Source organism: Haemaphysalis longicornis, unplaced genomic scaffold (assembly GCF_048455015.1).
Source record: "Haemaphysalis longicornis isolate Haplotype H1 unplaced genomic scaffold, Haemaphysalis longicornis Haplotype H1 scaffold_3, whole genome shotgun sequence".
NCBI classification, from domain to species: domain Eukaryota; kingdom Metazoa; phylum Arthropoda; class Arachnida; order Ixodida; family Ixodidae; genus Haemaphysalis; species Haemaphysalis longicornis.
Window position 1 is genome coordinate 123,564,210 of NW_027526335.1, and position 72,089 is coordinate 123,636,298.

The 72,089-nt window shown below is 45.4% G+C and overlaps 1 long non-coding RNA gene across 1 annotated transcript; it reads right to left on the reverse strand.

The window, feature by feature from the left end:
- Positions 1-34,940: 34,940 nt before the first annotated feature.
- On the reverse strand, positions 34,941-45,572 carry LOC144175067 (uncharacterized). Its single transcript, XR_013323602.1, has 5 exons — positions 45,359-45,572; positions 43,301-43,680; positions 42,734-42,801; positions 41,039-41,117; positions 34,941-35,336 (listed from the first exon to the last, which is right to left on the reverse strand). It is a non-coding gene; the product is annotated as an uncharacterized LOC144175067 (long non-coding RNA).
- Positions 45,573-72,089: the final 26,517 nt, after the last annotated feature.

Here is a 72,089-nt window from a genome sequence, read left to right on the forward strand (position 1 = left end):
TGCGGGCTGTAACAGCGTTTTCTGGCATGCACGTTTGATGCATACATTTTCCGAGTGGTGGCATCTTGTCCGCGAGTATTACGGCGCCTGGAACCAAAACAAACCCTGTGTCGGGGCTGTAAGCAACTTGAAGGAGACGAAGACGAAGGGGTTACCGCATGTTCTCCGAAAGTATTTCAACGGATGTCGCCGGGGAGCACCAAGTGGCCCCCGATCATTTGTTAACGGAAACCGGAATGAATCGGGCCCCGGACGGATGCACGTATTTAGCGCTTCTTTATATGCTGCGATGTTCGCGACCAAAACGAGTAAAAAATGCGTTCGTGGAACGTGTAGAAATGAAGTTTCGCCTGCTAAAGAATAGGATCAAAAGTGTAAAAGTAATGTAACTTGCTAGGTGGTAGTAAATTGCCGAGAGTCCTAAGCGTTAGCAGCATCTTTTTACAGCAAGGCTACCTTAGGGTTCTGAACAAACGCATGCCCTCCAGAGCTCGTGCGAATTGCTCTATACCTCTCAATTTGATGTAGGTATACTAAAAAAACATGATACAAAAATTTCAGGGGAATCTTGTTTTGGTGACCGGTAAAAGATTTTTGAGTATTTCTTTATAATCGACGGAAAGTAACTTTTTGTTGTGCTACGAACCGAAACACAAACACGAAAAGGATATCTTTGGAATCGAAGCAGCTATTACGGTGCTGGTTCGGTAAACTCGCGCAACATTTGCCGGCCTTGCTAATTATCCCCGGAGCTTCAGACAACGTACGAAAAGCATGGACTGATATATAACAAAACAATCCTCGCTTCGAACGGGCATACACCATTTATTACATCTCGACTGCTGCATGCTGAGGCGCAATCGATATTCGCCAACGGTTATTGAATGAGTCCAAGGGAAAAAAGCCGAAGGCGGTGCCGAGTATGGGGAAACCAGCCTGAGTGAAAATGCAAATGACTTTGTCCCGAAGTGACAACTTGCGCTCCGATTAGTTCTTAGTCAGCATCCCACATTTACAAACTCTGGCAAGGCACCATCTGGAGGTTCAGAAAAGAGCGTTATGAACAATTTTACTCTTGATAGCTTACATATGTAAATGACATAAGGACACAAGAACACTTATTATCTTGGTAACCTCGCAAGACCACCACCCCCTAAAAAATTCAGTGAAGATTGCACCCACGCTTAAGACTTGAACAGCGACGCTGCTGTAGATTAGGATTGCCGGCACATAGTTATGTTTCAGTAGAATTGTTCACTTGCATAGTTGCAGGGCTAGTAATCGTCGCCATATGCGTCGGTGAAGCTTGCAATAGGCCGAACGAGGCTTGAAGCATAGCGAATCTGCCGGATTTTCTATACGTGAGAACTGAAGGACACGTCAGCCTATATCTGTACAATTTCAAAATTGCTTATTTATGTGTTCAGTCACTGATGTGCAGTGTGTTAGTAGTAGTCATCGTCATATACATCGATATCTTATTGTTCCATATGCCAAGCATTACATACGTGGTAGCGCAGCTTCACTGTTAAAATAAAACAAAATGAGCATTGTCTCTCACGCGGTGGAGGCTGCAGCGACACACAAAGTTGAGCTGCAATTATACTAAAAATGTGAAAGTCCTTCCCAGTCACAGTTACACCCTACGCCGAAATGCGGCGCCCCTTATCCAGCAATTTTGCCTCGTTGTGCAGGTTTACAGATGCTAAGCTGTGGAACGTCGTGAGGCGGCATCTCCCCGACAGCGGAATATTCAGCGGCGGACCGGAGTAGGAGGCAAGACTGGCGCTGTCCTTGTGTGTGCTAACGGCACCGGTCTGATAGACCAAAGCTCCCCGTGAGGTCCTGCGGATTGACAATAGGTTTGAACAATCACTCCTACGCGAATATATAATAAAGCATTTAGAGCCATAATTTCTGTCGAGATGCAAAGAACTATTGGACCATTGTTACTAAAGGATTACGTAAGGTCTTTGTCGAACTTGTGCCTCAATTCTTGCTTGAAGCACTAGCAGGCTAATCTCGCCTAGACGCGGACTTGCATGTCAACACTCACAGCTGCTTTTCAAAGCGAAACTATTTCCGACGCTTCGCAGCTGCGGCGAACCACCTATATTACCATTTGATTAGAAATTTGAAAGTGCGGTACCATTACACGCAGGAGAAATCTCCTAATGCTGATCCGCACAAGTGTATTTGCAAGCTAGTCCGGGTGCACTGACAGAAATTAGAAGTGCGCGTCAAAAGGTGACAGGACGAAAACTGAATCCACATGTTTTACGCTGTTACGCAGCAGTTTTACACGACGTAGACACTTGATTGATGCGAAGAATAACTCGATCATGTGGTGTCCAGAGACACGATAAGAATTTGTGCGCCAATAAATTTGGGTAACAGTCGCATTCATGACCACCGGAGAAACCTTCCACACACTCGAGCGAAAGAGACGACAGCCATTGTATTTTAAATGCAGAAGCTACCCAGCTGAAAATACGCGGTACTGTTACAAATATATGCCTACAACCAATAAAAATGGGTCAAAGTTTCTATCAGCCCTGTTGCGTGGTCATCTTGGTTCTTCCAAAATTTTGTATTTGGCGGATTGTTGCAGATAACCATCGTTATTATTACTCAGTTTATCAAGAAATGACGGGAAGGGAAAATATGAGTTTCTTTAGGGTACCGCGTGGTGGTGAAGTCTGACGTTAGCCGATAGTATCATCCAACCTCCCGGCCCCCCCATTTTCGCCTCCTTCAGTGTATTCCCACTTTTTTGTCTGAGTTCTAGAAACCCGCACGCAGTTGTTCATAAAGTCAGCTATTACAATAGTTACTGCCTAACACGCAGTTATGCCTTCAAATATGACAAGGGCATTACGAAGCTACATTACATTTTTTTTGCTACGCTAAGCTGTCTATTACACCAGTAATTTTTATTTCCCGGCTGACCACCTTTCTTTACTGACAGTTTTTCTACGGCGGGTTATACTGCGCCACCAATCACCGAATAATTACCCCCGTTTATATGGATAATAAAAAAAAGCGCTCTGACATGGAGTAGCCGATATTAAGTTTGACCGTGTTAGCCGATGCTTCTGCTGAAATCAATGCTCTCGTTTTTCCCCACAGCTCATCACATGCCTGCGTCTAGACGCGAATGCACAGCAAAGCAACACAAGGGAGGCATTATAAGGTCGATGTTCCTTAAAAATGCTAATAACGCCGCTACTTTTAACCCCTGCTGCCACGTTTATAATTAAAGGTGTCCCCGAGAGCACCAATTCGTATCTCCTTATGGCTCAATGATTGAGAAAGAAAGCCTTCGCTGCTTAGGCACGCACGTGAAAAAGCGCTCTTTCTCCTTTCACCGATGAACCGGGTACGCTGCGATTCTTCTCAAAAGTTCTTTCTTCTTGACCCAGCTTCTTGTGGCTCTGTTCTCTCGGGGCTTTCATCTCGTTGAATTTCCCAGCTCAAGAGTTTTGCCAAGACGTGCAACGCTATATTACACCCATCGCTGCTGACAGGAGGGCACATCTGACAACAATTTGACACTTTAATCAAAACAGCCCGTCTCTTGAAAGCGGTCGCGGATTTTCTTAGCCCCTTCAAAATTCGCCATTTAGCATCTTCATCTTTTTGGTAGGCGCTCTCATACGTTTTCCTAAGTATTACATTTTTCAATCGTTCTCTTTTCTCTCCAAAGCAGGCAATATCGCATGTACAGGCCTTGATGACCTATTCATAATTTAAAAAGGAAACCATTGTTTTAGCTTTCTTTCATTGCGAACTGTTTTTTACAACATAATTGTAATAGATATAGCTCTGAAGGGCTTTTTCCTGCTTTTGTAGCGGTGCCTTACGTGGAAACCTGAATAAAAGCCTGTGTTTTGAATGCAGCAGTGAATTTGCAAGCATCAAAAGCCACCAGACTGACGAAGCTACAAACAAACAAAGGAAAATATGACAAGTTATTTTTTCAGCTTATCAAATATTAGCACCTGTCGACAACTGCAACACCTAATGTGATGTACTGGTGCCTGCTGTTTATTGAGTTTGGGAAGAAGGTGAGTGTGTATAGCTTTCCCATTTATAAAAAGTTAGTGTGCACTCACAGAGCTGAACACTGCGGCTATGTGGCCAGACAACTGCGGATTTGCAAAAAAGAAAACAGAAGCGAATGTAGTAGTGAGTTTTTATGAAAGTGTTAACATTGCACTCGAAATGGTTAAAGGGGGCATCTTTATAAAGGTATAAGGATCGCCCCAACGTGCACGCGTTTCTTTTGCTTCAGAAGCTCGTAACTCGGCGTTTCTCTCACGTTGTTTACGAGCAGCTTATGCGCACACTCTCAGCCATGGTTTGTGTCGTTTCTCTGTCTCAGAGGATCTTTGCTCGCTAAGTCGAGAAATGGGCTATGTGCTGCTTCCTCTCTTGTTCATCACTATCTCCCATCCGTCGCCGTCGTTTCTATTCCGCCCTCTTGGCCGCCTACTCTACCTGCAGTCGCTTCACACTGTGTTTCCCACTGAGCACCAACGTGTATACAAGCGGCGACAGGATGCGTCCCAACGTGATCGGGCAACTGCAGAACCAGGTAGTTTCTTGGATGACGTGAATCTCAGAAATCTGTAGCTGCGACTCCGATTGAGACGGAGAAAAGTCAGACTTGGTTTTCTTATGATGTCGATCCTCTCTAAGCACTGCTAATTGGGTGCAGACGTACTACGTAACTCGCCTCTTGCATCAATCATGCTTCCCCTGCCTGCTCCTTCCCCTCACTCCTCTCGCAGAATGTTGCCGGTCACTGTTTCCCTACGTGATGCTTCTTTTGCTAATGCAGTAAAAACAGCGGCATCAGTGCTATTTCCCCTTCATGTTGGGATCCCCATAAAGTTAACAAGATGTTGCCCGCAACCACCACATGAACATGCTGCGTCCGAAATGAAGCAACTGTTTATTTGCAGGATAATTTTTACTTGTTTTATATTGTACGATTTAGAGACTAGAAGTGTTCCTCTTACGATCGACTGCATTTTTACAGCGAGTGTATAGGTGCGACTAAAAGGGCTCGAAACATTAGAAGCAGGTCGTGATTGCCCGTAGGACAATAAAAGATACACGAGGTTAATTGTGGCGCTATGTGGTCCGTGTAAACGGAGGTGTGTGGGGATATATTCAGCCTTGCGTAATCAGCTGTTTGTGGAAAATACTTAATTCCAGGCTTCTTCTCTTAGTCGAATCCGTCATACAAAGCGCGAACAAAGTTTTCTTCATTCCCTGAAAGGTGTTAATGTGGCAAAGGCTTCACACTTTACATTTCAAGGCAATGCGGGTCAGGTTCTTAGGAATATGTGGGCAAAGTTTCAGGTTTAATCGGCAATTACAGCTTTCGAAAAGAAAGAGACCAAGCGCCCCAAACCGTCCTATGCATGTTGAACATAGCGCAAATATTGTCGGCTCGCCTTCGCAAGAAAATAAATTTGGAATGGAGGTTCAATTTGCAGGCCATGACAGCCATATTGCAGTTGTTCTATGTGCAAAGTTAGGCCTGTAGGTTTATCATAGTTTTTACAAATAGTGATGCACGCAAACGAAGGCAATAATATCCTTTGATCCACAGATGCCTTTGTGGTCTCTTACGATATTTAAATGATGTAGTGAGTTTATATCTACATCAACTTGGTAGAGCTGTTTCGAAGACATCCCCCGTCTAACAAACTATGAAAACACGAAGAGAAACTGAAAAGGCTTGCACTAAGTCGTGGGAGGCTTGAACCGTAGGGAAGCTTCATGATCTCCTTCTACAAGAACACTGAACTACATATAACAAACGCACTTGTAAAAGATTGAAATTGTTTATTTACATGTTTGTTCCGTAGTCACCGCTTTGCACTGTCTAGTAGTAGTCGTCGTCATATGCATCGATATCATAGTGTTCCTCATGTCAAGTGTTAAATGCGTGCCAGCGCTTGACGAAAGTTTCGGCGCAGCGGCACAGCGTACTTGCACGACGCTTGCGCGGCGTTCCTGGAGTCGCGTCGAGGTGTCGCGCCTGCTGTGGCGTTCTTTGCAACTAGGCAACGCGAGGTGCTCATCTGGGCTTTCCTGTTTTTTGTTTTTGTTTTTTGTAAAGCCACAGTATACGCCTGCGGGAGGAGGTGGACGGTCATCTAGAGTAGCGCGCTCACGAGTGCTGGGCATTTTATTGGTATGGTCAACGCGCTATGCTTTACGCGCACACATTACGGCTCCGCTGTTAAAAATTGTGAGAACGCACCTCTGATGTAAAGCCCTACAATAGCACAAAAAATAATATTTTACGATGTAACACCTATGTAATCGCTGTGTCATAACCATCCAGTAACTGGCTGCTAATGTATCAGCATTATTACACCACTCGTCCTCATTGTGAGTTTCTTATAACCAGATTTGGCGATGAGTACGCAAGTAGGTAAGGTTATTTTATTGCTTAACGCTTCCTCTTTTTTTCGCCAATTATGTACAGCCGGGGACACTATATTCCTGAGCACGCGAGAACGTGGCGTAGTGTGCGTTTGGAGTCGGCGTTTTGCTCACGCGTAGCGTTCAATCTGTAGTACGTCTAGTATTGCAGCATGGTGTGGGTTATTTTAATTTAGCGAGTGGTATGAGTTACTTTCTTGGTTGTTCTATATTGGGGTTTTTCAACCCACAGCCAGAGTTACGGAGACATTCATGGTGGGGATGTGTTAAGTTCAGGCACTTCACCTAATTATTACCACCCAGCAATTAGGTATCGTTCGTTGGGTAGAGCGTGTTTGCCGGTATTGTGTTTGTTTTCACGCCAGCCGAGCTGACTTGAGCGCGAGGTGCGTGAGGAGAATTCGCAGAAGCTTCTTTTCGTGCGTCCCGCTTTTGTGTTCACCCCATGAGCAGGCCCGGATAGGACTTTACGAAGGCGGCGTCGGTCACCCCAGGATAGTTAAAAGCGGTGTTAGCTGTTGAAAAAGGATTTCCTTTAGTTGTTTGGAAAACCGGCGGACGGTGGCCAATGACGTTGTAACGATAGCGATTACCGCAAAGAGAATTCCTGCAGCGGACGGAGATGGGGATCATTCAAATGGTCAAAAGTATGAACGGGGCACTAGACATTCTGTCTACCGCAGTTACACTGCTGAATGCTACTGGGAGAGGTTTCAATTCATTCCACGTCTGACCCCGGTGACTCAGTGTCTGGTATACGTCAATGGGTTTGAGGCCAGGCTTTCTTATGTGCTCGACGTGCTTACGAAGCAAGGAACTTTTCGCGGCGCAGAGCACAAACATAGGCGTGCACTGTATGGGCAATACTTTAAAGCAGTACTGACACGAAATTTTTATGTTACGTTTTTTTCGCTGCTATGCGTGCCTACCAGCCCACTAATCATAGAATGACAGATTAGACGGTCGAGCGCAACGTAAACATTCATTTACGGCGTCGTTTATTCGTGCCAGTTTCGGTTTCGACAAAAAAACGCCGAGCGGCCGCCATGACAGCATGTATCACATGGCGTCACCATTCTTGCCGTGTCGCTGCCTCTCTGGAGGAGGAGGAGAAACACTTTATTTGCAAACTGGGTCTAGGAAGCGCGCGCCCAGACCGGCCGAGGTCTTCGCCGTCCCCACAGGCCCGGGCAGCATGACGTGAGTCCCAAAACCATGACGTGTACACACGCCCGAGCAGCGCGCGCCAACCACAGCCAGCGCGTCGGCTTCGTCACGGGAGCCCCGACGTCGGCAGTTTGGGGCACGTAGCAGATGATGTCACGTCGGCCCGCTCTGGGCTTTCTCGTGCGGGCGACGATTAAAATGGATTTTAAATATGTTTCGCTGAACGGTTGCTGTTGAAACTTGCTGGGAGATATCTCCTGATAAAAAGGAAGCGTTTTACATAGTTATCTCAGCTTTGAAATTTCGTGTCAGTACTCCTTTAAGACAGGCAGCCCGATAGCCTATGTCTGGTGGTAGGTTAGCTTTTAGCTTGGCTGATTTTTGTTGTGTTATATTTGTGTTGCTGAACACCTTCACGTTACCGTTTGAGAGGGAGAGAGATGGGTTACGTGACTATTTTGCACCCGCGTATTTTGTCTTTCGCTGTGCTTAACGAGTGTCCTAGTGTTGGTTAATCGGTAGGCCATCCTTACTCTGAAATTGTGACGTGCCTTTGTGGGCAGGGTCTTGGCGATGAAGCCAGGGAGTTTGACGTTTGTGAGAAGGAGGACGGAAGAGGTGAGTCCCTCTCGACGCGGGCCTTGCCCGACCTTTTTTTATGTGTTAGGAAAAAGGTAAATTGAACTCCAAAGCCGACGGCTTGAGTCGGTGCTTTCAGGGGTGAGTCAGCTGCAGTAATTGAGGTTGATGGGTCTACTCGCTTGCACTAGCCCATAGTACATTGCATTGGCGAAACATTCACCGCCTCAAAAAGTACCGCCGAGTTTTTATCTATAAGGCCTTGACACAGCGAACTCTTGCTGTCCTTGCAAACTCTACATTTTTATTTTGTATAGACTAGAGCCACGACGATTTCCTTGGCGGTGTTGTCAGTGCCTGCTGCTTATTTGTCGACGAGATTTTGACAAGTTTCTTCAGTGCGAAACCCCAGACCATCACTCAGTGTTGTACACGTTACTCTAAAATAGTAACGAAAGCTCGTTCCTGGTTCCTTCCCAATTTGGAAACGAGTTCCCGTTACAAGTTCTCATATTGAGGAAGGAATGCCTTTCACTTACAGCTTAAACATTGTAAGGAGTCGTCACATTAACGTTACATTTGATTTTCGTTAATAAAATGTGGTGTCGTATAATCCTGAGGCGAAATGAAGTCAGCAATTTAACGCTCACATCAAACTACGTATATTTTACGAATATGAACACCGCCGACAGCAGATTATCTGGAGATGAAAAGAATTCAACATAGCGCTCCTAGATTAACTTTTTACGTGCCACCGGGCATATTCCAGACGTTTTTAACTGTAACTGTGGTGCTCGTCTATTCCAAGCACAACACGTATGGCTCCTTGAACTTGGGTCTTCAAAGGCGCTGTCAGGACACTGGCTTCAGATGGTCAAATAGAAAGTTACTCACATGCAGGAACATAAATGTACAAGAAATGGACAAGAAACCGCATCGAAAGGAACAATACGTATGCGTTTATTGAATGTTGATTCAATAATACAGTATGAGGGAAAAAAGGATGTTCAGAATACATATTCACAACTTAGAACAGTGCTTTGTTTGAACTGAGCAAGAGATGCATCTCGATGTAGTGTTCGGACAGACGAACCCGTTTTTTTTGTCAACACCTCGTTTGCAATGTTGAAGAGCTGTGCCACCAAAGCTCTTGACAGTACTACCTTGTTGCACTTGAGGATAAGTTGGTTCAGTTCCTCAGGCTCAGCGGACTGCCTCCGCATGTGCTCATAGGCTTGTGCTAGCATACAAGCCGCGCTCTCCACGGGGAGTGGTTGTTTCGTGTATATTTTTTTCACGGCCGTTGAAACACTCTGTGGTGCCGTGCGCATAACTTTGATCGTTGGGGGTTGCTCCTCAAATTCTCGCACGGGCGCGAGAATCGGAGCCAGTGCGTCAACAACAGAGCTCCAGAGTGTTACTTTGGCGGATTGAGAGTTCATGGTTGCCTTTTTGCCGCACCCTTGTCGTCTGTAACTTTATGCTACAGCTTTTAACTTTGGTCTCCGGCTTCTCGTTGTCGGAACGGAGGGACTCGGCGCACACCAGCAGCCACCCACGTAGGGTTACAAACTCTTCAATGACGGAAGTCGGGACGGGGTAGGGGGGGGGGTTAGCGTAACCTAACAGAGGGAGGCAACGAAATCAATTTTCTTTATGGCGGCATCTTCCAGAAAAATCTATTCTGTATTTATTGTTGCAGCCTCTTGAAGTGATCCTTCATCTGGCTACATGCTGCTCGCAACCATTGCTCGCGTTGGGGAATATTTGTAAATGTTATCATACTTCACGTGCAAGTTCAGCTTTACCTGAAGCTCTGCCTGGACACGATCGCGCTAACTTTGTGTTCTGGAGCGTGATGCACCTTTTTGAGCGTGCGTTGGATCGCAAAAAATTCCTAACTGGGCGGTCCGGAACAAATCTGGGATGCTGTCCTGACAGGGATGGCGCGTGACTCGGGACGTTGTACGAAAAGTTGGGACAGTCCTGCATAATCCCGGACGGTTGGTAACCCTACGTGAGTATACGCTACTCGGATCGCCATCGGTGAATGGCTGACGCACTGGTAGTAACTGGTCTGTAAAATACACCCCAGTCGTCGCACTGCTATGATGCCAAGAAAAAGTGGCGAAATAACCTAGCAAAATTCGAAAAGCAATCGTCAAAGCAAACCTGGCAGTGGGCACATCACGAAACCGATGGTCCGCTCGGTGCGTGAAGAAGTTTACGTCGGGGAGGTCGAGCCCCATGTCCTTGTCGAAGGGCGATAGAACGTCCGAGGTCACATTTGGCTTGCAGCTCTCAGGGATTGTTGATGTTGCGCATGAGATCAGATAGCTCTCGCCTCAGTTTGGGCGTCTGCGGAAATATTCCAAGAATCTTAAGCGGGGATCTTGACATCTAGTTTTTCAACACGGTGAGCACAACTCCGGCGACTCAGGTGTCCATTGACAGGCAGCAGAGAAGTCTCGTTTGGCCCCTTCTGCTGGCACGGCTTCCTGCACTGTACATAACACGGCTGCGATAAACACGGTAGAGTCACCTCTTCTCATTCTCGGCTTCCGCGTTTCACTCATGCACGAAATAGCAGGTCACGGCAGAAGACAAATCAAAGTGGCGCAGCAGCACCTGCCTCACGCGCATCTGCAGCCGTTTTAGCGAAAAGGTCGTGTGCAACCGTTGCAGCCGGCTTGACAGTCTGCGGCCCGCTGCGTGGTTATTCTTCTGTCTTCGACCTTTAAAGAATCACGTTCTGCGGAAGAGCGGGCAAATTGGGCAGCTTATAGGAAGATCAACACAATAGTCGCGTGTGGCTTTTTGTACTAGCTTCAGCGCCCTAAAGACAGCCAAAAACAGCCAAATCCTTGCGACGCAACGTTTACAGAGTGAACGCTGTTCCCTCTGCCGTTTTTTTTGTAAACGTAACGAGTTACCGTTACAGTTCCACCAACTTCTAATGAAGCGGTGGCGTTACTCCGTTCCGCCCAAAAAGAACTAGTTCCAGGAACACCGTTCCTTGGAGCGCCGTTCCGTACAGCACTGCCGTTGCCGACTCAGCAAGGGCCGAACCTCGATCCACGGCGTAGCCCGGAGTACCAGATTAAGCAATGTTCCGGCTCCAGGCTTCGGCTCTGCGTAAAGCGATGTCGAAAGCCTCCACTACGTGCGCGAGGTTTGGGTGGCGCAGGAGCTGTTATGACCACGCTGCGGACCCGGGACACCCTGGCTCGGACGTCGGCGCTAATTAAGTGCGTTTCCGTCGCCAGTCCAAACATCGCCACTGGCTTCGTCTGTATCGGTTCGTGCTACGAGCGAATCCGCATTGAATACTATGGTTCATTCACAATGCGTCATCCGCACACCTTCAACCCTCTGAGTGACTACAGTGGCGTAACAAAGGAGAGAGAGAGAGAAAAAAACATTTATTGAGCTCAAATGTGAGAGTGGAACCCTAGTCCGGGAATCCATGCGTTGCCCTCGCCGTCTTGGCCCGTGTCACCAAGAGAGTCTGGTCCTCCGGTTGACAGCTGGTCAACAGTGTCTCCCACAGCTCGGGAAAGGAACAGGTGGAGAGGGGTGGTAGGGCTGGGTTGTGAGCGCATTCCACAATTATATGCTGGAGGGTACCTAGCTGTGGACAAAACTTGCATAGCGCGGTGTACTGTGTGGGAAACAATAAATTCATTCGAACCGGGTGAACGTACGTTCCTGCTTGTAATTGTCGGAGTGTTATTTCCTGAGTTTTGCTGAGGGATGGGTGAGGGCACGGGAATTTTTGTCTGGTGGTCCGGTAAAATTGAGTAATTTCCTGATAGGTGAGAAGTGGCGTCGGAGCTGCGGTGACCTCTGGGGCTCGGTGGGCCAGTTCGCGAGCCTGTTGGTGGGCGAAGTTGTTGCCCGTTACAGAGGCATGGGCAGGTGTCCAAACGATCGCCACTCGGTGAGATGGACGCTTTCGGCAGCGCGAACCGCGCGCGACTCCTGTTTGTAAGGACGGGTCCTCAACCCCGCGCCATCGCCGCTCGTGCAACTCTGATTGAATGAAGGCAGCAGCGGGACAAAGGACGCGACCTCGGCACCGCGAACTGTGATAGTGGTAATTCGGCGAGCGCCGTGACACAGGCATTTAGGTGCGCACCGCGCTTGGACAAAATATATCCCCATCCCCTTACTCGTGGTCACGTGAACAAGCAACCAGAAAGGCTTCGAGCGTGGGCGAAGTCTTTGTGTGGCGACTTGTGGGCCCGTGAATGGATCAAACTTTTGGGAGTAGAATATCCCAGGGTAACTCTAGAGACTTTTGCTTCTACAAAAAGGCGGTGTTGCGAGCCGCCGAGTGTTGCTTGCTGTGCATTTCGTTCGAAGAAAAACATCCAAACTTGTATCCATCATGTAAACACTTAAATAAAGATTTTTTTCCCTTGTCAACAAGCCTCAGTCTCCTGATCAATGCCTCTGCAGACCAGTCACGCTACCAAGATGGTTTTCCGAACCCGGATCCACAACAACTGGTACCAGCGGTGGAATGAAATCACAACACTGTGTACGAGACTGCAGTTTGCGTGCTCGTGGCCGAAGGTTCGACATGAACGTCACGTGTTCGTCTTGAAGCTACAATGGTATCCGGTATGATGGAATCGAAAGCACAGTGCTGGCCTAAGATGCTACCTCTATTAGTATAGAACACTCCTGCCCGATGGCCTGGTGTGATATGTTCTCCAGCGACGTGGAGCTGGTCGGGATGATGTGACACACCTTGCTCGTTTCGGTGATGTGCGCGAGCCGCGTTTTCTCCGGTGTTCACGCACCACTCGTTACACACGGCCGAAGCGCTCCAGCTGCCGCAGGATCAGTTCGTCAAAAACCCTTGGTTGAAGCTAATGCACCTTTAGAGCAAGTTAATGTTGGTTCAGGTTAATGACCAGGCATCGCTTTTGCTTTACTAGAATCTCGGTACTACAATTTCGTTACTACAATCTTGTTCTCTGATATGAAGGTGAGCAACCAGACGAGATTGTACTCTAAGGGTTGAAGACACTCGGTTGCCCTGAAGTCCATGTTGTTCTCGAGAGCAGATGCGAAGTCGTCAACCCCGTAGGGTCGCGCAGAATGACCTCCATGCAGGAACAACGCGTTCTCGCTGAGCTTGCCGGTGGGGAGCGTGGGCAGAAGGGTTCAGTAGAATGAAGGGCCGGATGGTGCGGGCGGGTCGCGGAAACACCGGTCCGACGTGGCGGCGCTGGTCGCCTGTGGGGAGCTCTCGCTCGGAAAGACGTACCCCTACAAGAGCTGGGGATGTACAAGCCCACGCGAAGACAGACCGTGTACCCACCGAGCACATCCGCGGGTTTACCTCCTGCATTCTCACTGAATGCCACGTGATAACGTCACGCGAGCAGTCGCACTGCTGTGCGCTCCGCCAACGCCACGTGTAGCGGCAGTGTGCGCGCCTTGCGCATACGCTACGACTTTTAAAATTAAAAAATCTCAAAACAACGCAAGGCATTTCACTTCTCCTCCGTCTTTGCCGCTGATCTCGCCGGTTTCGTCGGCAGCAGCACAGACGGAGTAGACGTGAGATCGTGCAACACCGGGCTGCACCTTCCTGTGTTTGTATAAAAAACAGTTTACATTCATGTGCTTCACTAATACAACTCAACCAGAGCCATTCATGAACCATGCATTGATTTAACCTTAGCAAAGAATATCTCGTTGAAGTAAGAAAGGGTGTGGTTAAGTGTATTCCACTTGTATCTTATTTCACGCAGTCTAGAGCGCGTGTGTGAATTCAAGCGACCTCGCATGGGTAATCGTCGGTGTCGTTTACAGATTCGCTTTTCAACCCCCTTCACAGGTTGGATTGCCGCGCATTTATTTTTGTTGTTTCGATAGAGTTCGGTAAAGAAACAGAAATCATCAATGGACCTATTCCGAGTAGTGATAGATCAACATGCAATGAACCTATTCCGAGTACCGACAGATCAGCATGCAGTGAACAAATGCGAAAAACCCGGCGAAATGGGCGCGTTAGCACAGCCGCACATATGCAGTCAGAGGGCACGATATTAAACAAAGCATGCATATGCAAAGGCATTGCCCCGTAGCGCGTTACTGACAATCGCAGCACGGCAGATGAAAGCGAGAAAACTGGCAATCCTGGGAGTAGGCAAGGACGCGCGTGAGCGCCGCAACCGTCTCCGCAGCATGATCCGTACCTCCACATTGCACAGCGGCAGTGTTCGCATGGCGCTCGTGTGGCCCGGAATATTGTGTCCCCGATTGTACATTAACATTATCATAGCGATTAATTACAGCAACTTTTCCGATTATATATTTTTGGTGCATATGCAAGCTACTACAATTTAAAAATGGACTCGAGAAATAAAAGTGAGCATAGAATAAATCTACTCCTCAAAATAAAAATGCGATAAAAACGTAGACAACATGAATAAGAAATTGTGAAACCGGGCCCACCGTGTAACACTCTACATTTTCACCAAAACATATAAATGGGGAAATTATCAGGATGACTCATTAAAATTGCATAAACGGAAATATGTCCGCGGATGTAATTTCAAAACAAAATCCTACATCATGCAACTTTGCCATAATTTACCACAATTTTAGCTATGATTGTAGAAATGTACATCAAGGGCGAAAAGTAACAAGAAAGAACTAGAAACAGTAAAAACCCACGTACTTGGGGCTCACCGTCAAATCTACCAAAGGCAACTCACAATGGCGATGAATGACGCAAGAATTGAAGCGCATTAGTATACAGTTATTGGAGTTTCTTCGCAATTTTCAGTCATTTGTTGGTGCATCAAAGCGTTTTCAAGGTTCATGATAGTCTCGTTAATCTGTTATTAGGCTACGCTACAGCGTCTGACCTTATAGTTAGGACTAAAAGACCATTCAAAAAGGTATGCAGAAATTTTAGTCTTACACTATGGTAAAAGCTAAACAAACTTCGTACAAAAATTATTCGTGCGTGCAGAAGCGGGTCTTGCGCCAGCAACAACTGACAATAACAATGTGGTAACAGCAACGGCTCGAGGATAAATATTGTGATGTGGCAACGAATGGGAAGGGGTTCTGCCAGGAACATAGTGGTGTTGAGTACTAGGGGGGCATTTATTAGGCGGATCGTCATGGTAGGTGGTGGCCAAAAACCTAGAGTATGGCGGGGACGTCCAGCGTTGCCAGCAATAACGGGTGGCATGACCAACGCGAGAGCACTCGAACCATATAGCCCGTCGTCAGGGGTGCTCCATTCCGCAGGGTTCCGGCGGCGGTAAGGAGGTGGTGCGTCATACGGCGTGAGAAGGCATTCCTGGCAAATGAAGGCGGAAGGTTCTGGCGGACGTCTGGACAAGCCATAGCTCAAGCATAGTGGATGCCAAGGTCGGTGACTTCCTCACGGACCACGGCCTGTATAAGTGAAAGAGTCGTCAGGGTGTGGTCGTCCCCATGGTGGTGTACAGGAGCCGGGGTCGTGGCCTCGATTTCTCGGCGCACGATCTTGGTGAAAGTGTCAGAATGTGGCATGGGGCCTGGTGCCGTCAGCGGACTGAGAGGCGCTGTCAGATCCACACACGATGAGGTTGCTGGGGTGTGAGGCAGCCGGGTGGACTGCTGCGGGGGGACTGCTCCGGTGGGACTGCTCAAGGAGGGACTGCACGCATTTATGGGATTTACTAACTGTGCGACGTCCAGAACCGGCGGGCTGCGCTTGTTCGTATATGGGATCCCCACGACCTTTTTTACCCGATAGTTCCTCGGCATGCCATAAAATGCAGTGGTTATCTCGTGTACGCACATTGTCGTACCTGACGAAAAATGTGAGCCCTCAGATGCAATGCGGTATTTTCTGCCCTTAAATATTCCTCGGAGCACACCACTCCGCTCACGTGCTTCGAAGTCATAACCTCGGGATGCGTGTTCATAACTTCTTCACTGCTACATCGTTTATGTGTCTCCTTTGTTCTTCGCTTGTGTTTCTTCGATTTGACCGCGGATTGCATCGACCGGTTTCATTTCTGGAACGGTGCATCAGCGTCTCTTTCTTCGGTTTCGTTTCATCGTCTTTCGGCACGGGAGATCTTAACAGTTTAATTGGTGACGCACGTCACAGTTACCATTACATAAGTGTTCTGCGCGGCTCGAACGCACCTGTTCTACTCATATGCCATCACGTTTAGTGTCGCGTGGAACGCACTATTCTAGAACCTTTGAGTTCCCATTTTATAGTTTTGTGAACGTAGTTAAGCAGGCAAACAATTTCCTCAAATCTCCCGATTCCTGGCCAATTCTCCAAGTGGGTATATACCACGAAGAAACGAACAAGAATAACAACTTGTGCTCCGCGGTTGGATACATGAGGACATAGCGCCGTGGTAGCGTAATTGGGCTACTGCTTCCGAAAACCATGTCCAAATCTCATCGTATCACCATAAGTGTTATTTACGGTTAATAAACGAGACCATTTTTACCGCCGGACAACGCGGGTTTTTCGCCCAATGAAGCGCTTCAGGCTTTAGCTAGTAAGCTTCTGAAGCTTTGAAGAGTGTGGATTTTTTCGGTCCGTACAAGCAAATACGTTTAATTGTGATGTAAGCGAAAAACTCGATGCTAGGAACTGTAATAAACTGCGGAAATGATAAAACTTTGAAGCTTTGTGCTCATTGACAGTCTCCTTTAAGAAGCATGCGTCTCTGGAGTCAACGTATTACAATGGGAATTCGACCCAATTGGATACATAGGGAATACATGGGGGATAGATAGATGGAGCAAGTAATTTAGTCATTTCTTTATGCTACAAAAAGACAGTTGAGCAGACGGAGCCAACGCTAATCATATATTCGCATTTTGCTTCAGTAAACATTTATTACCTCTCGAATCGTGGCCTGAACTGTTCCTGCAAGAGCTACCCGCCTGAAAAGAGCTGACTTTGCTTTCAATGCGTAGAATAGACAGGGGAAAAAGGCTCGAAAGTTTGCAACCATGCATGCTCTGCGGTTGCTGAAACGTGGAACAGAGAGAAGGGAAGGATTTGAAAGAAGACTACGAGAAACGGCATTTTTCAATGTCCATCAAAATTCGCCGATTCTGCTCCCAGGGACATGGATGACCTGCTGCTGCCAGAGGTCTGTCTCCACGGGGGCGGCCGATCGATACCCATCCTTGGCTGCTGCGTCACTTTCTACGAGGCGGCCGTCGGCCATCCTGTTGTCGCCAGTCGGCTCTACCAAGCCCCTTTATGCCCCGATACACACCAAGCGAACTCAGAAGTTCCGCTTAAAAGCAAACCGAAAACCAGGACGCGCTCTTTGAAAGAGAGGAGCTGCACACATGTTGGTGTTGTTGCTGACGAAGAGCAAATGGAATGGAAATGTAACGTCTAAAAAAAGCGAGACATCCCCGCAGTTGGGAAGGGGGGCGGAGTCGCCAGTTGGGGTTATGTACCCCATCCGCACACACACACACAGACTTAGACACATCTGTTCTTTGTTGAACGCTTGCAATGGAAGGTGTGTGTGCCCAATTTTTTCTATCCGCTTTGTCCACTAGACGATGAACCCGGAAGCCGAGAAAAATAGCCAATGGAACGTCGCGGTGGATCGATGGCTAAAGTGTTCCGCTGCTGAGCCCAAGGGTGGCGGTCAGATCCCGCACGCAGTTGCTGCTTTTCTGATGGAGGCGAAAAGTGAAAACACCTTCGTGTTGAGAATTTCACTCCGGATTATTCAAACCGCCCATCGCCCCCCCTATGGCACCCTGTTGTCGCTTCGGCGCGTCAAATCCCCAGAATTCAATTCAGTTTCCGCGTAACAGAGCATCCAAAACATTCAATTCAATGGCAATCACTTGAGGCGTCACTACAAAACATTTTTTCCAATAAAATGTGTCATTGCCTGATTGGTTTGCAAATGAATTCGCCGCTTTCCTCAATAAGGCAAGAGCAATGAGCTGAATTGTTTATGTCCTGCTGCCTATGTCAGCTTGGCCGGCGTCCTAGGTATTGATGAGACCTCACTTAATTTAAACATACAGCTCCCGGTTCACTCACCTGCAAAACTGTGGACATTTTGTTGACTTTTCGAATCGTGACGGGCAGTGTCGAAGTACCGCAGTGATTTGTGCCGTTGATAGATTGCTCTTTATTGCCGGCTAAGTACGTTATAGAGCTGCGGAAGTGGCTTCTTTGAACTGCCGCCGTGAATATGCCAATGTGAAACACATTGTGTTCAGCTTTTTTTGACAACTAATTTGCCAGAAAGGTGTCCGCCGAAAAGTGTAATCCGCCGTAAATTACCCACACCTTTACGAAGCTTCAAATGGCTAATTCATATCTTAAACACGTGTCCTGAAAAGGTTTACGTTGAGAAACAAGAATCGTTTGTATAAGGGACGGGTTACGTTTTATTGCAGAATTACTATTGGCCATTGTGATAATATTGAACAGCGAAAAAATAAAGCAGTTCCAGTGAACCTGAAGGCTGTCCAATGTGTCGGAATCATCCGCTAGAGGGGCCGTGCCACCCTCTCTTAAATAATTTCAGTACCAGCCTGGCGTTATTACGGCAGATGGCCAGGAGAGGGCGCCGCAGCTCCTGAAAACTTATGAACTTGCAAGGAACGACATCAGAATAAAGGAAAGTGGAACCAGCTATTGACCCCGACGGCATACCGTGGCGCCACCTACGAATGACGTCACTTGTTGGACGCCGGGTGGGGTTGCCGTCTGCTTCCTGTGCGTATGCTGCCGCGTGTTTTTTGTGTGTGTCTGTGTCTGTGGCCACAGTACCCCCCCCCCCCCCCCCCCCGCCTTGCTCCTTGTGGATTTGATGAAATTACCCAAAAAAGTGGTCTGCAACCCGAATAATCCAGGCGTGCCATCAGCGACTCGCATTTTCCCTGCGACACCGCCGCGCTGCACAGCTCCTACGCAGCCAGCTAACGCCAAGAACGATGCAACTGATGCCGAGAAAAGTGCACTGTAAATTCATTTTTAAATACTTTCGAAGTGACATGTACGGAGACTGTGTGTGCAAGGAAACACCTTGTAAAAGCGACGGAAGCGCATCGCTCACTTGTGATCTCACCGCGCCTACTGCTCGCCTTGCCTGCTAAATGAATGACTACGTGAGAAAGGTGATCGGATTGCTTCGCCGCGCATGCTTAAAAGTTGCTATGATGCGCAGTTTGGCTTAAGCAGTGCCTATTACCCCTACAATCTTTTTCATAGTTATTCCCGGATTTGATTAACTATCACTGCCGTAGCCTGTACTGTGCACGGCTGATATGTTTACTTTTCGCGACAACTTGTCCGCAATGTATAAATGGTATACGAACGCGAATTTTCAACGGCTGCGAGCCGGTTTGGACATGGCTATATTTAGTTTTCATTGGGACTTCGGCGTGGGAATGTGTAATTGTAACGTGGGCTCTTTTATGTTTACAGTGAGCCTGCCTTCCTCTAGAATGAATGAAACTAACGATTGCTCACAGATGGCGAGGCTGTGTACGAGGCGAAACGCGTCGTTAATGAATTCCGGTAATTGGGTGTTTTAAAATAGGAGAACCGAGTGTTGGGGGGCCCCAAAAGTGATGGGGGAACCCAAACGCAACACGCGCGCGCGCGACGAAAAGGCCTTCTCGAACCGCTCGCCGCCGCCTTCGGGTGCACGTAATCGAATGTTGGGAACTTTAGTCTTAACGTCGCGGCAGATATTTCTTCGCCGCTATCATTACAGTTTCGAATGAGAGTCCGTAATACAACTTTTCACTTCACTGTCAACCTCTTTCTTGTATGTGTAACTTTGTAACCGCGTCAATCATCAAGAACCTTCCACGGCCTCGACCGATGCTTGTGCGCAGGCACATATCCTTCGGCCGCTCGCCGTACCGCGCGTGAACGGGCCGGCAGTGCCGGGACCGACCTTCGGGGACGGTCGACGTAGATCGCGGCAGATATTTCAGCATCGCTTTGAAAACCACAGCTGATGACACTACCTAGCACAATTTTTCACCACTCCAACATCCACATTCACCGCTGTCGAATTACGTTTCCACAACTAGCGCGATTTTAAAAAGCGGCGGCAAAAGTTGTTGCTGCCGCGACCTGCGTCGGTTCGATCTGCTCCGTCGGCCGTGCGGGCAGGCACGGCGGTGTGTGCGCGGAGCGTTTCTGCGAGCAGTAAATGCTTCATGATTTCTTGCTTTACACATTTGTGGCAAACAATGGAAATCTAGAAACTTAGCTTGGCAATCATCGTAGTTTACGTTGTTGATCGGGGAAACGAGCCGCAGCTTACGCTTCGATCGCACACGTACGCCACCACGCTCAAGTTGTTTGCGGAGAATGTACCACAGTGGATACGGTTATAAAATCCCCATGACGTCAAACTGCGCTTGACGCACTGAGAATTAACTTCAAACGACGAAATTCACACGAAAATATTTTTACAACACGCGTCCTAAGCTAAGTGTCACGCGCTGCAAGCCAACTGTGCAGCAAGGTAGGAACGGTGATCATACAAGTGACGTCAAGAGGATCGCAGCGCCAGCCTCTCCAGTGGTGGGCCTCGCGACCAATAGTGGAGCATAGAGCTCTGTGGGTGAATAGGAAATATGAAGTAGTGAGGGAAATGTGGAAAGGAGTAATGGTTCCGGCCCTCACATTTGCGAATGCAGTACTCTGCTTACAATCAGGCGCTCTTTCATGCCTTGAATCGAACCAGACAACGGTAGGCCGTTTGAGCTTAGGAGCACATGGTAAAACAACTAACGAAGCAATGCAGCGAGATATGGGCTTGGCGTCGTTAGAAGTTGGACAAGCTCATAGTCAAAATTGGGCGTGTATGTGCTCCTTTCGTTGCAAACGCAAATTTGCCAATTACATGCCTCCCTTCGCTTTCCAGTTCACCTCTTATGCTGCTCGTCTCCTGTCGCACTCCCCCGAAGGAAAACACACTAGAGGTTTGCTGAAGTGAATTAAAATTTACCGCTCTGCACTTCACCAGGCCAGGCCACTGATGCCAGCGCTGCCGTACGGCGGTGACGCGCGTATTCGAGGAGCCCAACTTAAACGTTTATAAAACACTGTTTTCCATACCCTCGCGCGTCCATGAAAACGTGAAACATGTCTAGTGGAACTTTTCTTAACTGTTTCCATTTGATTTTGTAAAAGCCGCCACGAGGTATAGTTACGCGGGCGAAAGCAGGCAAAGGAGGGAATTGTTTTTGTGCAGTTGATGTAGAATTTGAAAATTAAGCATGCATAACTTTTTCATATACAAACCTTGCGAATATCACTTATGTATTCATTTTTTGCCTCATTCGCGGGATGTATTGTTCTTGTTCAACAATGTCGACAAGGACGGACATTTCCACCGGACTTAGACATGTAGATCTGGCTGTGGGTATATAAACCTATTGTGCAGCTTCTGTTTAACTTTGGCTGGCTGGCTGATTCTAGTCACAGACAAACAGACAGACAAACAGACCAAACTTTCTCCGTTTAAGTAGCCCAAGAAAGACTATCGTCTTTAAAATATGTTTTGAGAGGACGTTGAGAGCTGCGGATAACGTTGGTGGACACTAAAGTTTTTAGGTGCCTATACATGAAAAGCGTGGACGCTGAGTGGTTAAGAAAACAAGAAGGCTAACAATGAAATACGGAATGAACAGTGGAGATTAAAAGACAGCTATGCAAATTAAAAAAAAAAAGCACGGCAGGTATAAGCGAATAAAGACAAAAAATGGAAGCTAAAACATCGTTAGAGATGCACAGGGTAGAGAAATTTAGCATCAAAAAGAAAAATCTCTATGATAATTCCAGTGGCAGTGCTTTGAATTTTGATGTTCAGTAGGTTGCTTTACAACTAAGAGCTTTTTGAGGAAGTACACAGAAAATGATGGGGTATGGGGTATCTGCGGCACGTAGTTTTAGAATGGGAGTGTTTCCATCCAAATCTTCAAGATGGAAATATTAGGCTTCCTGGAGGTAGTGACGGGAAGTTGGGGTGGCCTGCCGGAGAACAAAGAGAAAATGGTGGAAGCAAAGATCAAGAAAACAAGCGAAAAATGGATAGCAGGAATGCGGAAAAAGGAGAAAAGAGCATCCAAGAAGTTTTGAAACCATGTAAAACACTAAGATAAAAAACAATACCCATAAAAAATCTTGATTGGTCAGGACGCGAAACAGTTCGAAGGAAAGCTGGCGTTGACGCATATTCATCGAGTTATTAGTTGGAAATTTACGGAAATACAAAAAGTGAAGAGAACAGCGATAAGAACAGTGCCACAGAAGACTGCTGAAATAGAAAAAAAAATTTCAAAAACACCGAGCAAGAGCTTTCCCTTTAAGCAGCAGTGCGCCCGGACGGAATGTCATTGTATATATTTGTATTGCAGGCGAACAAATCGAAAATTAAAGCATGGATGGAAGAAAATGAATTCTTTGGAGATCTGTATAATGGAACTGATAAAACAGGCACTTGAATGATAATTTCTAGTTGAGGACACAGTTCGTTGAAATAGCGAAAGTCCAGAATAGATAGGGTGACCGCATTCCTAGAGGTAGAAAACGGGACACCCAACTGAGAAGGTTAAGCGTTAGGCGAGGGAAGCGCACAAAAGACCAAAGGTTGATGCTGGGTGCAAACATTTAAATGCGAGAACTGCTCGTCTTTTAAACGCTATATTTTGCACTAACCCATTATTCAGGCCGAGCGAACAATCCGACTAACACTTGAATTAGGTAAATTGATTACGAAGATACGACTTCACGTCCTTCTTTGGTGTATTTTGCCGGTGATTAAGTTTTTGACATAAGACTTAATCCAACAAGACTGCGTTGTATGATTCTTCGCACGCACGGAAAGTTGAGCCGCGCAACTAATTGCCCGCAATGTTGCCAGAAAGTTTATGTACACGCCGAGTTTATGTCCACGCCGAGCCGGGGAGGCAAGCACAGGACCAGTCCCGCGAAGCGAGAAATGTCAGCGCAGCGCAAATCTTTAGCTGCCAACTCTTTCTAGATTTTCACATATCTCTCGGAGAACGCAATACCTGAAGAGTTGCGATTACGTAGTTTAATTTGAATGTTTGGCTTGAGAATGGCAGGCTGGTGTACAATGCCTCTTCAAAGTCCTCCTCGGCAAGAAACTTCAAAAAATTCTGTGGTAAGAATACATCTAATTTTTACTTTCTTCGTAATCATTTTAAAGTACGGAAGCCATATTTGTAGGTATATATGTAACACGGCGGCATTCGTTTGGTTTGATCAACTTGCTTGGCGCCAATTTTCAAACTGTGGAGTTATGCGAAAGCGGGACATCATTGTTTTATATGTACAAAAAGACGGGATGCCAGAGCGAACCTCAAAAACGGGACGGCGCAGTCCAAAACTGGACATCTGGTATGGCTAAGAATAGACCATTATGGATTACTTTCTCGTACATTAGAGAAGCATATGACAACGTAAACAGAGAACTGGTATGGAGCGTGCTGGAACTTCAGGCCTTATATGATGAGTTAATACAGTTCCTTATGGCAATCTTAAAGGTAATAGACCGCGTGTGGCAGGGGGAGGGCAGATATGGCACAGCAGGCTAACACCTATTGAGGACGGAAATAGGGCTGCCCTTTGAGCCTAATACTGTTTATGTTTTACATTGTAGGGTTAAAAAAACACTTGTGCACAGTCAATTAGTGTTCAATCTAACGCATCAGTGGCTAGGCAAAGTGCTACAACAGCGTATTCCGGGAGTGTTATATGGAGAAGACTTTAGCTGATAAGCAGAACGATATGCAACGGTCCATAAATATTAGAGTCCAGAGAGCCACAGACCTCGGGTTATATTTTAGCGCTGAAAAATTTAGAATAATGATTTACAATACCACCTGCGTTGACGCAGACTAAATAGAACAACGAATTACCCAGAGTCAAGGAATATTGCCAGTGGCGCCGACGCTTGGAAGAAGGCCTAACCACTGCTATTTTGGCCGCAGATTGATGCTACGCCGCACTGTACGGAACGCCCGACATCTCTGGAGCCCGTGCACGCGCTCTTCACAGAAGACAGCCAAGAAATTAGCTGCCTTTTCGTGCCGTTATCGTCAGTCGCGGCGCCATCTTCAGCATTGACGTCCCGGCGCATCTAGCCTCGCCTGCGGGCTTGGGAGGGGCGACGATGCTTGGAAGTAAGCCTAACCACTGCTGTTTTTTGGCGCAGGTTAGTGCTTGTCTGCGTACCTATGGGTCTTAATTATTCACATGCAGGTCTTCGCTACTGCTTGTATGCTTTTTTTTGTCCGGTTGTGTTGGTCACGGTTACGAGCTGGTTTTTCTTGAAAAAGTATGGCAAAGGTTCTTGCTAAATTAAGAGATGACATGAAAGCTGATCTTCTGAAATTGAAGGAAGATATCAAGCAGGAACTTAAGATATTCAAAGAGACACAGGAACGTGAACGGCGCGTGGAAATTCGAGAACCCCGCACTGCGCAGCGTTTCCAGGCTCAAAGACTAGAGTATGCTCACAAGGAAATCGAATATTTAAAGGCTAAATTTAGTGCAGAGCAAGCAAGGAATGCAAAACTGGAAAGCGAAAACCGAGAACTTCAGGCGAGGAATATGACACTGGAGACAACAACCACCGACCTCGAAAACAGCCTATTCAAATGGAGGAGTGCTCCCGCAACGAAAATCTGGAATTTTGGGCGTCCCTAAAGCAGACAACGAAAGCGTTACTGAAATTGTGTCAACCCTAGTAACGGCCATCAATGAAACCATCACAGAAGATGCCTGCCACCACTTCCTTACCCGCAACACTGAAAAATCTAGCATAGTTGTTCAGTTTACGTCACGAATGAAGCGCGACAGTGCTTTGAAGAAAGCAAGGTAGTTGAGGCTCACTAACAAGGACATAGGAATAGACAACCCCAACCCAGTGTACGTGAATGAGCATCTTTGCCCTGCGCAAAAAAAAGCTTCTAGGAATGGCGGTGAAGCGGAAGTACGACTGTAATTGGAAGTCGGTCTGGACCTACAATGGTAAAATCTTTGCAAGGAAAAACGGCAGTTGTGATGCTGTGCTTATTTCTGGCGAAAGGGACCTCGGAAATATTTTCAGCACCCAAAGCGACAACTCGGCTGCTCCGCCCAGTATTGTTGCAGTGGAACAGGGAAAGGTAAGGTCCTAAATGACTGCAATCTCGCGCACGTCCCGCTCACAGCTATCCTCTTGAAATTAAATACCACGATTTTGTCTCACCCCATAATTTTGAACTTCCTAAGAAATCGCAAAGCACTGTTTTAAACTATAACGGAAGATCTGCAGGAAGCAAAGACGACGAAATCAGCTATTTTCTGAAGGAATTATATTTATTTTATGCAATAATGATTACTGAAACTTGGTACAGACATTTCTTTTTAATAGGCCATATCGGCGGGGCGGGGGTGTGTCTGTGCTTCTAGAACAACGTAGTAATTATGACTTAGTATCAGAATTCTGCACAATCTAAGATTATTATTAAATATTATTAATAGAGTTCAATATAGATGTTCTTTCGGTCGTATAGCGCCCTCCAAATGGAAACATTTCGCGGTTTATCGATTCTTTCGAACGTTTTCTGGAATACGTTTCCGCCAATAAATATCGGTTAGATTGTGGTAGTGATTTTAATATAAATTATCTTGACAGCAACCCTAATGTACATGACTTCACAAGCAGGCTATGCTCTGCCAGTTTTGTTAACCTAATTAGGACGCCCACCGGGTAATACAAACCACCTGCAGTTGCCTTGATTTTTTTATCGCAAATATCGATACTCTCTTTCTTGAAGCAGGCACAATTTCATCAGAGGTCAGTGATCACTGCCCTATTGTTATGTCTTACACTGAAAGCTAAACTAGGCATTATCTATATGAGCCATTGACCATAGAACACATAACAGATTGGAATCCTTCAAGCAAGACATAAGTGCATACGACTGGTCCTACTTGTTTGATATAATTGATGCAACTACGGCCTACTCAAAGTTTATTACCGCGTTCGTAGAAATATACAAAGCAATTTTTCCTTTAAGAAAGATCAAGCAGTCAAAAAGAACCAAAATACAATGGGTAGCTCTCTCAATGGTAGCCTTGATAAGAACAAAAACAAGCTTTTTAATACCTCCTTACGCACTCGATTGCCGGCAGATCTTTTAAAGTTTAAAAAAAACTAGAAACAAGCTAAGTGCTGAACTTAGAGCTGCGAAGACTGCCTACTACCAACAAATGTTTTCTGATACCAAGCAAAAACACCCTGACGCTGTTTTTAAGCTGATAAATGACGTCTTAGGACGTGAACGAAAAAGCCTTTGCCCCACAAAGATTATCCACAACTGCGAATAGTCTGGCGTAGCAGTTGCTGAACATTTTATTCGCCATTTCACCAAAGTTGGTGTGCCCATGTCTGCAGGTTCAACTGTGGAAAGACTGCCAAATACCCCTGTTAGAGTAATTCTGCATACAATGACGGAAATAGAAATATACAGTACATTTATGGCTTTGAACAATAGTAAAGCGTTAGACGCAGATGGCATACAAGTAAAACCAGTAAAATGCGTTTTGCCGTTTGTCACTGCTGTTTTGAATAATATTTTTAGTTTGATTATTCAGTCAGGCGTATTTCCAGATGATATAAAAAATCTAAGGTGACTGTACTTTTTAAGTGTGGTGACCCAAATACCGCCTCCAATTATCGACCAATATCGGTTATTCCGGTATTTTCTAAGGGTCTAAAAAAATATTGTTCACTCGCATATCAAAATACTTTGATGCTAAAAGTTTGTTATTGCATGCACAATTTGGCTTCACAAAAGAAAGACCAACAGAAACAGCGTTACTTACTCTTAAAGAACACGTATTAGAAAACATTGAAAAGAGTCTTTTTACACTTGGTACCTTTATAGACTTTAGTAAAGCATTTGACCATCTGAACCATTGCATTTTATTGGACAAGCTTTCATTAAGTGTAATTAGTGGTAAACCTTTCGCGTTTATGAAATCCTATCTGAACAACAGAAAACAATTTGTGCGGTTGAACAGTTACAAATCTTCTTACTTACCGGCCATACATGTCGTACCCAAAGTAGCGTGTTGGGCCCGCTTCTATTAAATGTGTACAAGCAAAACGCCCGTGTGTATGAGATTTCGGCGCACGTGAAAGATCCCCAGGTGGTCAAACTTAATCCGGAGCCCTCCACTACGGCGCGCCTCATCTCCTGCGTGGCGTCCGCGCGTTAAACCCCACAATGAATGAATGAATGAATGAATGAATGAATGAATCAATCAATCAATCAATCAATCAATCAATCAATCAATCAATCAATCAATCAATCAATCAATCAATCAATCATCCAATCAATCAATCAACTATTCAATCAATCAATCAAATATTAATTAATCAATAAATCAATCAATTATTTAAAGTGTACATTTATGACATCGTGAACATTGATGCCTCTCTAATATTCGTAATTTATGCAGACGATAGCAGTATAATAATCTCTGGGCCTGATTTTAATACCTCAGCAATTACATGTAACGAAATATTACGCAAGCTTTCTATTTGGTCAGAAATAAATCGCATAAAAACATATCCCAGTAAAACAAAAGTTATGATATTTTGGGCTAAAAATAAACCAGTCATGTTCTTGAATACGCCGGAACCGAAATTTGTATTACGCACCAACACAAAATTCTAGGGATGCATTTTACCTCTCACCTGAACTGGGATTCACATGTAGTAACTATCTGCTAGAAACTCGCTCAAGTTACTGGTGTGTTATCTCGCTGTAGACGGCCTTTGGCTATGAAGACAAAACTTCAAATTTACCGTACTTTGTTTATGTCGCATATTAACGGTTGTAGTTTGGTATGGCCAACTACAGCAAAATTGTCCGCCAAATTGCTTACCTAGAATATATCGCTTCAACGGACACGGCATTCAAAGTCCTCAGCTTAATCATAGGGGAACGCATGTACCGGTTTTGTATATTACGTGGGTTTTATTTTAGTTCCAATTCTTTTAAACATTTTTTGACGGCCACGGCCTCTTTTAAGCATAGAAAAAACACGTTGGGTACGCGAAATAGTGATATCTCGTCCATACCTAAATTTCGTCATAACTATAAATTACAGTTGCTGCAGCACAAGTTGCCATACATTCTTAATGAATATAAACATGTAACAAATTACAACCTTCAAGAGTTGAGAACATATTTTTGAAAGTTATAACCACTTTTCTACAGTATTTGGGTAACGATGCTCTAATTATTCGCACATTGCTTTCTAAGTGATGTTAAAGCGTTATTTTGTTTGCTGCAAGTCGTTATAGTTTGTGTAATTCTGGTTGCGGAATTTGATGCAAAATTCCTCTTGTGCTTGTATTTCCTGGTACCATTGTTTACGTAGAACTTTGTATTTCTGTGTATTTAGTTGCTAGTTGTGTTATTAGCAATTTTTCGCATGTTGTGTGTGTGACCGTTGCCAACCTCAGGGCTCGTTGCCAATGTGCCTGTGGCCGAATTCGGGAGCAAGGACCTTTATCAAGCTGCTGCATAGAAGCTTTTTGTTCCTGCCCTGGCATTCATGATGTCCTTTGTTAAAGAATGCTGAAATAAAAAGGAAATAAATATTTGGGAGTGTCGATAAACGAAGGAGACAACTACTTAAGAACTCACGAGGAGTAATTTAAGAATAAAGGAGCGAAACGCAGCTATAATGAGCATAAAGCTCTGGGGGGAGAGAGGGGGTATAACAAATAGGAAGTAGTGAGAGGAATGTGCAAATGAGTAATGGTTTCGGGCCTCATATTTGCGAATGCTTAAAACGAGACACTCTATCGTGCCTTGAACCAGAGGACGATAGGCCGTTTTGCCTTAGGAACACATGGTACAAACACTAACGAAGCAATGCAGGGAGTTCTGGGCTTGGCGATATTTGACGTTTGAGAAGCTCATAGTAGAATACTTTTAGAGGGGAGGTTAAGAGCAAGGTATCATCGTATGTGGACAGCTAAAGTTTTTGAGTACCTATAGATGAAAAGCGTGGACACGCAGTGGCTAATGAAGACTAGAAGGCTGACGAAGAAATACAGAAAGAACAGTAGAGATCAAGAGACAGGCAAGATAACTGAAAAGAAGCACGGCAAGTATAAGCGAATAGAGACAAAAAATGGAAGCTAAAACGTCGTTAGAGATGCACAGGGCAGAGAAATTCGACATGAGGAAGGAAAATTTGTACGATAATTCGAAGAACAGTGCTCTGCTTTTTGAGGCTAGCGCAGGTTGCTTGGAACCAAGCCCATTGTGGGGAAGAATACACAAATTTATGGACTATGCGTCGTCTGCGGAAAAGAAACGAAAACTGTGCAGCCCATAGTTTAGAATGTAAGTGTATCCATCTAAATCTTCAAGGGAAAAATGTTGGGCTTCCAGAAGCCCTAGTATTTAGGCGAGAACAGAGGGAGTTAGCTTCAAAGCTTTCGAGGTGACTAAAAGAAGATTGGAATGATGGTAGACGAAAAGCATTGATGGGATTAATGCCTTGGACAGCTAGCCCCTCTAACAGAAAAAACGTATTTTGAGCCTGCCCTAAAAACAGCACTAGAATTAAACGAAGAGTATAACACATGGGTATATTAGTTTCTGTGGCAAGACCACACATCTTTAGGCCGTTCAAAGAGAATACCATTAGCACTCAATCAACACCTTCAATAATACCTGATGAGTCAGTCAGTCACGCCCATAAAAAAACACTGGATTGCGTTTTTATTAAGTAATCAATGTGTAAATTCTGATTTCCTCCATATTTTGCCTCATTGTGTACTTATTTGTGCCCCGAAATGGCAGCCTCCGTGGCAACGGCGCAGCTAGAAGATCACCATTAACACTTTGAAAACCAGGAACGTGTGCAGGTTTGGCCCAATCAGTTTGACAGTGGCTTTGGAACTCGAGGGACCCAGGTTCGGTCCCGATCCTTGGAAGCGATGATCGTTTTGTTGCCCCAGTGTGGGTGCGTTACAGGTAACGTTACGCGTTACTAGGGTGGCGGGATACCTTGACCCCGGATGAGCCACGACGATAGTTCGGATACCCCAAACGGCTCTGAACTTTAAGAAATCACCCTCTGGGCGTAGAAGAGACGGCCCTTCCAAGCAACTTCTTAACGGATTGTTAACTATAACGAAGGAGCAGGTAATGCTGGCACTGAATCTTCTGGTGCTACCCCGGCATGGCCCGGTGATGTTCCGAACATTCAAGTGTTGATCGAGAGATACAACAGTCGTTCCTCACATTCCCCGATGTTGGAAAGCACTAGTGGTTCATCGCGCAACCATGCACGGAAAAATAACGGTAAGAAATTTAAATAACCTATATTGGATCTGCTGGTTGGCCCCGAACGAAATGACGTCACAAATATGTAAATAGCAACACTGGCACACGAAGAAATAAAGTAACTTGGGCTGTCTGCATAGGCGAACATGCTATTTCTGCAAACTGCAAGCGCTAAATTGACGCAAGGGTTGAGTAGAAAAAACACTCAGAAGTAGAGAGAGCTGGAAAAGGTAGAGGAAGAAACAAGTTTAAGGAGAACGAGCTTTCCTCTGAAGAGCTTGAGGAAATGAATTTTTGGTCCTGAAATATTTCGCCGCATTTTCGGTGCTTTCAACTCTGCCAGTGCCCGTCGAAAGGCTTTTACTGCTGTATGTTTTCTTTAGATTTTTTTTATTATTTCTGTTTGCTCGAGAGTGGTTTCACGGAGGCCATTTGGGCTGCCCTGCGGTGGCCTCTGGTGTGGAGGATCTGTGCGGTATGAGGAGCTGGTGTTTTGTTTTCTTCGTCATTCGCGGACGTCCTGGATGGCGCGAAAATTTTTTTTAAAAACAGGCAAAGTCGCAAGCAAAGTTGGGCCGTTCTCAGAACATGCGTAGCTGCTGTAGTATTCATCAGTCTAGACGAAGCACTCAGCGACACGGCACCCGAAACCGCTGCGGTGGGAAGGGTTGCATGCGGGAGGAAGAGAGCAGGGAAGAAGTGGGTCCGAAGTACGTGGTTGTCAGAAAGAACCGAAAACGGAACGCGAAAACACATAGCTTGCGAAAACCTTGAAGGGGAAAAACAGAAGCGTGCTCTAGGAGAAACGTAGTCTACAAAAATGACAAAGTATTGAAAAACAAGGACGCAATGAAAATGCTGAGGCACCGGCGCAGAAGCAATGCAAAAGTAAACCAAGAGATAATGGATTAAGCAACAAAATTCTCGACAGCGTCTTATGCAGTTTCCTCTCGTTTTGGGTAACTTTTGAGCGTGTGTCCCGGAAATGTCCGGAAGGAGCGCAAATGTCCGCAAGCGGCCGACTTAAGTGGATACGGTGAAAAATGGGGCGAAGGAAAGCCCGACAAGTAATACGAGTGGGCTCTTGTGGTGGCAGCACACTTGCGTAAGCTGTGTGTCCGACGACGCAGTACGGTGGTCAAATCGTTGGCCCTGTACAGTGAACCCGTTTTTTAGGGTCGGCTTTTCTTCAGTTCGTTTTTTAGGCCACTGTGCTTCTCTCTTCCCTACTTTGTCCTCCGCCTTGTTGTTTCGGTGTCCAATAATTTCCTTCCGTGTCTCCCGACCTCAAGTTGTGGCTTGTCACGGCACCGCTATCCCTGTCAGCAACACCATTTGGGTTGTGTAACCACGATATTGTGTCGAGTCGTAAACTGGCTCAATACTCAGCTGTGTTACTATGACAATTTTTGATGCAACCATCGTGGGAAAGAGTATTTCGTGACAGTTTTGGGGAGTGTGGGTTGGGTTGTTGCTACTGAAAAATCTGCAGGGTTTTCTCCCCAAGGGTACCGCCCAGCTCTACCCAAGTCTTCCGTGACACTTGTCATGCTACTTTTCTTTTTTGGTCGTTTCGCCAGTGTGAGGTGTATTTTATTTTCCACCAATTATTTCCGTTGGAACTACATATCTTTGTCTTCCAGTTCCATCGGGTATCATACCGATGAAATTGTAGTAGCGAACTCGTAACTGTCATTCCTTTTCCCGTTTTTTGATTGGGAAATAACTCAAATGGACAGTAGGTGCGGCACTCAGTAAGATGTTTATCAGGGGCTAACTGGCCGGGTTGGCTTCGCTTGCCCAATTTCGATCACCCACTTCCAGGTCATCTGTCAAGCAATAAACTTCATCTGCCCTCGTCCCTTGAGACGGGGAACTACGACCCTTCCAGTCTACAGTAAAAGTGCGGTGTCACCTCGCAAACGTAAGGATGAGTGATCCAGATGCCGGCCGCTGACTTTTAACCCATTCGTACATTCAGTGTTTTTGCCTTAAACAAAAAGTCTGATTGATTGATTGATTTGTTGATTGATTGATTGATTGATTGATTGATTGATTGATTGATTGATTGATTGATTGATTGATTGCAGAAATGCACAAGAGCAAACGGAATGTAAACAGCCAAAGTACAAAGAAGACAAGCGAGTATCTCAGTAAGAAAAGCCATAGATGTGAAAGAGAAAAAAAATAAATTAAACAGCGAACAAGCTTTCGCGCTACTAATTTCAGGCCCGAGTGGCCGCCCTGATAATACGGGCAGTTTGGAAGGAAGAAAGCCATGAAGCCGTTGGCTGCATGTGCCAAGCCAAGGGTACCAGAAAAGAACACAAAGGCGCTGGTAAAAGGAAGCGCGAGTCGGCGGGTCGTCGTTGGGACGCCGTCTGTCTGCGAGCACGCCTCGGCAAGCGTCTGTGCAATAAGCCTTGCGCTTTCACGCAGAGACGTCCACTTAATGGGGCTTCCTTTAAAGCCGGGCACGTTTCGCCGCATAGCGACGCCCTCGTGTGAGAGGGAAAAGCGGTGGAAGTTTTGTATCATTGTGGGGAAGGTAGGATGAGTTTCCTTTCATTTTTTCGATTTTGTTGAGGTCTGTTTTCACGCTAATTTTTATCGTAAAGCTCGGATCCTTATTGATCCAAACGGGTAAAAAGCGTTCGGAACTTCTTTCTCGATTCAACACCAGAATGTTCCGCCTAAGTGTAGGCTTGTAGAAGAGTGCGCCAGCCTCAATGGCCGATGAACGAAGCTCTAAAGGGGCTGCGGCTTGAAAAACCACCCTCAGCGTGCGTACTGGGGTAGTGTAGATACTCGGTTCTGGCGCCGTGCCATCGCTGCAAAGAGATGACATACCTTTTTTACCCACAAGCATGCCGTAGGGGCAGCGCAGACGTTTAATTTTACCAGGCTGTGTAAATCCAGGCGTAAAAAAAATTCGGCAGCCACTTTGTCGAGATTAGAGATACCTGCAGTTTCGCGCACCTCGCTTGCATTGGCTCGGTATGGTATATTTTACGTCGTATTAGGGTGGCAGGCGGTCCTTGTCAAACAATCGAGGTTTAGAAACGTTTTCTACGATTCCGCATGGACGGCCTTTTCTATTTCCTTCTACTTTACGGCTCTAAAAATGTGCGTGAGACCACCTGAAACTTGAAGTTTTATTTGTTCTTTATTGCGCGCAAGAAGAGAGATGAAACCGCTCGCCGCTAAAGACCAGTATGTGAAAACGTCAAGGCTATATCGTTGGGTGAGCAATGGATGGGCATGTCTGCAAAATTTCTGCGCTGCCCTGCGTCGTTCCGTTTGGAGTCAGTGATAGCGCAGGACGATAATAGAACGGAGACATCGCATCGAAATAACTGCCTTTGAGAGTAAAGATGGTGACGCTACGAAGGATGCCTCACTCATGCGGATCTCCTTTGGCTCATTACTGCTATCTCTAAATCGCAAGCACCCCCCACGTTCGACCGCTATGTTAGCGCCCGCCGAACTGCTCGGTCGCGGAAAGGCACGATTTGCGCAGTGACCTAGCAGCGCTTCTGCCTTCGCACGTCACACCGCGGATGAGTGGCCGAACTAGCGGTCTCTGCTCTTCCGATTGGAAAGCGGGTTACACGACCAGTAATATTACACAGGCGCCATTTCTCGGGGTAATAGAGAGTCTTTTTGAAAGCGGCGGCGTAGGAGCAAGCGTTCTTGTATCTCGCTGCCGCTTGTCAGTCAAGGGACGAGACGCTCACGAACTCATGAAGGTACACCGAAAACTCAATTAGTTTTCAAGAACAAAATTACGCAGATTGCACTAGCGATGCAAGGATGGAAATATAGCAGAGCTGGCGGCCTCTCTAGCCGGCTGCTGTACACACTAAGAAAAAAAGGAGTCCCTGTGACCCTCTTTGGGGGGTATTTACTTGCCACAGATTTGACTCTTCATCGACCCCTTTCGCAGAGTCACGCTACTCTTATTGAAAGGGGGTCACACGGACCCCGTCGCAGTAGTCACAGTAGAATATGGGTGACTACCTCCATAGAGTCAGCACTGACTGCCACGAAAGAAAAAAGAGAGTCACGGGACCCCTGCCTGATGATCATCGCGACCCTGTAACAAGAGTTGTGAGGACGCCCCCTTTTAAAGAGTCCCGTGATGCTTATGGCGACAGAGTCGTGGAAGTGTATGGGTGACCTTCCCAGAGATGGTCAGTAATACTGCTGGTGGAATCATTGCAGTATGCGTGCAAGTGCAATTTTAGCCCACATGCATGCAGCTTCATGAGCAGTTTCATACAAGTATAGCAAAGCAAACCAAAAGTATTTGAAAATTATTTTATTAAACACGAAAGTGATACACATTTGAATGAAAAGCCAGCTTAGGGTATCACAGCTGTTTTAAACCACAAAATAACCAGCAAATAGCCTAAAAATACAGATACACTAAGCATGTTTTACTGCTTGCTATGGCTTGTTACAACGCAGGTTTGCTAGACTAACAGGCATGATATTAAATCACAAAAACAAGTTTTGTGTTAACCAGCTTTGCATACCTGCTGGTGCAAGGTTAAACTGGTGTGGAAATAAATTGCAATAATTTTTAAAGGCTTCTTTCCTTGTTGCTGTTTTTCTAAGGCAGACTTCTTACACAAGGCCATGAAGTCAATCCAGAAATCTTCACAAGCCGTGCACAAGCGTTGCAAGGTGTCCTCGGGTCCTGGCGTCTCGGACCAGGCCTTGTCTCGGACCTGCCAGAAATATCAATGAAAAGAAATTGAACGATAAGACAAAAGCAAAATGAAATTGTAGCCAGCACAGTAAAATCATCAACAACAGGCTAACTGCCCAGTGCCTGACAAAAGAGAGGGCGAGGAGCACACCTCTTGCCATTACATTTCCTTGCTTCACCATTTGGCTTTTGTTATGAAATGTTTTGTATGAGGGAACATATGTATAATGTATGAAGTCACATATGGACACCCCAGAAATGCAAAGGCTTCAAAAATTATTGCATCCATAAAGAGGATCTGAAAGCTCCAGGGAGGGAGACTAAGAATTTATGAGTGCAAAAGGCTGCTACTCCCCCCTTTTGATGGTATGAAAATATCTATGTAAAGCTTAAAGGCAGCACGAGTAACAAAGCAGTAAGTGAACTGAGACACCTGCTGCAAAACACTGGAGGGGTACAAAGTCTAACTCAAACTGTTCAGTAAAAAGCATGAGGCAAGTTGGTACATAGTTCTTAAAAAGTCGAGTCCATAGCACATGACAAAGAAGATGATAGGACAAGCACTTGCTTGAAACTAAGTTTATTGAGTGCATCGTCTAAAATGACACCCTTTAATAGTGGGCCGCACAATGGTAACAAAGGAATCATAGTGAAGTTTCTAAATATTCAAGCTCATTGCAATACAGGTTCACTGTGCTCCTGTTTTTTATGTAATAAACATCTAAAAGCTCCCAAATCAGTGCTTTAGCTTCTTTGCAGAAGTCAAACTTGGCCCAAGAAAGGCTTGTACTTGCATGATTCGCAATGAGTGGGTACATGCAAAACGCCAAGGGACAAATTGGATACATCGACTTTCCAGATGGGAACGACACATCATAGATTCCCCCCATTCCCTGGGCAAAAACCGCTGGGTGTGCTGCTTGTTGCGCTTTTCTTTTGCTTTTAGGCTTGATAGCAATTTGCCTGAACCTTCTATCTACGCTTCACTGATTAACTTTGACGCTTTTTAAAGTTATTCAATACGCTGACTATATTTTCTACTCTGCATGCAATGTCTGCACCCCGTTTCGTTTTTTTCCTTCAACAGTTTTTAGCTTAAGTGAAAGCATGAAGCACTAAATAATGCTTACAGTTGTAGTTATCTAGATCACACTTATTACTGATGGAAAAGAAACCTAAGTTGTCAGTACAAAGGGCACCACTGCCTTGTTACGTGCCTCGGTTTCTTCATGTTTTTAGTGGCCACAAGAAAAAATTTTAAACCACTTGTCTATTTGAATTATTGTCAACGCGTTTAATTTCTGTACCCTGATTTTTTAACTTCTCATATAATTAAATTTGGCACAAAACTTGTTCCAAAGTTTCTAATTCCCTGGATGGGCTTTTCTGCACGAGTTGTGAGCGATGCAGTAAAGCTGACACTACAGCCTTGATGGGACATGCCACAATAATTAGTTTCCCTATCCCAATTTATTGACTTTGGATGTCCAATTTTTTGTTCTCGAACTTCTCATGCACTAGAGGGGCTTCTCTGCACAAATTCAGAGTCATGCAGTAAAGCTGACACCAGCGTTGATTTCAACTCATTTGTTACCGCAGAAAATTGACCAGTTTTTAGGGCTCTAAGAAAACATTTCTTTTTGCTAAATGTGTTGGTGAGGCACATAGTGCAGTGGCAAAAATGCGGATGATTCAACGCCCTTGCTAGCACCAGTTGTGTAATGTTTGCGTAAACAATGATCGCAAAAAAAAAGAGAAAAACCCAAATCAAAATTTTGTCACCGTAAAGAAAAATGAAAAAAAAAGAAGTTGTGTATAACAAACCACCAATAGTGGAAAAAATTTAGAATACGCATTTTGAAGGTTTACATTAAAAAATCCTGTCCAAGAAAAAATTCACTAGTGAAAATTAATTTGTCCCCGTGGTGCCCACGTGGTGCTTGCACGCATGGTGCCCGCGTCTCGTGGTGAAGCCGAACATTCATTCCAAAATACACAATTTTGGATGGTTCTCTGAAATGGTTTGATATTATTAGGGGCCCAACTTAGTCCCCACGTGATGTAAAAACATCTTATTAAGGACTACAGCAAGCACCAGATTCACGGCAAGCAAGAGATGCCAAAAAATCCACTTGGAATTTAAAACCAATCTCAGTGGTGCATTTTTGTTGACATTCTGATCATCACTTATCTACCAGAACTTCCACTTGCGGTTTATTGTCATCTTCTGACTCGCTATGGTAGCCCTGCTTGCAGGAATAACTTGCGATGCACCAGAATTGTGCCCAGCAAGCTTTCGCACGGCGAAAAGAGTGCTGCCTAACATTTTCAAAAAGGCACCATATCAAACCTTTTGGAGACTGCCAGAATAGACAGTCGCAGTAAGAAGCAACACTAGACCTCCAAAAATAGCCTCGTACTAACAAAACTGGCCAGTGAACAGCTGGCAGTGTTCAAGGCTGATTGGAAATCTACTTGTCTGAGCTGATATCCGATGACTTGGTGTTATTTTTTTAGTTTCAGCTGGAGCTGTTATCGCAAAAGTAGGGCATGAGTGAAGCGATATCACAAAAGGCGTTCTTTTTTCGAGGAATAGTAGAGGGCGACGGGGGTGCTATGGCAAATCGGCTTGAAGTTGGGTAACTGCGTAGTAGCACGAAATATTAGGTTTGCAACACACAAACAGAATGAAAACTGCTCGATTCGCGGCCGCGGCGGCCGCTTTTCTGATGGAGGCGAAAAGCAAAAACGCCCGTGTTTACGAGATTTCGGCACACGTTAAAGATCCCCAAGGTGGTCAAAATTAATCCGGAGCCCTCCACTACGGCGCGCCTCATCGCCTGCGTTGCGTCGGCGCGTTAAACCCTACAATCAATCAATCAGAATGAAAACTGCTGGAAAGTGGCTCAAAATGCCAGGTCCACTTGATACACATGCGGGGAACCTTCAGAAATAAGCTTTCACAAAATAAAACGACCCTTTCTTTGAACCAAAGCTCAGTAGTGGAAAGCTGGTGTCATTTCCAGGTAATTATCATCTGTCACTGCCATCGGATTGCAAAACTGGCAAAACGATTTGGTATTTGGCTTGCTGGAAGACTTTTGGTCAAGAAAATTCCATGGTAATGCAGCATGACCACGAGTCGCATGCTTTTTTATCAAGCGCAGCAGCAACGCTCCCTTCTGAGAAAACATACACACCTCACCTTGCAAAAAACTGCCGAAAATCTCAAGGTTGCCTAAACGTGTAGTGTCTAGACTAACCACCGTGGTACATGAGAAACAACTACAACATCACAAAATCGGCAATATAAAGCACCGATCACCGATCATCAATGCTGTATATTCCTGATATCCATGTTGTCATTTCTCTTGCAACTAACGCATCCCACTGGTTAGTCTAGGCACTGCAGTTTTAGAATCAGTTCTAATTTTCCTGCTCTGGCTACACTGAAATTTCTGACGGTGTTTTTGAGGGTTGAGCAGCATGTGTTGTTTCGATAGGTGCCATGGCTGCTGCGATGTACAAAAAAGGATGTCACTTGTGGTTACGCAGCATTACCATTAAATTTTTTGATAAAATGGCTCACAGAAGTCAAGTATCAAATGATGTCGTCAGCTTTGCAATCCGACTACGTTTAAAGGTGAGAACTACCAGAAAATGACACCAGGTATGCACTAGTGAGCTTTGGTTTAGAGGACGGGTAGCTTTTTTTCAGTCAAAGTATTCGTGGATGTCTCCGCATGTCTGACAAGTGCACTTAGCATTTTCAGCCCTTTTCCTGTCATTTGTTTCATTTCTGCATTGCGCAATTTATATTTGGCACTACTAGACAGAGAACTTCAACCCGATTTGCCTTAACGCCTTCGTTGCCCACTACTTTTCCTCAAAAAAAAGCATGCCGTTTGTGATTTCACTTCACCCATGCCTTACTTGTGCAATAAGAGTTCCAGTTGAAAGTCAATTGATAACCTCAAGTCATCGGACATCAGTTAAGACAAGGAGAGAGCTTAAAATTGGCTTCAGTTTTGATTCTGTACGAGGATATTTTCGGAGGTCTAGAGTTGCTCCTCAGTAGAACTACATATTCTGACAGTCTGCCACAAGTTTGGTATTGTTTGTTTTCTAAAATGTTAGGTGGAGGTGCAATGCAGGAGGCTCATAGAGCTGAACGCCTTTTTCATTTGTCACGCAACAGTTACTCAGGGATAGCTAGCTGGGCACTGCTCCAGTGCATCGCACCTCATTCCTGAAAGCAGGGTTAGAAAAGTGAGCCAGAAGATTATAACAACCAGCAAGTGAAAGCTTCAACAGGTGCATGATAGTAAACTGACAGTGAACGAGTTTTGTTTTCAGCCCCAAGCAGTTTTTGTCCTATCCCGAATTTTTACCTTACCATTAATGCGATGTCAACCATGGACAAGATGTTTCTACATCATGTGGGGACAAATAGTGCCTCTAATAATGCCAATCCACCCGATTTTTTTCAGTAAACTATCCGAAATTGCATATTTTGAAACAGAGGTAGGGCTTCACTGCAGAACGAGGGCACCACACATGGTAACATGTTTTTCATATCTGACAAATTGTACTGGGCAACTAAACTTTTTTCCAAGATGTGTTTTTTATGTTTGGCAAAAATTATACTCCAAACTTTTTAAACTATTTGCGAACTGATATACACAACTTATCCATATTTGCAACGTTTGGCCAAAAACTGATTTTGTTAATTTGCGAATCTGCTCTTGTTGGAAAGGGCATCGAATAATCTGCATTTTGAGCTGATGCAGAATGTGCCTAATCAATATGTTTACACAAGAATGTTTTGTTAGACCCCAAAAATTGGTAGACTTTCTGCGATAAAAAGAAAGTTACCGCCCTGTCTGCGTGCCATATTCCGAAGTCTATTCTTAGCAGACATCAGCGTCAACGCCAGAAGTAGTGTACTTAGCGAGCATCGCAATGCATACGGCAGCTTCTGGATTTTCGGGCCGTCTTGAGCGTTTTGATGTTCGGGACAGGTTTTAGTAGTAGGAAGCATCGCTTCATTCACAGAAAAAGAATTACCTTTAAACTCTAGCTTTAATCAGCTGTCATGAGACAAATTCAACCAAGCTATTTTTCTTAGAAAACTGCTACTAAAGACAACTGTTTTTCTAGTGGCTCATTTTATTCATGACTATGTTGGCTGAAGTTGTTGAAATTGCAACTGTGTGAGAGCTTTTTATGAGTTGAATATGGGAGCTTTAACCTAATTGTTTGTAGTATTAGCATGACTAGGCCGATCTGGAAGACCATTTCGTGAGAAACGAGCGTTATCACTGCCAAAATAGCTTAAAAATACAAAACCCACCCACACATCAAGATATTCATTGATGCCAGGGTCCGTATGGGAAATTTAGGAGGTGTGTCACGGTGTCACAGTGGTGGCGTGATTATCAGACCAGGTAGTTGTTTTGAAGGTTGGTAGCTAGTAGCTCACAATATGCCTTTTTTGTCTGCTTCTTCGGGTTTTTTTTTTTTGGAAGATTATTCGGAGCGAGATTATAGAGAAATCGATAGATGATTTTTGAAGACTGGGAACGATTCCAAGAAATTTAAGCAATTTCGCTGACACAACCGTTTTTCTAAAAATTCTAAAACCACACAAAGAAGCAACACTCAGTTTTTCCAAAGCTCCTGCGAAGTGATTTCATTAAAAGTAATTACTGCTGTACTTACCAGTGCTTCTCTGAAGGCTTCGACACCACTTTCATTCAGCAAAACAGGCCGCAGGACAGTGTATCCACCCCTCTTGCATCTAATGATAAAAAAAAATACATATCACTGACATGGAAATTAATAAGATGTGGGGGACCAACAAAAGAGTATAGAGGAGGCCATAAGGAAAAATATCCACAGGGCTCCAGCTTAACAAATGCAATGTGGTAATTGCTACGTTCCTCATATTTTCACGGTGTATTAACAATTGCTTTATTATCAGGGTCTCTACTTCCGCACTACTTTCATTTAGCAGTATTAGAAGTGGAACTGGATTACAAGTTTGTGAAAAACGCGGAATTGCTGTAAACACACAGATGACAACGTCAGCACTGTTTCTGCAGCAAGCAAGCAATAACACATGCAGTAAAGGGTCCATAAAGACTGAATACAGCTTTGTTTAGTTTAAAAGAACTAGCTTTTCAGTACTCACTCGGCTCCCTTCCAAGCCGGAAATACATTAGTCAGAAATACGCAAGCAACACAGAATATTTTCAAATTTCTCACTGAGGCTTTGGCATGAGAGACGCAATATGGGCTAGCACTAAAAAATGTCGACAGACAAGAGTCTTCTGCCGGCCCTGCTACATTAGAGTGGCGCTTCTCCACCACGTCCTCTTAGGTGTTTTCCTAGCATTTTCTGGGCATGTGTTCGCTTCTAAACTTCACTTCACATCAGACTACTGCCCTGGTCAATGAAGGGAGGAAAACTGCTTCTTCCTGTGTTGTGGCCCACAAAAATGATTAAACATATCAGATGTGCAATATACATAGCAAAAGTTGCCGCAAGTGAAGACAGAAGCCGCACCGCACATAGTGAACTCCGTCTGGAACAACTTCTATCTAGCCTGATAATTTTACTTAGATTTTGTTTCGACGGTAGGCCATATTTGGCCCCTCGCACCAATTTGAACCCTCCGGGAAGGCGTTGTTGCACTGTTCCCTTCAAGTTTCCATTCTTCTATTGCTCCCTTTGTCAATTTCTGCTCTTAAGGCTGACCAGCCCTCCTTTTCTTCTGTCCCCTATTTTACCCTCTCCCAGTCTCCTTTGCCTTTGTGCTATCGAGAATAACTGGTTTGCATGTTTTCATTTATGTTGGTTACATTGCTCACAAAACCGGAGGCTGGAAAAAAAACTTTTCCGAACTAGGGTTTGCCGTGCTCGGCATTATTTTAGTGTAAAACTGCCTTGAGGAAGCTTTGTCCACTGATCAAATCTGTCTGAATATTCAAATCCTGGTTAGGGTTTCTACAGCTGTTGTATGAAGGTTTCGACGTATTCATAGTATTTCAGGATTTCTTCACCTGCTTTTCTCAACGGAATTGGCGGTGGCCAATTTTTGGGCCAAAACGTTTCACGTGGAATGACCCATTAGTATTATGAAGCTTTGGTTTTTTTATGTGAAGCCTTTGGTGCGTAAACAAAAAGCACAAAACTGACACAACCTCTCTGGGAATAAAAAAGAAGTGACACCAAGGTTCAATTTTTAACAATTTTCACAGCATTTTAACATCCAAAGATACCTTCGTGCAATAACAGTAGCTAACCGTTATTTGGAATTAATTTGAAATCAACAATATTTATGCGATCTCTAGGAGAGCAAATGGTGGTTACGAGCTGAACTGAAAGAACTAAGAGACAAGTGTAATACAAACCTCCAAAAAGGCAAAGTACCCCGTGAGCATGGACATCCACAGGACTTGAGGATTAAGAGCAGCCAAACCTGATAGAGCCAAAGGTGAAGGCAAAAAGTAAGGGCAGGAGCAGTTGCAACAAATGACAATTTTACACAGACGTCAACCACACAAGCAATTCGAAGTCTTAAGGGCCAGTCCAAAGCAGGCACAAGCAAATTTTATATCCCCTGAAACCTACTACAAACCCGCATAACCTCACACAGCCATGTCGATGAAAATCTGCAGCCCTGCAAGATTTTACCTGCTGTTATGACATGTTTCAAATGCTGGGTCTTTCCATGCCAAACAGCCAAGTGTATGGTGCTTGACACTCTAACCTTTCGGGAAAAATTAATTGTTGATGCGAAGATTCTCTTGGCCTTGCAGGAGTGTGACACGTTCACACGGAACTCGGGAGAAAGGGAACAGAATGAGTTACAATGGCGAACGGTGAAAGGGAAACTTAGCACCAAACAAGGACACAAGGGTCAATGTGCAGCCCCCGAAATCCAGTTCAAGCGAAGAGAAAAACGGAAATGCTCTCACCAACACGAGAAGCCCCATTCAGCGATGTGTGCCGCGGGTTATCGTTGGTCCTGGTTGCAGCAGAGCATTGGCCCCCGAATGCATGTACTGCTCGGACAAAGCAGCACAGGCAGCACCACGCCCTGCGTGGCCGGTGTGGTGATCCATCCTGGGCCGTGGCCACCAACCGCGGCCAGGTGTAGAACCGAGCCCGGTTGTCTGCAAGCCAACTCGCTCGTCTGGAACCTCTGGTACACAGAATCCGCAGGCCCATCTCCAGTCCTGGTTAGCTCACCAGCTTCAGAGTCCTCTGGTTCCGCGATCGACCTCCACCCGAACCTTGTTCCTTGCTTGAGCACCTCCTCCTTAATTAATGTAGACAAGCTGATGTGTTTATGGCTCTGAAATACAGTACATACAAAATATAACGAGAGGGAAGATGAAGACTTGGTTGCTGGCTAGTTGAAAGACTGCGCAAAAGATGAGGGTGACAGGAAGAGCGCTGAAGCATGTCTACTTGTGCAACACTGGTCTGCACGCTGGAGTAATGCCCAAGTGACAACATGTCTGGCAGACAATAATGATGCAAACAGGCGACTCGCTAAATACAGAAAGTACACTCTGAGTGTGTGATCAGGACATGTAATATTTTGCACAGCTTTATGTCGGGCTAATTGGTGTAAGCTTTTGAAGGAAAATTGCTCTTGTTACGATCACAGAGACGGGCACAAGAAAAACGTCCGCTTTCACGAGAAGATGGCGCCGTCTACTCGTGAAATTGTACGTAGTTTTCTTGTGTCCGTCTATGTGATCATAAAAAGCACAACCTACCTTCAAAAGAATATTTAGCATGCTCCAGGCTTCTTTTGATGCCTATATTGAAGGATTCATTTTGCATTGGGGCCTATTTTCTTTACCTGCAAATATCGCGCGAACGTGACAACACATGCCAATATGCCATTCATAATGGCTTTTCCCCATAAAAAGGACACTAAACGGTCCCAACAAGTTTGCCTATATGGGCAGACCAGTGTTAAAAATGACGCTGCACCAAAGGGTTCAAAACGATTTACACCCCCCATGTACTGTTTTTTTTTGTAGTTCGGTTTGTTATTTCACGAAACGTCAAAGAAGAAAACTACAGAATAAAAAGGGAACACTTGACACACTTTTGAATAGCCTGTCATTGCAAACTAGCGCCGTGTATTACAGAATTGTACCGCTCCGCCCAACAGTCAAGTGGTTTTCTGCGACCGACGGTGCAAAAAGCAGTCGTTAGACAGCGAACACAACAGTAGAGCTAGAGACAAGCTTGATGTGGGCTAATGGACGAGGGCAAAAGGAGGGTGTGCTGAAGAATACGGACGGCATGAACAAGTTAGAACAGGCGCCTCGTAGGCGCTGTAAAATACCCCTCCTCCCCACACACACACCCCGAGACTTAATTCCCTGCGAGGCCACATGTCCGCCTTTCACCTCCAATTTCCACGTATATGAATTCTGTGCCCCTGTGAACTCTACGTGAACTCAAAGACGGGCTTCGTCATTAGCTCGTGAAGCTTGGCAACGTCAGGCGTTGTGGAACTGCCGTACTCGCTCGCTGGCGCGCGGCCCGAACTCTCTCTCCGTGTCCTGCATTTGCATACTATTTTCTCCCCCTTGCACATTGCAAATTCTCATCTGTTTAACTACATTTCCTGCGTCCTCACCTCTTGCCAACTTTTTTTTCCCGACAACGCCGCCAGCACACGGTCAACGCGTACGCTGTAGGGGCGCGTTGGCGAGCGAGTACGGCCACAGAACAGGGAGTACGGCAGTTTCACGACGCATATCGCGGCCCGCAGACCGCGAGCAGCCGCGAGGAAGGGCGGTCGCGGCGGCGGCAGCCGGTCTCGCGAGCGCGATAGCTTAGAACAGTCTCAAATAGGGAGGAGGGGGCGAAGGAGAGATTTCACAATGCTTACGAGGCGCCAGGCAGCAAGCAAACAAGCACAGCATATGCAACTTTTTCGGCATGTGCCCGGAAAGCTAACCGAGACAACTATTTCACTTGGTATTATTAGCAGGGACAGTACTCACGTGAAAAAACACGATGACACAGCCTTTGTTCCGGCTTCGCATTCAACCGTAGCACGCCGTCGACTTGCCGAACTGAAGAACTCTAGTAGACGATTTCAGGCGGTGCGCAATGAATTCCGCACAGCAAATTTCATACCGGTGTCACGCCGTTTCCATCCCGCAGCGGTTTTGATACGCGAATTCGACAAAAATGCGTCCACTCGCCCCGCTGCCTTCGCGCCACTCACTGGCTTACTCTACTTGGCTCGCAGTGGATTCTATTGATTCGCTTTGTCTAAAATATTTGCATTTGTATTCTTGCTATTGAGTTTTAAAGCAAACGCTAGACAAAAGAAATCTGGTTCTGGCAGGAACTTTTTATATATGTACGTTTTACGTAATGCACAGAAGTTTTTATAAAACGAACGCAAATTAGTCACGTGACTACTTGGCGGCTTTTTTAAACGCACTAAAGGAGGCGACGCTCGCACACAGGTTAAAATATATAATAATTGTGAGCAACATGCATTAATCATTTAAATAAAAAGATTGCCGCAATATGAAGTAGTTTTTATTGAATAAAAACAACTACAAGTAAGGATTTGAATGACTAACACTTGAATTCTGCTTTTTGGTCGGGCAGCTTGGTGTAAGTTTACACGACATCTGAACCCAGAGCTCTGTACGCGCGCAAGTGCGATGCCTTACATCGATATGTACTTAATGTACAAAATTACTAGGGGCACATGAAGCAGTGAACATACTGCTTAATTGGTAAAACGCGAATGAGAATAACATCTGCAGTAAAGTAGGCTTTGTTGCACGACAGCGAAGCTTTGCAAGAAAGCAGGCACGCAACATCGTGCATAGAGAGGCTGAATTGTAGAGCGGCAGAATTGTGGCGCAAAAGCTAGTTACGTACACGCCACACGTCCTGATATTCTCCCGCCTATTTTGTAGGGTTCCTGAGAAGGCCATTTAGTTGCGTAGCAATATATATTACGAAGCATAGTTTTATTCGTGTTCTTATTTGCAGAGCGTTATCCGGTGCACAGTTGGCAATGTTTTTAACGTAAAAAATAGACAACCCATTTAAATCATATACAGAAGCAATGTCAATCATACTTTCTGCTTATTTCATCAACATTGAACACATTGCAGTAAAGACTTTAATTCGTATATATTAAGTATATTGTATGATTGTTACATGTGGTTTCTATGCAATGTTAAAATATTTGCTAGTCTTTCCGCACTTTAGCATTTCCATTCCCCCATAGTTACCGACAATTGTAAGAACAAAATAATTTGGCTACCACAGGTATGGTATGTATTGTATATGATTGCTTTCTGATACGACATATTCAAAAATATTGTTAAAGTGAACCTCTCTATGCCCACTCATGGCGCTTTTACGGCTGTACGCACTGCAGGAAAGCCAGCTTTATCAAATGGGAGGGCTTACGGTGGTGATGATGATGATAAACTCAGCGCAGGAAAGCCAACTTTAAACAAGGGGAGGGCAAATTGTGGTGTCGTTGATAAAACGCGAAGTAGGAAAGCCAACTTTACAAATTTGGAGGGCACATATTGAAAAAGAATAATAAGAAGACGAAGAGGAGCAGGATGAAAAAGGCGAAGCTTTCTCCGATACAAATGAAAAGTCCACACTCCTATCCGCCAAAGTCCAAATCAATGACAACACTGAGCTAACCGAAGCAGCATATTCAGATGACCCAATTACACTCTAAAAATCATAATCACCCCATTAGCTTAGCTCAGCACTTTGCATTGTGGACTTTGCGTTTGTATCGTAGAAAGCTTGGCGTTTCAACCTTGTGTGTTCCATAAACAGCGTTAGATTTTTTATGCTTTACAGTCCTAGAAAATCAAATTTTGTACCGTTTGCGCAGAAGCGGACAAAGTCACGGGACACACACCTGTGTGCCCTTACTTTTCATGTTTTTGTATTTGCGCCACTAAATCTTGCAATACGGTAGCAACAAACCTAAGTATCACTGTGGAAATTCAATCAGTCAATAAATATATGCTAAAAATGCTGTTGACCCGTGACTCCCATTGCAAAGTGCAAGGGTCCCGTGACCCCTCCCTGTTTTAAAGAGGGTCGTGGAGCGTAAAAGAGAGTCTTAGTAGAGTCTAAGGGAGTCATTGCAGCGACGACTCCCTTTGGACTCTCTTTTTTTTTAGAGTGATACTCCACATTGATTTCCGAATGTGATGCTGAAAGTTCGCCGTGACTGCCAGTCGCGGCTCTTTTTGTGCCAAGGCTCTAACAGCTGTCACAAAGTGGACCGTGTTAGCACGCGCTAGAAGCTGCCGCAAGCGGCTCCGCGAAATCGGCGTCTGTAAAGCGGACTCGGAGTCTTTGCTTCCCACTTCAGGCGTGGATGCACATGAACCAGCGAGGAGAATTAGATGCGAGAGATAACACCACTAACGCTGGGCAGAGTGGTCCGAACGATGCGCTGGCCGACGCCGCACTGGCAGACGCCACGCGCTCCTCACGAGGCGCAGGATCACGCGAGCTCGGTATTTTTTCTTGATATTTTTGCGAGCTTCTCACGTGGCGCAAGCCACCGCGCAAGCCCGAACGACGCTGGGTATTGTTCACGAAGCGCACTAGGCGGCTGTGCTGAGTTTTCGGGTAAAGCTCCATGGCGGAACTAGAAGCTTATACAGCTCTGCTGTTAAAATACAAGTCCTTATATAAGTTTACTGCAGCCAGGGCATTCGTACGGGGAGAGTAATCAACTCTTTGTGCTATGGAGCGCGTCTCCATTGTTTTGTTCCGGCCCCCAATGCAAAGGTTATTTGTGAGCAAAGTTGAGTCGCGCAACACGGTAAATTGTGGGTCGTTGCTCATTTGGCAAAGTAGTGCGTAGTGCTGATGTTAATAACGAGAAACGGCTGAGCCTTGTGTATTCGTTCTGGTGAGACCAATTTCTTCGAAGTGAATGTCCTTGCCTTGTTAGGTGATTGAAATTTCTTACTACAAATACTCTGTGCGGATCAAGACCGCTGACGCTTTGTCACCCGGTTAAAATGACCGTTACTTTACCCAGTGTGTTTGCTAAGACTATGCAAGTAAGCTTCATGCGCTTTTAACAACCTCTCTTGCTGCAGGCAACAATTTGAAGTGAACTACATGTACCAAACGTAATGTTCCAGGCGCATTTACGGGTCATCTTTCATTGTGATCATTTTAGCATCTTTGATTATAAGCCTTCACACCCCTGTAATATACAGAATTTTCAGAATCGCCATATTCATTCTATAAACATCTTAACCGCAAACGGGACACTCATTGACCCCCCCCCCCTTTTATAGGCGCTCATTGACCGTCGACGGCCTTGCGCCAGAAGCGCCGACAAACAACTGATACTATTGTTCGCAGATCTTTAAAACTAAGTGTCTACCCAGTCCGTGTCTTTGCGAATAATATGAAAACAGAATCCGTGGCCTTGCGCATTACGGTGCTTTTGAATTTACGGTTTTTTATTTCGTTGCTATTGAATGATCTCGTGCGCTATGATATCCGAGCCGTTTCTAGTCCGCCTAGTTGGTTGTCTAACTTTTCCTCCCAACTAATTTAACCACTCCAGATTCCAACAGCTGCTCAGAGGGTTTGCTTTACCAATGTTCTGATACGCATTTAGGCCAGCAGATTTACGAGCACGTCTTACGCCGAGCGTTCGCCAGCATTGAGGCCTAAATTCGGACTAGCACTTATCAGAATTGGATTCTCGCCGGGAGGAGGACTCAAAAGCGTAACGGTGAACTTCAACAGCAGACAGAACGGATTTGCGCTGTGGGACAAAGATGCCGCCTAGCAAAGTGGAGGACGTAGTGGGATCGTGGTTAAGAAGATTACCCGTAGAATGTATCTCTGGAGGTTTACTTCGTGCCTGATTGAATGAGTGAATGACAGAGAGAGAGAGAGAGAGAGAGAGAGAGAGAGAGAGAGAGAGAGAGAGAGAGAAAGTGAGTGAGTGAGTAGGATGAGTGACTGAGGAAGTGAGAGGTTGTTTTTTTGTTTCTGTCAATGCATTCTTGTTGCGCTTCTTACTGCAATTGCAGCTTTTATTACTCTAATGGTAGCTTATATACGTTGTAGAGCGCAATTGTTATAACAGGTCAAGAAGACAGATAGGCAGGCCTTCGAAACCTGACTGATTGACCAAAGAATGCGTCATTATGCCAGGCTGACCATGCTGACGGAGGCTGAGAAGCACAGGAATCGTTTACTTCTGTTGGCCTCTGTTCAGATGGTTACGTTCTGTGGTGTGGCTAGTCGGCGCAATGCTGTGGGCCACTCTATTGCAACGCCAGCTGCACGGTTCTTCAGAGGTGCGAAGATTTTTCCCCATTTTTTGTTGAGATGAGAATCTTTCTGACACCGTTTTTTACACAAGCTGGGATTATTTTTGTCTTCGCAACAACTTCAATATCTACATTTTAGTGAAAATGTAGGTATTGAAGTATTGAATTATTGAATGATTGAAGTATTGAAGTATTGAGGTTGAAGTAGGTATTGAAGTATTGTAGGTATTGAAGATGCCACTTCTGGCATCTGTTTTGTGCTTGATGTCTGCCTCCATCTGGCTCAAGGTTTTCTTGGCGCTAGAAAATGTTGGTGTACATGAGTCGTTTCACAGCGGAAAGAATGTTTGCCTATATATCCTTGTTAAATTTCCCTCGAATGAATGCCCAGGCCAGACTTCCAAGCCGCGAAATTTAAACGCTAGTTGGGCACAGAAACAACCCCTCCTACTGAATTCAGATGAGTTCAGTTTTTTATGTGAATATTTTGTAAAGCGAGTGTGCTGTAAGTACGCGGCCGTTTCGTATAGTACAGTCGTTCACAGGGTTAGCTAGAGCAACGCTTTACCCACTAATTGTGTCCTCTTGCGTTGGTTTGAGGTAACGTAGTCACAGCTGCTGGATTTCTCTGAAGTTTGATGTGGTTCTTAGGTCCCCGCATTCGTATTAACCGTTCTGGTTAGGAACGTTTGTAATATTCATGTAAAATCAAATGTGATTCGCCAGCCATGCCTGTGGGCTTCTGTAAATGAGGGCGAATGTTCGTGTGGTGAACCCGTTTCACCCGAGGTTATCTGCAAAATACAGGAGTGTAGGGGAAAACCGTTTCATGTGCGTGTAGTTTTTAATTACACAAAAGTCGCAGACTTCATTCAGAAAGCCTAGACTAAAATAAACAGCAGTCTGTTATGACAGTAGCTACCCACTGAACTGAAGCTAAGACACTATTTATAAACGCGGCCGGCTTCTCCATGTCATGTCACTTTCTGTGGTAGCATCCCTTTAAAATGAAAAGTGGTTCACCAACCTGGCTGGCTCTTGCCTTGAAATGGTAGGCGTACTTTAAAAAAAAACACGACCGATAAAAGGACCCCGACACGGTTTGTAGAGGTAGGAAAAACACTCCCCGGCGGCACTTAATTATGCTTACAAACTTTGAAGTACAAAGGTATGTGGCTTACTCTGACGGTATTTATAAACTGGTGCATCGGGTTTGTGTCGCCATCTTCGCTTACATTTGTTAATCTTTGGCGGGAATTAATTCGACAGGCCGACTGGCAGAACTGCACATCGGAGCTTCCCAAAATAAGAATTCTGCCTGCGTGGCTTGCACTGGCCGTGCTCACATGCAGTCACGTTTATATATGACACGAGTCGTACTAGGCAAACTGTTGTGCTAACGTTGGAAGCTTGTCAAAGTTGCACGGTAGTAAAGCTGTCGCTTCTCCTGTTGAAACCGGGTTCAATTACCATGCAAACTCCAGTGCGTTTTTAAGGCGAAACCTTCCTTAGTGGGACCGGTGGGGCGTCCTATCGGAAAACTAAGACGATTCCTCACAGAACCGTTGGTTGACTGAAAAAGCCTGATGAGATCTCTGCCCACACGGCGCGTGCGTAAAACTGGCCTTATATTGTGTCAAAAGAGTTACTTGAAAATCGCGAAAAATAATTGTTCTTGATAAGACGATACACGTATCGATCATGAACGAGTAAAATGGTATACCTTTATCTCATAACGACACATTTCAATAGTTCGTAGATGCATTTAGGTAGTGCGAAAAACATGTTCGGTTGGGTTCGTTCTTGGTTACCGATTCGGGTCTTGAAGGTTTGACGATCAATTGGACGTAATTTGAGCTCAGGTTGGACGCACTGTTAGCAAAGATTTGGCGCACTTCGACGCCGTGTTGATGTTAGAAAGCTTTCGTGCTTCTCTAAATTAATATACGTGGTGCTAAAAGTTTTTATTCTAATTTACACGGGCAGCTACTTTGTGTACCCAGGAAAAGCAAAAAACCCGGCTATTCGCATATTAGGTCACTTAGGTCTTTCGTCTTGAAAAGCTGAAGCTTAAACAATGGTAATGTCTCGCGCTCCAAACAGCCTTGAAAACGATCAGGAACGCAGTAAAAAGAATAGTACGAAAACTTTCACTCAATAATTGACCTACAATACATCAACGTATTGACTACGAGTAAGTACAACGTTCTCGAACGGATAAGATACAGAAAGATAGCCGCCACATGAAATCTCGCGCTGAGTATTCCCGTATGTCCGACTGTTCATGCCGTGCATATTTCTGGTAGGTTCTGCCTACTGGATCTTGTTTTGGTTTTGCTTGAACATCGGGAGAATGAGGGATTCCAAGCATAAGTGATAATTACATGACTTTTCGGAGGAAGCCTCGGTCACTGGTTTTAAAGACGGCATCCTGTAGAAAGTTTTATCTGAAAAATACAGTAGATTTCCATCCTTGCTTGAGACAGAGGCAGCAACTGGCACGCAGGATTCGACTTGACGAAGCATTTTACTCAGTGGTGTAATCAGTGTAAAAGCATAGCTAATAAGGAACAGAGACATCTTAAGCATTTTTCGTCTTCTTCAGGTACTGTTCAAGTGAGGGCGAGCGGAGTGAAACATTTCTTATGCAAAAAAAAGCGTTATTATGACTGCTCCAAACCGCAGCATGACGTTGAAAAGAGGCAGTTTGCGAAGAAACATGCAGGCAAAATAATTCAAAAGAAGCGTACTTCAGAAAAAGAGTAGTGAAAACTTGAATGATGATCGACACAGTTAGGACAATTTCTCCGCCCAGAGACCGGAAGAAAAGCTTAAAGGGCATTTCCGCGCGAAAGGCTTTCTCCGCCACGGCGGCCGAGGACGTCGCCGAGTCAGAGATGTCTCCCCTTGATGGTGGGGCGAAGGCGGCGGCGGCGGCATTTATAAAGATGTATCATTTGGCAGCGGCCCAGCAGATTCTTTTTCCCTGCCTAGCTTGCCTGCGCTCCCCTCTGGGCTTCCGCAAAATCGCGTTTAGATAGGCTTCTTTAGAACTTATCTTTTAAGAGTTATCTCCGGAACTCTGCACCCATCCCTTCCGGAGTGGAGTGTTCCCCTTCGCACAGACAGACGGGAACAGATGCCAAGGAACGGTTTAGGAAGATTGAGGAGTTTGAGGAGCTGCGCTCTGGTTTCTTGCTTCTGATTTGTCGCCTTTCTCATTGCTTCCACTTCGCCCCTCCTTTTCCCTCCCGGGGGAGACGCTGGGGCCGGAGATACCCGGGGATATATACGGCCGTACAAGACCGGGTGCTGCACGCGAGCGGCCGGTACCCCCATGTTCCTGGGGGATGTTAAAATGTTCGAGACTTATCGCCTTAGAGCCTGCCTGGATGAGTACGTCGGAGTAACTTGCTCTTTCTCATAAAGGGTTAACAGCGCAAAAAACACGACGACACACAAGGAAGAGAAGACAGGGCAAGCGTTGAACTACAACTGATTTTTTTATTTCGCGATGAAAGACATATAAACCAACACACTTTCATGGCGAAATAAAAAAATAAGTTGTAGTTCAGCGTTTGTCCTGTCTTCTCTTCCTTGTGTGTCGTCGTGTTTTTTGCGCTGTTAACCCTTTATGATGCTACACTAACTAGCTCAGCAAGCCATCCTCGTGCTTTTTCTCGTGGCTGCCGCTGCTGTTTTCGCGTTGTGCGCAAAGGGTTGCGGATCAGTTCCGTCCTCCGTTTGTCCACTTGTCTTTTCTCTGTCTTGGACGGCCTCGACCCAGTGTAGGCAACATATACGGAGAGAAAATAAATAGCTGGTGGCCCATTCAGGGAAAGTATGATTGAACGCAAAGGACGTTAAGGACGTTTATTGGTGCGGATTAGTTTTTCTTTTGGCATGATATATCTTATTCAAATTTATTATTAATGCCATTTCCCTCGTGATTTTTCATGGTTGATTTATTTTCTATTTTCTAATTTATACTTTACGCCCCGAATGTCCATGTATCGTTAAAGATTTAGAAAACGTCGGAAGCAAGAACGTTGCAGAGAATCCCTAGGCAAATTCTTAATAAACGGAAGCGCCAAAGCATTTCCTTTGGCTAGGTGTATTGACGAGCCGTCTGCTGATGTTAGCGCCAATTTTACAACGAAATGGCAGTGACGGTAATTCCTCTTTAAGCGTGTCTATCCACCCTCCCCCTTATAGGGGCTATGAGGACAAAATACAAGTTTATTGTATACGAAAGATTTCGTGTTTTATAGAGCTCATAGCGCTCGTCTGGCAACAAATGATGCCGTATTCACTGAGAAATTCATCAATTTAGGTTAAAATGTTGATTCTCCCGCGAAATCGTGCATTTTCGGGACGTCAGCAATGAAGTCATAAGTGCGCGTATACAAACGAACTTGCACTGCTTAATTCTCTGCAGCGCTGCTTGCCGTCAGTCTTCCCAGATGGCGCTACCATACTCATGCACGGACCGTTGTCTGCCGTTTCTTTGTTTTTGAACGTATTTGCACCCGGTTTGTTTTTGTTATTGTAGCAAGAAATCGCTTCGTTAAACATGCAATATCCTCGACAAACAGGGTCACGTAAGTTAACGTCGCTTACGGCAATCGTCCAGTGCGTGTAAGACAACTCGAAAGCGGCGGACTGCTGTGCAGCTAAAACAAACATAGTGCGCGCAGTAGCAACAACAGTACCCATCGGTACTTCTATGTTTACGTGTGCTTTCGTAACTTCACTGTTTACCCCCCCCCCCCCCTCTTACTGCTATAAAAATAATGTGGCCTCAATTTAAACGCAAACAGCTCGTCCGGCAAGCTTATGCTCTGCCTTATTTGCACTTGCTTTGGTCGGCCTCCGCCAATCGGAGAGCTGGCTTGTATGACATCATTGGTTCTGTTGTGGGAAATGAGCTAGTGGGTCGCATGGTCATTGCCTGTTTTCCTAATTATGTAGCTTATTTCAGCGAAGTGTGTCTTAAAAGTAGGGTCAGTATTATTCTAAAGAGGCAACTTTTCGAATGAACCAAACTTGTGTTTTGTCTTCATGGCCCCTTAAGGAATCCAATGGAGACTGAGACTGTGTGCGGCAGCGCGCTCTTTTAGTTGACGCTACGTCGGTGGCCAGTTGTGTTTCATTTCTGGTGATCTGGCTGTGAAACAGGTAACTCCCAATTTGCGCGACCCTTTCCTTGTGATTCACGCACGACGCACCCAGCAGAAATTGAGTGTACGATCATTGTTTCTGCGGTAGGTGTGGGTGCCGGCGTTCGTTCCGGTGGTGGAGGTCCCAGGCTTTCCTGAGGCATGGCTCTTGTGGATCCCTTTTGCGGGCACCACCTGAGTGCAAAGTTTCACCAAACAGCGAAGTAAACGCTTGCATGTTAAAACCCGAAGCGAAGCTAGCTTCAAGGGGCGTAAAGACCAAGCAGAATTTTGGGTAAGTTGAAAGAGCTAGCTTTTGGATCTTACCAAGCTCCATTCAATGTACGAAAGATCTTTTTAATGGAAAAAACGAAAGGAGTGTTGAAAAAATTCCAAATTTCGTGTCGCAGTGAGGTAATATGTTCAGAACTGACGTTATATGAGCCAGCACTAAAAATGTAGTTATCAGTGAGTGAACTGGCCGTTACCATTCAAAAGATACATTAAAACGCAACTAGGAGCCCATTTCATGTTTCTTGGTGATTAGTTCAGTCGGTGGCCGACAACTGCACGAACGGGATACTGTGACGTCATGAATATATCTCCGGAAAGTGGCTGATGTGTTCAAGTAATTATGCCGGTTATTTCGTCAAATATTTCTATAAAGTTAGCATTATTGTTATCGGGACAAATCAGTCTTTTTAAAGAACTGCCTTTGTATTTCGTCTTAATGACCCTTTTAGGTGTAATAGAAGCAGTCGGGGTTGCCTCCACCTCGGGTGAGAAATAGTCCTTGATGATCCGGGGAGCAGAGAGGAGCGCCGATGATATGACCCGGTGACGTCATGCACCACGCTGGCTGGCCCCACCTCACTGTGTTTTACCGAGTGTTCACGCATCGCCTCCTTTACTACTATACAGGAGGCGATGGTTCACGTTCTCGCTTCCTCGAATATGCCGTAGAAGGGGTCGGTCGAAGATTACTCCACAACAGACATGACTACGCCCCTTTGCGGGAACGTAGACAACGTGATCCTAAAATAATTGCGGCTGTTGATACGCATTCGTTGTAAAGATTGCATCGCTGATATCACGGAAAAGCGGTAGCACCATACAGATTCAATACTAGTGTACGTAACAATCATTTTTGTATGGGCCAGGGAAGAGAGAACCTAAACTAAAAATTAGAAAAAAAAATGTAAAAGAGAAAACGGAAACCCCTCATAAAAAACTAGAAACCAATTCAGAGATTCTTCGGGATGTATACAGCACACGCTGCTTTAGAGTACCATTGCGTTATAAATTTTTGTAAGGCGTGTTGCAAAATGGCTACTCGTTGTGTCGACAGAAAACGTCGAACTTGCGTAAGTGTAATGGGCGCGTCACGCCTGGTCGAAACGAGATTATTCGATGTGGTCATCGGGAAATAGGCAGCGTGATTGCCCTTGTCCTTACCTCCTTCTCGCGAAAAAGATAACAAGGAGGTTGAAGAGAGAGGGAGGAGGGGGGGTGCCTTCTGTGTTTACGCCACGGCGATGCTGCCAGTACGGACGTTTGAAAACATTTTTCTCGCGCCGCTTCTACGGCTGGGCTCTGCGAAACCTCTTGTTAGAAGACTATCCATTAATATAGATTACCTGGGTATCTTACACTAGCGGGAAAATGTCAAAGCGCGGATTTTTTTGGTTTTTACGTTCCTCAGAAAAATACCGTCGCGGCCGGTCTCAAAGTCTTGAGGAAACAATGGCGCATTAGCATTAAGGCAACGCGTGCTGAGAACACGAAATTGAAGTGACGGTTCTCCAACTATCGCACGTCGGAATTGTCTGTTTGCATCCGTTGTATACAAGACATTGTATCACGTCGACTTTAGATCCTCGAAAGGGTTGGGTAAGGACGGAAAGGAGGAGAATTCGGCCATGAGAAACAGAAAAACTAACCAACCACTCCCCTAAAGGAAACACGGGTGCGCGCGAAGCCTGTAACCAGTCGGTATAAACCAAACCAAAGCTCAAACCCTCACACCAACACCTAATCAAGCCGAAACCCATTCCTAATCAACCGAACCCTTACGAAATCAACCATGGCCCAAACAATTCAAACCATACCCAACCCACTGGCTGAGCTTAACCCTATCCGAAAACAAAAACAAATGCCACGGACATGCCACCCAAACATCACATCACCCCTCATCACATAAAGAATAGCCTCATCACATACTTGCGGATGGTAAGCAGACGGCAGAGGGCAGCAGAAGGTTATTTGGGCAGACGATATCAAGAAGTTTTCGGAGAAAAATTGGTCACATTTGGCACAAGACCGGGATAATCGGAGAGATATGGAAGATGCCTTTGCCCTGCAGTTGTCGTAGATAAGCTGGTGATGATGATGATGATGATGATAATTGCAGATTAAACTTGGCTGCCATGTCTGCCTTCACGTTGGAGTCTTTGGCAACCTTCAGATCAGCCGCTTATCTCACGGCATGCCGCGAAGCCAGTGAACGGCAGCGTCCGTGCAAACGGCGTTCCGGTAAACAGGGACGTGAGTCTGCAGTGCGCACTTTTCAAATTAGCCGCGTGTCGCCCATCGTGAAGTTCGGCATAGCAACGGTGGCGTGCATGGCAACAACGCAGCGCAAGGATTACTTCCAACGCATTGCATCTGAATACCACGTCCAAATGGTGCAATCGGACGTCCGCTTCATAACAGTGGAAGCCCCGGTCCGATTTCACCATGAAGATATCTTTTTTCTGGAGGTGATTGGTTTTTAAAACACCATTACGAGCTTGCACGACACAATTCAGGCATTGCAACCTCCGCTTGAAAAACACTGAGGTAACACACCGGCGCAGTTTTGATAACCGTGTATGTGACAATCGGTATAGGGTGCCTCCAATGAGTGATGTAATTTCAGGTACCCGCTCTTTCCTCAATTAGCGCGCGCTCATGCCATCGTGCTATTTACGACCCACATCGTCATTCCAGTAAAAATGCTTCGCATAAAAGCAAGCCCCGAGGGCTGATCGCAAATTCATAACGCCTCCTTTATTCGCCCCAAAATTGTGAGATCGTAACGAGGGCTCCACGTTGATTTATCTGCCTTTTGCGAGGCGTGTCCCCAGCATCAAGCTGTTGCATTTGTTATTGTTTTCGGAGCAGCAACGTGTCTCTGGGGAAAGTACTGTGATCAGCTGGAGCTGGCATCTATGATTATGGCAGTGACGCGCTAGCTCCGTCCTGAGAGTTTATCCTCATTCATTGACCGGTTCAAAGTCTACGACGTGCCCAAGTCGCAGCCACATTATCTTAGAATATGTGAGTTGTTTCGTGTCGTTTTCTGGGCGCAGTTTGTGTCTTTCACGCCAACGTTTACTAGAGCAGGGACGAGCTGTCTCAACAACGCGAGCCCACGCCTTCCAATGCACTTCTGATATAAGCGTCGATGCACTGCCGTGATAACAGAGACGGCGCCGCTGCCAGTTCGGAAGCGAAGCTAGTAATACGCATCATCAATCATACTCTCGTGCACCGCTTGCTTTTTGGTGGGGCATATGTTGTCCTGGCGTTATCGCTGCTGTTGCAGGGAAATTCTTTGGCTGGTTTCCCAAGTACAGCTGTGCATAAAGTTTGGCTGGCAGAATAAAAATTTCTTGGAGCCCCGTGCGGTACGGTGAAGACGTGCAATAGTTCCTTGAATGCTTTTATCTCCAACTGACACCGAGTACAGCACAATTTCAAAGCACTGACATCAGGGCCGGCATCAGTCATTTTCTACCTCTCTGCTGGGTCGTCCTTCAATATCCAGCAGAGCTATAAATTTTGTAGGACTGGCCGAATTACAAACACAGCTTTATTCAGACAGTTAGGGTAGCTTCCAATACAAATTGAGGGGAAAACGCTGAACCAAGCACGTCCAAATTGGTTTAGCAGCAGGCCATCAGATTTCCTTTCCACACTTTCTGCACTGAGCGAAGCTTTGTATGACTAGGCGAAATGAAAATTCAGTGGTCTTGTGCACGCAGAAACCTCATCCAGCGCAAACCGATAAGAGTGCGGAGAACGAACATGTTGGGGAAGATATTTAGAACACTAGCCTTCAGGGCCCCTTTCGGAGAAACACCATCGTCGTCGTTATTTTCATTGTCATTGTCATTGTTGATGTCGTAGTAGTAGTAGTAGTAGTGGTGGTGGTTGTTGTCCCATCAAAAACATCGTTATCTCTGGGAAGAGGAAAAGACTCGTGCCCTCCGATGGGATTTGAACCCGGGCCTGTACAGTAGCAGCTCAATGCACTACCCCTACTGTGTTTTGTTTAGTGCTTTAAAACTGTGATTATTACACACTACAAAAGTTACCAGTAATCCAAGAATATGCATATCACTGCAGTTGCTAAAATAGGTCGTCCGCCAAAACTCGGCAAACAAACCCGCGTGTCCAACACATGCAACCATTCCATGGGGCACTTTACGCCGCATAAATGCTCCGCACCGCCGCAACCTGCTGTTGTGATTTCATCCCACCGCTGGGACCGGCATCTGGGATCTGGATGGGATCTGGGATGAGACCGGGAGCTGGGACCGGGAGCTGGTACCGGCATCGGGGTTCAGAAATCCATCTTTTTAGCGTGACTGGTGTCCGAAGGCGTTGATCAGGAGACAGATGCGTGCCGATGAAGAAGGAAAAACTTTATCCAAGTATTTACAGGATGAGTACAAATTTTGATGCTGTGCCTCGTACGAATCGCACAGCCACTAACACTCGGCGGCTCGCAACACCGCCTTTTTGTTCAAGCAAACTTCACTGGAGTTCTCCTAGAGAATTCAACTCCCAAAAGTGCGGTCCAATTACGAACCCACAATTCGAAACACCTAGACTCGCCCATTCTTGAAGCCGTTCTGGTTACTTGCCCACGTGACCACGAGGGAGAGGATGCGTTTAAGCCGCTGTGCCGGGGGTTTGTTTGTCCAAGCGCGATGCGCACCTGAGTGCTTGAGTCACGACGCTCGCCGAATTACTGCTATCACGGACTGCGTTGCCCATAAATTTTCATACTAATATATACTAGAGGGAAATGTGGCGCCACTGTCTAGGGGAGCCGCGCTTCGGCGAGCGTGCTGTCATGTACCGGGCAGGCACGCTCCAGTTGTCCTTGGCCTGGCTCACGAACAGTCTGAAAAGTTGGCTTTGGCTGCAAAAATGCAACAATATTACTGCAAAAAATTAATCAAATTTGTTCTGTTATCATAAAATTAAAGCTCCAGAAAGATTTATTTCTCAGGGATTTTTTAGAAGCTTCATAGAAGATGAACAAAAAAAAAAACAATGTTACCCCTTTTGGCTTCAAGACGAAAAAGAAACCATGTGGCTAACCAAGCCACGGAGGCCAGGAACGTCGCTAGCTGCAATGGCGCCACCCACGGCGGCCCGCGAATGCAGCGCCAGATTTCCCTCTAGTATATATTAGTATGAAACTCCATGGCGTTGCCCAGGTCTCCTCCATTGTTGCCTCCATTCAATCAGAGTTGCACGTGCGGGGATGGCGAGGGGTTGACGAACCGTCCTCGCAAACTGGAGTCTCGCGGGGTCCGCACTGCTGAAATCGCCTAATTTGTTACGCTGTGGTTGTCACACGGACGGTTGAAGATATGCAAATGACACAGGATTTATGAACCACTGTATTAACTGAGGATTCGCACGTGGCACGAGCCGATAGCGACTTAGCCCATGGCGACGATGCGACTGGCGACGACAGCGTGCTAGTCAGGGCCGACGTCCGAGCTTGGGTATGCCAAAGCCGCAACCCGGTCATAACACTGCTACCGAAACATAGACTCGGTTGGGCGCGAGGGCTCCGCATGCCGGTCAGTCATGGGGCATTCCCACAAGCTATACAATCCTATCATAACACTTATGCTATAGTACATTAAAGTAGCACCCTGAAAAGGCAACATCCGAATGGTATAAATTTAATAACTAGGGGTGTGCGAATGTTCGAAAAATTTGAATAATACTCGAATTATAATTATGTTATATTCGTATTCGCTTCGAAAACTATGTATTCGAAACATTTCGAATATTCGGCAGCGTTCGAATAATCGGTTATTATGGAATATTTGGATTGACTTGTTTAATGGGGCACACGGCTTTCAACTTCAGAAAAAAACAACGAAAACACCGTTTTTTTGAAAGCTACATAATCAGTTTCTATGTTTTTTATCCTATGCATCAGCAAAGTTTTCCCGCCGAAAACCATCGCAAAGTGGCATAAAAAATACTTTTGCTAGCCGCGCTGACAAAACGCCAGCGCAAAAGGGCGAATAAACGGCAATTTTCGGAGCGCTGTATCTCCGCAATGGTGCCATCGGGTGCGGCCATTTTGGTACCATTGGATCGGCCAAGCGATCCTCTTTCTGGTCCCGGCCATTTCTTTTATCTTCGCTCATTCGCAGGTGCACGAACGGCAGAAAAAGAAAGAAGCAAAAACGAAGCCAGAAATGGATTCTGAAGCGCGAATGGCCTTCCGCTCGGCGCGCGCTGAAACGGCCATCCTGATTGGGCGTCGCCGCGGCAATGCAACATGGCGGCCGCCTGAAATGCGTAGTGCACGTTTCAGAGTGTATTTTCGCGGCTTTGGTCGGCCAAGTATCTGTGTAGTCATTTTATCTGCTGTGGTATTTAACGCGGATATTATCGAGATGGGAATGCCTCGGATTACAAGCCAGGTTACGTGAAGTTGCGTGGCTCTCAAGGCGAAGGTCATCGAACACTTCGTGGTGCGCGTGATTTTACCCCAGGGGGTGAAACGCGGTTTGCGCGCTTGGGATAGTGGTTCGCGAAGTGAACTTTTTGTCTGATTTGCGATGTTTACACGCTAAAACGGCCGACGCGTCAAAAGCTGCGACGCGCACGTCGTAGCCGCTCCGCGTTGGAGCATCGTCTGGCTCCGCAACTGGGTACGATTGATTGATTGAGTGTGGGGTTTAAAACGCCAACGCAACGCAGGCGATCAGGCGCGCCGTAGTGGAGGGCTATGGAATAATTTTGACCACTTGAGGATGTTTAACGTGCGCCGAAATATCGTACACACGGGTGTTTTTGCTTGTCGCCTACTTTAAAAAAGCGGCCGCCGTGGCCGGGAATCGAACCCGCGACCTCGTGCTCTTGGGTACGATGGAACGCCAGTAGTTGTAATCAATTCCTGTGCAGTCTTGGGTGGTAACTAGTTACTAGTAACGTGTTACTGGTAACAAGTTACTTTTTTCAGTAACTTGTAACTGTAACTAGTTACTTTTAAGTTCGAGGAACTTGGAACTGTAACACTGTTACTTTTTTATGGAGTAACTGTAACAAGAAATACCGTTACAGTTACTTCACTTCTATAAAAAATTATCCAACAGCAACACTCGTTAACGGCCGATGTACTGTTCGTGCTTTCCACTTTTTTGGTCTTTGTTCTGTAGAGCCTTCGCCTACTTCATGTATGCCAGCTCACTTCCTTCGCGAAGGTGAAAACCAGCAGGACTAGAAATTTTTAGGCGTGCACGTGTGCGTGGTGTTTCACGCGGTCAGCTAAGGGCTCGAAATTTTTAAGTATGAGCTGCAGTATTTCCCTCAGATGGGCGATGTCGCCCTCACCCAGACCATCATTAACGCTGCGACACGCGCCTAAGCGCACGTGAACGCATGAAACCAGAACTCAGAGTACGATGTATGGCTGCACCATTTCCGCCACATCTGGAGCGCTGTAAAAGTGTTTAAAACAAAGGCGAACAGGAAAAATTGGCCGCGTATCTGCTCCTTTCGTTGCAAATGCCGTCAAAAGACGATAGTCTTTATCGGCTTTTGCGAAGTAAATGCCTCCCTTCGCTTTCCCGCTCACCTCTCATGTTGTTCCTCTTGCGTCGCGCTCCTCCCAAGGTAAAGACGCCAAAGGTTTGATTAATCATTTTAAATTTCCCGCGTTCCACTGCTCCAAACCGGGTGTCTCGATTCGAACGCTGCCGTACGGCGAAGACGAGCGTCCATCGAGGCGCCCTACTTCAACGTTTATAGAACCGCGTTTCCCTACTTCACGTGCGTTGCAATCAGAACGTGAAACCTATCTAGTGGAACCTTGCGTAACTGTTGCCGGTTGATTTCTTAAAATGGCGCCAGAAGCTGTAGTGGCGCGGGCGACAGCAGGCGATGGCGGAATGAATTCTTTTTTTGCAGTTGATGAAGCATTTAATTTCGCAAAAGTCAAGCATGCTTGATTTTTTATAAAGGAACACTGCAAATATCACTTCTGTATTGATTTGTTGTCCCATATTTGCGTAATGTCTTGTTCTTCTTCAACAATGTTGACAAGTATGAGCATTACACCGAACATAGACGGGTATTTTTAGCTCTGACTATATAAGACTATTGCGCAGGCATTGTTTTGCTTTGGCCGGGTGCCTGAATCGAGTCACCTACAGACATACGGACAGACAGACAGACATACAGACATACAGACAGACCAAAATTTCTGGGTTTGAGTAGCCCAAGAAAGACTATCGTCTTTAAAAAAATTATCCACAAACACCGCACGACGTACTGAATGCTTTGCACTTTCGCGGAAGCCTCCAAAACTCCGGTCAATGCGTCGCCTTCTCATTAGCGATGTGCAGCCCCGTTTGTGGGGTCAGAAAACGCCGCGGGCAGTCTCTCGGCGTCCAAGCGCTCGTACAGCCCTGCGCGCACTGTAGAGCGTTCGATTCACAAGTGGCAGTTGCTTGCGACCATCGTGCGCTTTTGAGACCCCTGGTCGTGCTTGGGACCACGTGTTTTAAACCCCTGGTCTAGAGGCTTCGTCGAGCTTTCAACAATGCGCGAACGAGGTCGAGGAAGTAATGAATTCCACGCCTCTTCACACATACGACGGCCCCAACACTCCACCCAGCATCTTGGCCGGCAGACGCCTGACTACACTGCCGCTGCACGAGGAAATATTCTTGGAAAGCCTCGCGACTTCGTTTCCAGAGCTGGGACAGAAACGAATACTGTAGCTACATCTGTTTCTGAATGTTGGGCGCAAAGAATACTTGAACGTGCTTCGTTTGGCCTACGCCTCAAAGGAAATGAAGGGAGCGCGCTCTGGGTTCGGTGACGTGGTTGCTGTTTCTCGGTCGAGGCGACAAAAATCGCATTTGTGAGGACAGGGGCCGCAGGAAAAAACACTAATGCATTCAGTTCAGTTTCTATCCCCTTTGGAAATAACCTTGGCTCAATCCGGGGTGGGGCTGGCTGGGTGTTGGAGCGGGAGAACGACGCCAAGGGCCTACGGACAAACGTCGCTTCGGCAATAGCTCAAATTGGTCTCCGTCTCGACGACAAGTACGAAATAAAATGTTAGCGCAGCACTTTCTTCTTAGTATCTTTCTAAAACACCTAGAGAACCGAAGTACTCCCGCATTCGTTTCCCTTTTCCTCCGAAGGGCCTTCCGGCGATCCACCACCGGCATCCCCTTTTTCCGCTTCTCCCTCACTATGCAAGGCGGTCAAGCGACAACACTGTTGGTGAAAATAAATTTAGTTGACATTGATTGTTTCGCCTGTTTTGTCCTCAAGCTCGGTATAGTATAAGTTCGGCCTCCACGTTCGTGCGTTTTCTGAACGTTTGGCAGCCATTTCTGTCGACACAGAGAAGTGCAACCGATGCCTGGGCCCCCATGCCTTAGTAGGTTCTATTTAATAAGCTATATCTTGTTATCTAATAATTAGATTCATACAGTAACAGAAAAGTAACGACGTTACTTTTTTACAGTAACTGTAACTGTAACTAGTTACTTTTGGAAATTTGGTAACCGTAACTGTAGCAGAGTTACTTTCTTTGGTTAGGTAACTGTAATTGTAAAACTGTTACTTTTTTCGGTAACGTGCCCATGACTGTGCCTGTGACATTAGATTTAATCTAAAAGCAACCTGAATGGCCAATTCAGGGATAACCAAAGTATGATATGTTGGGGTATACGAGGGCCGCGATGCGGGCGAGCCATTTCGCTTTCTTGCACAACGTTTCCCGTGCACTTCGATTGATCATGCAAACAGGTCTGAGTTAGCAATAAAAACGTGTTGAAGGCGTTAAAAATGTACCTTACTTTCGCATTTAACAAATTGAATTTCTTAGGAAAAATATTATGACCAATGCATACACCTAGAGTTTAGTGCATATTGGTTGTGCTGCGAGGAATATTGGATGCTCTGAATGTCAAGAGTACCAAAGAAATGTGCATGCATTGAAGTTGGGGTTACGCAGAATATTATACCAAGCCTCAAAGTAGCTCGTTTGTGTCGTTGTGGTATGTAAAATTTTGGCAATTAACATCAGCGCGTACGAGTCCGATGTTGCTGCTCCAGGCAAGGTTATAACTATAGCATAAAAGAAGTAAAACCTCAGTTTTCAAATTTAAGTAAGAAAAGAGTGCTTCAATGGTTGTCATCGTCACAACACTGCAGAGAGAAGTTGTCCAGTGCAATACAGGCAACCAGCTAACCTACTTTGCATTGAAAGGTATCTCCCCCGGTTGGTCTGCAAACTGTGCTATGTAATCTTCACAGAGGAGCTGAAAATGATGTTTTATGGGAAGAAAAAGGTTGCAAAAGGCACTCCAATTTCAAGGCAAGGCAGCCTAGAAGCCCAGTGTTCAAAAGTACACGAAAGGCTACAACCCTAGAGACTTTTCATGAATGATATCTACGTTCCAACCTGGCAAGCCGTTTTCTCAAAACGGTTTTTTTCTGCCATATATGTCGTTTGTTCCAGTGATTTCTTCGTGACCGCTAGGTGTATTTTGATTCCGTTCGTTGCGTTATATTTCTTGATGAACAGCTGTTGTCGTTACACTCTTGGTTTTTCAGAATTTTTTCAGAATGTCAGAATTTTTTAGTATTTTCAGAAATGTTTATTCCTGTAGTCCTTCATGGTTAATATGCCTTTTGTGCATTCACCTCTAATAAACTGAGAACTAAAAAAATATGACTGTCACGACTTCGTCCTTTCATTTGGAAATGCAAAGTGCTTCGAAAAAGGTATCTATCATGTTTTATAGGCCGCTCAAGCTCGGTACAAGGGGAACAGAACAAAAAAAATGTATAAATAGAGTTTTCAAAAATTACTTTGTAATTTTTATGGTGCTATCACACAAGCATTAACAGTTGCTGTGCCAATTGTCATCAAAATCTAAAAAGAAATAAAAAGTTGATTTTGAAAGCCACGTCCCCGCTTAATTATTCGAAGCTAGAAATATTCGAAGCTAGATATACGTATTCGATTCGTATTCAAAAAATGTAATATTCACACACCCCTAATAATAACCATGTTTTTAACAGTTCGTTCCTAAACATCCAGAAGAACACCGCATCCCGGCACAAAACGAAACAATGATCGATGGTTTCAGGTTTATTGCACAACTGGCTATTCTCGGACAAGGACTGGGCATTCTTTATTCGGGCAGCTGTATTTTCACTGGGAGAGTTGACCAATGCTACTTAAAGAAAAACGTTTTTGCATTTGGCGGAAAATGCACACATATGACACGCTTTAAAACAGTGTCCTTGTGCTGGCCAATGTAGGGCTGGCGATCAGCCGGAACTGGTAACAGACACTTTAATAAAGTGTTCGTCAAAGCCATCTTAGAAAGGGTAAACAGATATTGCTGGGAAAACCTCGTAATAAGCAAGTGAAAGGTGTCGACCACCTCCTTTAAAAAGTCCCATGGCGGCTTCGTAGTAACTTTACCCGTGGAGACAAGAAAAAAAAGTGAATGATAACCTATTCGCTGTTGGATAACCTTTAGGAGAGGTGCATGGCGCGTCAATTCATAGAATAAAAAACGAGACACAAGCTAATGTACAAACAAAGTCGTTAGACCAGCACTACCGAACACTAATGGAAGAAACAAATTACCTCTACGCATACCTTCCCGTTGAGACCCCCAGACAAATGTCGCAAAACCTCTACCCCAGACAAATGTCGCAAAACCTCTATGTAAAGCTGGGACTTCAAAACGCGCACAATGAAGTACCTGCAGCACATAAACAAGCTTCGCGACAAGAAAGACAGGATAGATCGGCACAGGCGCAAACACTAAAAGTTCTCACCCCATCCATACCTGCAAGGCTCGCTTGACTTTTTCGACGGCCAATGACCAAAGCGGCCCGGGGTCCATATTTGGGGCAAATGCTCACCTAGGTATTGAAGTGCGTCCTTACCCCAAGTAACGCCAGAAGATAAGGAGGGCTTCTTACTCTATTCACCAAACCAAAATCCCTTAGTGTTTTCTGTGTGCACAGCCGCTCCAGACGCGTCACAAAAGTGTCTGGTCAAATTCAAAGCTTCCTGAACAATTTTTGATCAATAAAAAATAGGCAATGTCATCCCCAAAAGCAACGACCGTAACTTCGCAGGATAATGTAAAAAGACCCGTAACTTTTGACTCTGCTTAAAAGTAAGGCACAAGGTTTTGAGGTATAAGGCAAAGAACAAGGTTGAAAGGGGGAAATCCTGTCTAACAGGCGACTTAATTACAACTGGCTTAGACAGAACGCGGTGGCCGACAAGTTGTGTAGGCGCACTGTTTGTAACAAAGCTTAATGCCACTATACAATATACCACCCAAATTTACCGCTATAATTAGAGCGAATAGATAATCGTGAGAACCTCGATCAAATGCCTTTGAAAGTTCGATTTGGATAAGGGCCACCTGCTCTGCCGAATAAGACACACACTCCAATATTGAGCGAGCTATATGTATATTTGTATGAATGCTCCTACCTGCAGTACCGCAAGTTTGGTGATGTGCTGGTATACTAGTGAAAAAATGTTGAAGGCGCCTAGATAAACATTTTGCAAAAAATTAATAGTCTGCGTTGCAGCGAGATTATGGCCGATAGCCTTCTATAGATTTCACTTTTGTTCATCCTTGTTTTAGGAATTACCACTGTCTATCCTAAATAAAAGGTTGAAGGCAAAATGTTATAGTCGTATGCTCCTGTAAATATGTCTAATAGAACGGGAGCAACAATATCAGAGAACGTTTGATAAAACTTTCCACTCAGATCATCTGCACAGGGGTCTTGTTAGTGTTAAGGTCCGAGATGGAAGCAGTAACTTCTTGAAGTGTAATAAATCCAGTAACCAGAGCGCGTCTTTATTGCATCGAAACCTTGCAATTACGGCGCACTACCACAGTCAACAGTCATCCAAGGATATGCACACCACTGCACTATGCAGGTTGCCGGAGGTAGAACAGAAGTAATTGTTGTTGTTTTCCTTTTCTTCGTGAACCGTGCCCACTTGGAGGGTAACCCAGGAATCGGGAGCCTTGAGGGGCGAATGGATCCGCTTGGCGAAATTCACAATGGTATGAACTGGAAACCTAGACGTTGTAACTAGTGCTGGCTGCATGACACCTGAACGTGATGGCACATGAGCCGAACAGGTGCGCACCAGTCGCGGAAAACGTTTATTCTAGGCAAGCTGTGGCGGGTGCCAGTGTTTTTGTCGACAAATGTCACGTCGTAAGACCATAAAACGCAAGCCAAGAAAGAGACGTAAACACGGTGTAGTAGAAAAAAATCCGCTAGATGTAATCCGCGACAGAAGACGGAAAAACGAAAGCGAACTATATAGAGACGCAGTTATGATGTAGCAGTTAAGCAATTGTTATTATGCATCACGGTGTTTTCGCCTTTGAAGCGCACATGCAGACTTAAGTGGCCCGATGACTATTTTTTCTGTGCCGACTGCAGGTAGCAAACGCCTTGAGCTTTCGACGTGCAGACAAACAGGGAGGGGTATGTCTCCGGCTGTTTCAAGATTATTTTGCTTTGCGCTTCAGCTCAGCGAAATATATTCTAAACATTGCCCCTACCCCTGTGTTGATCTGAGAAACTGGCAACACAGACAGAAAAGATATTGCGGGCCACCTAACAGAAGAAATAAAATCAAAAGAGCGGGCTCTCGGAGATCGAGGGCGGCAAGTCTAAAATGGGCAAAGCAGAAACGATGAACCCCGGGAGCATCGCCAGGGCAAAATGACAAATGGGGGGCTTGCATGCGACAGACCACGCGGAACTAATGTTCGGAAGTGCTTTTTATGCTTTCTTCCACGCGTTGACGCAGTAGCCGCACGCGCCGAGAAAGTTCACGTTGAAGCGAATAAGAGGAACGGAGGAGCTCTTTCCGAACGATAAATGCTAAGGTGGGGGGGGGGCAGGGGGGGGGCAGGGGGGGGGGGGCAGGGGGGAGGCGGGGGGGCGAGGGCGGGCTGTGCAGTTGTACGCCAGTTTAGAGATGGGAAAACAGAAGAAACGCTTTTACGTTGAGCTGATGCGAAGTTAAAGGGAAGAGTGGAACCAAATTGATAGGAACAGGGTAAGGGAGCTTTGGAGCAAAATACTAATGAACAGGGCATATTTGCATGTAAACACGGAGCGTACGATAACAAAAATGAAAGAGATGCTTCGGAAGATGACCACAAGATAACTCTGACCGCAACCTTAAGATAACTAGACACGCAAGCGCAGGAAGTTGCAGAAAAAAAGAAATAGATAGATAGATAGATAGATAGATAGATCGATAGATAGATAGATAGATAGATAGATAGATAGATAGATAGATAGATAGATAGATAGATAGATAGATAGATAGATAGATAGATGGATAGATAGATAGATAGATAGATAGATAGATAGATAGATAGATAGATAGATAGATAGATAGATAGATAGATAGATAGATAGAGAGAGAGAGAGAGAGAGAGAGAGAGAGAGCTACAATGATGATACGAATTAAAAAAGATATGAAAAAAACTGGGGAGGCAAACATATAGGACTGTTTCAAGAGGAACACATATAAGCGCCACAGCTTTCGAACAAAAAGAGCAGGAGCAAAAAAAGAAAAAAGAGCAACAGCATGGGATTTTCAAACAAGAGAGAAGCAGAAAACAAATTTATACACAAATTCTACTAGATGAACAGCGATGAGGATGCAGCGTCATCCTTCTGCTTTGCGGTGCACTGTGGTAGATACGTGCATCCGTGATTGGTGGCTGTATAGTGAAAATCGATTATAAGAATAACACTACCGCTGCAATCCCGTTATGACGTAGCTCACTTAAGCTTATACCATTTTCACTTCATTCACACCAGGTTAATAAATAAATAAATAAATAAATAAATAAATAAATAAATAAATAAATAAAACTGTGCTCTTTTTAAAATAAGTTACCACAAAACAATTACTCGGGGCCCTAAATTTTGCTTACTAGCGTCGAAGGCGAAATCGTGGGGGCAGTTATCAACAACGACGTCTTTACTGCTACATTGTGTTTGCGTCGCTTTCTTCGCTTTGTTTCTTCGTCTTACGGCGAATCTGCTCTGATACGCATTTTTACTGCTACACCAAGTTTGCCTCGATTGCTTCTATTTCGTTTCTTTCTCGTTTTCAGTGCATTACTTCAACCAGGAGACTAGCGAAGCTTCCGGCCATTGCCTTCCGACGTGATATGCTCACCTGTCGGCACGTTCACTTATCAAGCGGCACGCACTGGTTTCAATTCTCGTATTCTCCAGCTACGCAAGTCGATGTCCAGCTGCAAAGCGTGATTACCGCACTGGACAAGCACAGTAGAATCGTGGGCCTTAAAATAAATATGCAGAAAACTAAAGAATTGCTCAATAACCTCGGGAGAGCACAGGGCTTTGAGATTGGAAGCAAGCCCCGGGAAGTGGCAAGCGAATATATTTACTTAGGCCAGGTAGTGACCGTGGATCCCAACCATGAGGCAGAGATAATTAGAAGGATAACAATGGGGTGGAGTGCATTCGCAGGTATCTCAGGAAATAATTGGAAGCCTATCAAACAAATTGTGTGATGGCTGCATTTTACCGATACTCACCTACGGGGTAAAACTTGGAGGCTAAGTAAACGGGTTCAACTTCAATTGAGGACGACTAAGCGAGCAATGGATCGGAAGACGATATGCGTAGCATTAAGGGACAAGAAGAGAGTGGAGTGGATTAGGGAACAAACCCGGGTTACGTACATATTAGTAGAAATCAAGGAGAAGAAATGGTGTGGGCATGGCATGAAATGCGAAGGCAAGATAACCGTTGGTCATTAACGGTAACAGAGCAGATCCCTAGACAAGCCAAGCTTGGCACGAGGCGAGAAAAAGTTACTTGAGCAGATGACATCAATGTTTGCGGTGATAGATTGGAGGTATCGGAGAGGCTTTTGCTCAGCAGTAGGCTTTTGCTCAGGCTGATGATGATGATGATTTAATTATGATGATGATTATCCAGAAGCGCGCGGAGTTGCCACCGTGATAAAGCACCCGTGTTCACATTCAATACGAACTCAAGTTTGTTATTATAAAATGTTTACAGCAGCGGCGATTTTCTTCACCAGACAACTGCAATTACGATGGTTTTTTGCCCAATGGGGTACTTGAGGATTTCGCCTTAAAAACGCCAGGTAAATTGTTTCAGAGAGATCACGACCCCTTCCGGACAACTTATGCTGACAGGCTATAAAAACGAACAGAGGGCTCCGACCGATGTGATTTGTGTGTCGTGGTGGCTGAATCCTCTAGAGCGACGCCCGGCGTTCAAGCAGTCGGATAGCGTTGCGTCAGCAATGCCACCTAGCAGCACAGTGCTCTGATAAGAAACGTACCATGCAAAAAAGTAATGACGTCACCTGCTATACGAGGTGCGTGTTGGGGCTGCAACGCATACTTCCGCCTGTAACATCTTTTTTGTGTAGGCTGGAGCTTCCCGACTGTTATCTCGCCTTCAGACGTAAACATTCAGGAGCATTGTGTCTTCTGACGACCACGTAACTCTTCAGATTCATATTTCACCCGCCCTCATGGACCGAGTCTTCAATTTGGGGATAATCCTACTGAATAAATCATTGGTGTAGTAATCTTCCTAGTAGCGGGTCCTATTTGTGTTTGGCGTAAGATATCGCTATTCTTTAATAAAATGCTGGAAACGTTTTTGATTTCTCTCGCTCATGGCGTGCTTTTTCACTTCGCTATTGACGTACTTACACCTGCTACTGGTACGGAAGCTGCGCGTGTAATTTACTTACGCAGTCATCAGAACACATTTTTAACATTCGCTTCGCCATGGCCACTTCATCTTATTTTGTGTCCATGGCATTGTCCCTATTCGCCCAGCCTTTTTTTTCAATTTTCCCCTTTCCCGCGTACATTCTTACCGTT